Source organism: Stegostoma tigrinum, chromosome 15 (genome assembly GCF_030684315.1).
Source record: "Stegostoma tigrinum isolate sSteTig4 chromosome 15, sSteTig4.hap1, whole genome shotgun sequence".
NCBI classification, from domain to species: domain Eukaryota; kingdom Metazoa; phylum Chordata; class Chondrichthyes; order Orectolobiformes; family Stegostomatidae; genus Stegostoma; species Stegostoma tigrinum.
The window spans coordinates 7,201,574-7,273,662 of NC_081368.1; the positions used below are offsets into that span (position 1 = coordinate 7,201,574).

The following is a 72,089-nucleotide window of genomic DNA, read 5'->3' on the forward strand; positions in this document are numbered from 1 at the left end:
TTCGTTTTTGCATGTGTTCCTTCTGCTCAGGTTCTTCAGACATCCTCTTCGTCTCTACAGTTCTGGATGCATTCTTCACATTGCAGTCTTGTACAGGAACACTCATCCAATTCCTTTGCTCTAATCTCATCAGTGATGTTTCCAATCCATCTACAGCACTAAGATGACCTCTGTTGTATTCATCAATGATAATTTTTGTGAATGGGGAAAGCAGGCATGCGAAATTACCCATGTCAAATGTGTGAAGGCTTAAATTCATTAGAGGCATAATCTTGACAATTTGAACTGAAGGCTGTGCTAGAAACAAAAGCAAAGTGGAATGACTATTATTCTGAAGACAATTGTCAAGCAATGACTTCCTGAGGTCTTATTCTAAAATTACAGTTGTCTCCAGTAAATCACTGGGCAACGGCAAAGATATTAAACCATTTCATGAGACTGTGATCTTGATTACAGGAGATAATTGTGTTGACTGCTTCCTGTTAATTGTATGGACGGGAATCATGCTTCAGTGACTAGCACTGAAGATAATAGGACATTGAATGATGTTTATCATTGTCATAAGCCACAGCAAAATTACTCACTTTTAATGCTCAGCTGATTTAACATTTCTCGAGTAAATAAGTGCATGCTTCTGAATTTTTAAACAAGTAAAGATTGATTAAAATTGTCATGTATCTTTTTGGCACACAGATTGGTATTCTTACATGTGGGAATATTTGTATATTTTATACACCTGAAGCAGCTGGAATTTCCCAAGTTCTGTACCCCCAATAGTTTCTGTTTCTTCACCCCTCCAGGATTACAAGGGTTTTCTTAATTTTCTATTACTTGGTGGGACAAGCCCCCCACTTGTCTTGTCTTCCCATTCACTCCATCATCAAAATCATGTTTTCAGCTATTTGGTTTCATATCCTGAAATTGCTTCACTCAGCAATTTACACTGAAAATAAAACAACTCCACTTCACCTGGTCCCTGACTGAGATGACTTGATCAAGAAAAAAAAATTGGGAAAAAATCATCATGGCTTGGAGGACAGGCAAATAATTGGATATCTCTTTGGCATGAGGGGCTCAATAGCTTCTGTTGTGCTGTCAGAACCTGTAATTTCCTCCACACTGGTCAGAAAAGTCCGCTATCTTATTGTTGACAGGTCATGCCAGAGAATTAGGAAACTAGGAAATAATGGAGAAAGACAAGAAAATTATGAATAAGGAAGGAACAATTAAAGTATAAAAAACTACTAGCTCAGAACATAATGAAGGTAATAATTTTCTATAGATTGTTATGAAAGAACAGCATTTGTAAAGTCAATATTGGTCCTGTAGAAAGTGAGTCTTAGTATTAATAATGGAAAATAAGGAAATATCAGATGAATTGACAGGATATTTTGCACCAACCTTGACTACTAAGAATTAAATCAACATCCTATACATAGCTCAAATCAAGAAATGGAAAAAAGGGAGGAACTCAGGAAAATTGAAACCACAAGGGAAGTGGTGCTGAGTAAGGTGTTAGAATTATAGACTAAAAAAATGCTAGGATCTAGATAAACTTCATCCCAGGTTCTTAAAAGGAGTGGAGAGTGAGCAGATTTAGGCTAGTCGGCCCATCACTTATGCTCCAGCATTCAATCATGGCTGACACGTTTCTCAACCAAATTCTCTTGTCATGTCCTCGTAATCCTTGATCCCCTTGCCTATCATAACTGACTCGGCCTCTACAGTCCTCTGTGGCAATGAGTTCCACAGATTAACCACCATCTGGCTGAAGCAATTCCTCCTCATCCTAGTTCTAAAGAGTCATCCATTCACTCTGAGGCTGTGCCCTTCAGTCTTCGCCTTTCCTTCCAGTCGAGACATCTTCTTCATGCACTGTCTCTCCAAGCCTCTCAGTGTTATGAAAGTTTCAATCAGATCCCACCCCGCGCCCCACCCCATCCTTTTAAACTCCAGTGAGTACAAACCCAGAGTCCTCAATCCCTCCTCACATAGCAAGCTCTTCATACCTGGGAGCATCTTTGTAAACATTCTCTGGACCCCACTAATTTCAGCCCATCCTTCCTCAGAAACGGGGTCCAAAACTCTCAGTATTCTAAATGCAATCTGACCAGAGCCTTATACAGTCTCAGCAGGAGATCTCTGCTCTTGTATTCTCGTTCTCTTGAAATGAACACTAATATTACAATTACCCTCCTAACTGCCAACTGAACCCACATGTTAATCTTAAACGATCCTAGCTGGGAGCATCACAGCATGATTTTGGAACTGCTTTTCCCAAGAACACAAGAAACTACAGAGAAGCATGAATACAGCCCAGTCCATCACATAAACAAGCCTCTTATCCATCTATACTTCCTGCCCTTCATGAAAGCAACCAACATATTCAAAGACCCCTCCTACTCTTGTTATACTGTCTTCCATCCTCTTCTGTTGGGCAAAAGATAGTAAAGGTTGAATGCACAATACAAAGAGATTCACAAACAGTTTCTTCCCTGCTGTTCTTAGACATTTGAACTAACCTCTCAAATGTTAATATTGACTTTGCTCCCTGCACCTTCTCTGTGACTGTAACATTGCATTTTGCACTCTGTTCTGCTTACCCTGATGCACTTTGTATAGCACGATCTGTCTGTATAACAAGCAAAACAACACTTTTCACTATATCTCAGTATATGTGACAACAATAAATCAATCAATTAAAAGAACCCTGAACTAGGTCTCCTAAGTACCTTTGTGCCCCATTTAGAAAATAATCTGCACCTCTATTCTTCTCACTAAAATGAATAACCTCACGCTTCCTCACATTGTATTCCATCTGATGCTTCTTTGCCCACTGTCCTGGCCTGTCAAATTTCTTCTGCAGTCTTACCACTTCTCTCCAATATCTTGTGTCATCTGCAAACTCAACAGTGATACTCTCAGATCATTCATCCAGATCATTCATGTATAATGTGAATAGTTGTGGTCCCAACATAGACCACTACAGGAGCCCAATTGTCATTACCTGCCAAACTGAAAAATACCAGTTTCCTGCCTGTCTCCTCTCCACCTATCTTCCCCTCCATCCACCTTCTACCTGCCTCCCCTTCTCTCCCTATTTATTTCAGAAGGTCCTTCCCGTCCCCCATTTCTGAACAAGGGTCGAGGCCTGAAACGTCAGCCTTCCTGCTTCACTGAAGCTGCTAGGCCTGCGGTGTTCATCCAGCTCCACATCTTGTTATCTCAGATTATCCTCACTGCTTGCCTTCCGGCAGTCAGTCAGCACTTTGTCTGCCAGGACCTTGCCCCTAATGCCATGGGCTCTTATTTTATATTGCAGCCTTCTGTACAGAGCCTTGTCAAAGTCGTTGAACTGAAGAATCCCTACAGTGCAGAAAGAGACTGCTCAGCTCTTCGAGCCCTCACCGATTCTCCAAAGAGCATTCCACTCAAACACAACAGCACACCCTATCCCCGTTAACGTCCATCTACCACAGTTAATTCACTTAGCCTGGATGTCATAAGACACAATGCACAATCCACCTGACTTGCACATCCTTGGAATGTGTAAATAAAACAGGCACTCAGCAGGAAAAGGGAGAAAGCACAAACTCCATACAGATCGTCATCCAAGGCTGGAATTTAGCCCAGGTCCCCAACACTATGACGCAGCAGTGCTAACTCACGAGCCACCATACTAGCCCTGTAGATGCCTTCTGGAAATCCAAACAGATCATGCCCACCAGCTCTCCTTTGTCCAACTTGCCTCGTTGCCTCCTCAAAGAATTCAAATAGGTTTCTCAGGCATGAATTCCCCTTGATGATTCAGCCCAATTTTAATATGCACTGCCAAGCGCTTTATAATCTTATCCTTAATAATGGGCTCTAAACCCTATCAACGACTGAGTTCAGGCCAGTTAAACATTAGGCATATATAGGTCCTCTGGCACCATTCCTACCGCCAGTGTTTCCTGAAAGCTCACTACCGATGCCTCCATAATCTCCTCAGCTATCTCCTTCAGACCCAGGGTATAGTCCATCTGGTCTGGGTGGCTTATCCACCTTCAGACCTTTACGTTCTCCCAGCACCTTCTTCATAATGGCTATAACACTCACCTCTGTCCCTAACTCTCTTGAAGTTCTAGTATATTGCTGGTGTCTTCCACTGTGAAGACTGATGCAAAGTACCTAACCATCCCTGGAATCAGCCTGGTAAACCTTTACTGTACTCGCTCAAGAGCAAGACCATCCTTTCTCAGAAAAGGAGACCAAAACTGCACACAATATTGCAGGTTTTGTCTCACCTGGCCCTATAAAACTGCAACAACACATCCCTGCCCCCGTACTCAAAACCTCTTGCAATGAAGGCCAACATGCCATTTAACCTTCTTTACCACCCGCTGTACCTGCATGCTTACCTTCAGGGACTGGCACACAAGGATACCCAAGACCTGGTATGCACTCCCCTCTCCCAACTTACAACCATTCAGGTGATAACCTACCTTTGCTTCCAAAGTGAATAACTTCACATTTATCCACATCAAACTGCATCTGCCACCAATTTATCCACTCATCCGACCTACCAAGATCACGCCAAAGGATCATAGAATCGTAGAAACCCTCCAGCATGGAAGCAGGCCATTCAGCCCCTTCAGTTCACACTGATCTTCTGAACAGATTCCCACCCAGATCTACCCCTTACCCTATGTCCGCATTCTCATCCTGGACACGATGGGCAATTTAGCATGGCCATTCTGCCTAACCTGCTCATCTTTGGACTGTGGGGAAAAAACACTGGAGCACCCAGAGGAAACCCGCACCGACACAGGGAGAATGTGCAAACTCCAAGCAGACAGTCGCCTGAGGCTGGAATTGAACCCTCGTTGCTCGGACTGTGAAGCAGCAGTGTTAACCACTGAGCCACTATACCACACCAAGGATCTATGCATCCTCATCACAGTTCATTCTCCCACTCAACTTGGTATCATCTGCAAACTTGGAGCTGTTACATTTTGTTCCCTCATCCAAATCATTAATATACATTGTGAATCGCTGGTGTCCCAGCACCGATCCCCATGGCACTCCACTAGTTACTGCCTGTCAGTTTGAAAAGGACCCGTTATTTCCTAAACTTTCTTTCCTATCTGCCAACCAGTATTCTATCCATCTCAATACACTATTAGTGCAAAATAATCTCTGATGCAAGATTTGTCAAACACCTTCTGAAAGTCAAAATATGCCACACTGGCTGATTTCCCCTTGTCAACTCTCCTGGCTACACCTTCATAGAATTCCGACAGATTTGTCAAGCCTAATTACCCCTTCACAAAACTATGCTGACTCTGTCTGATCCTGCTGCTGTTTTCTAAATGCTCTGCTATAAAATCCTTGACAATTTTCCCCACGACCATTTTTTGAGATGTTGCCTAGTTTGAAGAGCATTAGCCAAGAGGAGAGATTGGAATTTTTTTTCACTTGAAAGTCGAAGAATGAAGGCCAGCCTGATAGAAGCTTACAAAACCATGAGGGGCATAGATAGAATTAGTAGTCATTTTTTTTCCCCAGGGTAGAAATGTAATTTACCGTGGAGCATAGGTTTACGGTAGAAGGGGGAGAATGTTTAAATGAGATTTGAGAAGCACAATTTTTACACAGAGGGTAGTAAATGCTTGGAAAATGCTACTAGAGGATGTTGATACAACTACAGCATTTAAGACGCAGCTTGACAGATTCATGATTAAGCAGGAAAAATGGATATGGACCACATAGAGGTCACAAAAATGTTCTTAGTTTGGAAACATAACATGTAACGGCACAGCCTTGTTGGGCTGAAGGATTTTTCCTGTGCTGTGCAGTTCTTCATTCTTTGACTTTATCATTGAGCTCGTGGTCTGGGCCGATAACCTGAGACGCCATATTCAAATCCCACAATGTAAATTCAAGTCATGTTGTCACTAAAATGGGAACTAAGGTAATTACAACCAGTAGCTGCAAAAACCCATCTTATTCACTAATGTCCTTTAGACAAGGTAATCTACTGGATTTCACATGATTGTATATCTACAGTAATGAAGTTGGCACTTATCCACCCTCTAAAATAGCCTTGGAAGCTACTCAGTTCAAGGATAATTCATGATGTCTATGAAATGCTGGCCTTGCACATTCTACAAAGGAATGAATTTTTAAAAAAATAACTTCATGAATTTGAACTGCTCTGTGCTGTGTAACGAATCAAATATAATGGCCCCACCCAATTGCCAAAGGGCAAACTCGACAACTTTATTTTTGAAGTGTGAATTTACATCGTTCAATGCCTTCATTTTTCTGATTCACAGAACAGCTTACACAGTTTATAGTGCATGCATTAGTCATTAAAATTTAGTTAATCCTTACCTATAGCTATTGCTGGCTTGACAGTTTGAATATACTTGTCATTTGCAAATCCCCAAAAACATCAGCAGCCTGGTCGAAATGGCCTTGTTTGCTTGACCATATAGCATTCAGCAACGTTCAGCTGATTTATTAATCACAACTATATCGAGACAATACATAATTCATCAAAATTCTATGACTTGGAAAAATTGTTTAACACAAAAGAAAAATAAATGGATAATTTCACAGTTGGCCACATCATTATCAGAATACAGTCCAACTATTTATTAATTTAAGGTTCTTCACAAAATTAAAAAAAAACCGAACAAGTATTCCCAGATGCCATGCATTATTTATTAACAGAAACATTTTATAGCTGCTACAATTTGTTTTGTGGACTGCATGTGGTTTTCATCTAAAAGGTACGAGGCAGTTCTGGTCTATGGCCTGGGATATTGTCAATTTATTTCTAGAAATCTCCTTCAGCCATATTGTCTACAAATTTGTAAAGCTCAAAGTGTTTTGTGTACATGCTGTTCCAATTCTGTCTAGCACAATCATAACTCAGAGCAATGAGCTCTTCCTCCAATATTATTAGATAAATGCTAGCTGAAGTAAATTTTTCAAGTCTAGCTGATTAACCTGGCATCCCCCTTCAAGTCAATTGTTCAGCTTCTCCCTGAGAAATTCAAATAAGATTCGTAAAAGACTATTTGGTGCTAATAGAAGAAGAGTCCCAAACTGAAACGTCAACTTGCCTGCTCCTCTGGTGCTGCCTGGCCTGCCAAGTTCTTCCAGCTCCATACTGTGTTATCTTGGTGTTATTGGAAGTTCCTTTTAGAGTTGTTGGCCTATCCTCAGTCAAAGCATCTCAAAGTCAAGCTCTTGATCCGAAATTCATTGTAACAAACAGTCAATCTTCAAGTGAGAGGACATCACAGCATTTATTTGACAATTTTTGATCTGGTTATGACCAGGCAAAGCAAACCAAATCAACTCAGCCTTACTTTCATTGGATTTGCAACATGGTGAAATTTCCCAGGTCAATTAAGCAGTTTCAAATGGATGCCAATGAATCATACAATCCTGGAGTAATGATTGTTCACAGGGACAATTGTATATCTAAGTTCAATGTGGCCAGTGAATGCGAGCAATTTCAGCAGACTTCCAGAAATGTTTACTTATTTCTTACAGACTAGAATTTCTTTTCTCAGTGATGTCCAGTACAGAGAACTGGAGAGAATTTAAAAAAAGCAGCGAGTCCCATAGTTTCTAAAATATCACCATGCACGTACCAAAACCAGTCAGAACAGATTTTTTGGTTTCTTTCACCAATATTCCACATCATTGTCAGGTTAACATCGGTCCTCCCTTGATTGATCAACTCCATGACCAAAAAACTGCCAAATCAAGGCATGGCAGCAAATGGTGTTAAATTATCCGCTATAATCGTAATTAATTTACACCATCCTCCAGACCAGGCACCAACTGCAAATATCAGTATCCGTTCTCTTCCCATTTTAAAACACAGCTGCTCAAAGTTCAACTCACTCTAATCTCTATTCACAATTCCATAAGAAAATGAGAAAACTAGAAAAATAGTGGGTGTCTCTACAATAATACAATAATGGTTTCTGAAATGATATTGTGGTGAACTAATACCTTTATTGCAAATAAAAAGAAATGAATGAATTGTGGAAGCTTTAAATCAGGAACAAAAACAGATGTTGTTGGAAAAGCTCGGCAGGTCTGGCAGCATCTGTCAAGAAAAATCAGAGTGAACATTTTCTCAGAACTTTTATTGCAAAGTTGTTTTGTGACTTGTGACTGTTTAGTATGTGGAACAATTATTGAAGAACAGGGTTTGATAGCCCCGGATTAGCACCAAAGAACAACCATTCCCTAATGCAAATACAACAATCAAAACCTTCCCTTCTGTAAATCCTGGTAGTAAATATATGACTTCTGTCTACAGAATTCGAGATCTCACCACCACTCACAGGAGCCCTGCGATGCAATGCTGCCTTGCATATTCCAAATATGGCCGGGGATTTCCTGGCCTGTTTAATTGAAAGAATGAACATGAGTTGGTATCCAAGTCATGTTGGATTTAATCTTACCACATGCTATTTTGTCATTAAATAATCCACTTCTTCTTGGCTTAAAATTGATCAGCAATAGAACTATTTCAAAATAATTACATTAGGAGGAAAGTAAGAGTACAGGATTAACCTTTTTTAATGAGCTGCTCAATTAGCAGCTCTGAAGCAGAGCCAACTTTTTGAACACAGAAAGGGTTGAAAACTGAATTTATTCTTGTGTCAACCAGATTTAGTTCTTCACACTAACTACAGAGTTGACTCGGTCCTGATCGCCTCTTCCACCTGCAAAGAAGTAAGCTATTGGACAGGCATTCTGTTGGGTAAAATACAAAGCTCAGGCCACAAGCAGACCCCAGGTAACCTCAACAATGGATACATTTCTTCGAGCCCTGATTTCTCCCTTATAAAACACAGGGTCTGTGAGGTGAGAAAAGACCAAAATGTATCTACTTTACCCCTTTCAAACCTCTAACTATAGCAGAAATGTCATTGGTTTTCCATTGCTTGATGTTAAAATTCTGATTATCATTTTAAATTCTCTCTGTGACCTTATCCCTCTCTACAGATATGATCTCCTCTGTTAAATGGATCCAAACCAGATGTTGAAGTATGAACACAAGCACAAATCCTTTTCTTGGCAAATAAAAACAGAAGTTTCTGGTGAAACTCGGCAGGCTTGGCATCATCGAGCTACCTCCAGCAATATCTGTTTTTGTTTGTTTTTTAGATGTCCAGCATTCATAGCTTTTCATTTTATTTTACTTTTCTTGATAGTTCACTACTGAAAGAATGCAGCATTACATATTGCTGCATTTTACCTATGAACAAAACCAATATCCTAGCAATGATAATGGGAACTGTAGATGCTGGAGAATCCGAGATAACAAAGTGTGGAGCTGGATGAACACAGCAGGCCAAGCAGCATCTTAGGAGCACAAAAGCTGACGTTTAGGTCCTAGACCCTTCATCAGAAAAAAGTTTTTTTCTGATGAAGGGTCTAGGCCCGAAACATCAGCTTTTGTGCTCCTAAGATGCTGCCTGGCCTTGTGTTGATCCGGCTCCACACGTTGTTACCCCCAATATCCTAGCAATCCCCTTTTTATATATGCTGAAGATAAATAATAAATCAATAACCACCACTTGTTCCTCCTTAACCTAAATAACATAAAGAACATGATCTGCACAGTTACTTTCAGCTCCTTAAATTCACACTATATAAAGCATAAACAATTTTTCAAAACTAATTGCAGTATTGTTTCCCATTCTAAACACCACATTTTTGATTTGAATCATTTTGTTTGGATTTGATTTATTGCTGTCACATGTATAAAGGTACTGTGAAAAAAGTGTTGCCTGGCATGTTTTACAGGCAGATTGTACAATACATGTGCATCAGGATGACAGAACAGAGTGCAGGATACAATGTTACAGCTGCTGAGAAGGTGCACAGAAAGAGAGAGGCATCAACATTAACATTAAAGAGGTCCTTTCGAAAGCCTGATTACTGTGCAGAAGAAAATGCTTTTGAATTTGTTCGTAAATGTGTGTATGTAACCTTTTATGTCTTCTGCCCAATTGAACAGATTGGAGGAGAGTATAACCAGGGTGGGAGGGGTCTTTGATTATCCCTGTTACTTTCCGGAGGCAGCAGGAAGTATAGATGACATATCATGATATGAGAAGCCATTCTTCCAGGCCACTTAGTGCAAGCATTCCTCTTTGTGAAACAATCTAATAATTAATAATGTGCATTAACTCATTTTATCTTTGAGACCTATCTTCTCTTTAGCATCTCTTTAAACAGTCTAGATCAATACAATACATTACCTTTTTTTCTTATTGCACTTTTCATCCAATATACATGATGCAAGAAACAATTGTTGACATTGTAGTCAATAGGCATGCTTTGATCTGAAAGCCCTCCATACAGAATTTCCTTCAAAATATTTAAGAAAGAAAGTCCTATTTTATTTGCTTCAACAGCCAACTTCCTGTATTTCAATCAGGTCATCTCTGCAGGTGCTCCTAGTGCACTGTCCTACTCAACCATCTTCAGCTGTTTCATCAATGACCTTCCCTCCATCAGAAGTGGGAGCTGCTCACTAATGAGTGCACACTGTTCAGCATCATCTGTGGTTCCTCAGATAGTGGAGCAATCCATGCCGAAATGCAGAAAGATCCAAACATTGGCTTGGGTTGACGAGTGGCATGCAACATTCATACCAATACTAACAGTAGGGAATGACCATCTTCAACACAAGAGAATGTAACCTTTGCCAGTTTATCATCCTTAACATTATCATCACTGAATCCCCCACCATCTACATGTAGAGGGTTATCATTGATCAAAAACACAACTGGATTAGCCATATTAACACTTTAGCTACAAGAGCAGGCCTGAGACAAGGAATCCCGCTGTGAGTCCCAAAGCACCATCTACAAGGCACAAGTCAGGAGTGAGATGGAATACTCGCCACTTGCCTGGATGAGAGTAACTACAGCTACAAGCTCATCACCATCCAGCCAAAGCAACCTGTTTAATTGGCTCAACATTCAATTACTCACTGATTCCATCACTGATGCTCAGTAGCTCCAGTCTGCACACCCACAAAATGCACTGCAGAAATTCACAATGGCACCATAGACTGATTCTTCCAAACCTACAACCACTACCATCTCGTAGCCATGGGCAATGGATATAAGGGAACATCACAATCTGCAAGCTCCCCTCCAAGCCACTCACCATACTGACTTAGAAATATATCATCATTCCATCTCTGCTGCTGGGTCAAAATCCTGGAATTCTCTCCCAAAGGACTTTTTCAGTCTGCTTGCAGCACATGGGCTGTAGCAGGTTAACAAAGCAACTCACCAACAGCTTCTTAAGGGCAGCTAAGAGTTGTCAATGAATCCTGACTCAGTCCCTTTCTTAGGCTAAAGGACACTTTTTTTTTCATTTTTAGCCACCAAGAATATTATAACTTTCCAAATTAGGGTCACTGGACTCAAAATGGGAACTCTGCTTTCTCTCCACAGATTTTGTCAAACTTTCTGAGTTTCTTCAGTGGTTATAATTTTTATTTAAGAATGCAACTAGCTGTGCTCAAATTCTCATCTGCAAGATTGGAAACATTACTTTAAAAGGACAGATTTTATATCTTTAGACCACTTAAGGGTGGAAATAGGAGTGAGTCGAAATTCAAAGTCCTTTTCTCTTTCGTTTGACCTCAAAGCTCCTCAATTGTAAAATGCTTCATTTAAAATGTGAAGCTCCATTACAGCATTATTGGTATTGGGATCTCTCAAAACACATAGCCAATTACTTTTTAATTCATGGTTTGTGGTTGGCATTGGCAACATTTTGTTTTTGTTCATTCTTTAACCTGAAAGGCATGTCAGGACGATTCCAGAGGGCAGTTAAATGTTAACCACATTGGCACATATTTGAAGTCACATGCCTGCCAGACCACGTAAGGATGGCTACAAAATCATGAGAGGTATAGACAGGGTGGATAGCAAGAAGTTTTCTCCCAGAGTGGGGGATTCAATTACTAGGGGTCACGAGTTCAAAGTGAGAGGCGGAAAGTTTAAGGGAGATATGCGTGGAAAGTTCTTTACGCAAAGGGTGGTGAGTGTCTGGAACGTGCTGCCAGCGAAGGTGGTAGACGCAGACACGATAGCGTCTTTTAAGATGTATCTGAACAGGTACATGGTTGGGCAGGGAGCAAAGGGATACAGACCCTTAGAAAATAGATGACAGGTTTAGACAGAGGACCAAGATCAGTGCAGATTTGGGGGGCCGAAGGGCCTGTTCCTGTGCTGTAATTTTCTTTGTTCTTTGATGGTGGATTTCTTACCCTAAAGGGCATTAGTGACTCAGCTGTTTTTTTTTACAACAATTCATGAAAGTTTTGCAGTACTATTTCTGAGACTAACTTTATATTCCAGGTGTGTTGGTTTAATACGCATTCCTTCAGCTGCAGCAGGTAGGACTTGAATCCATGTGTTCAGAACATGAATGTGGATTGTTTTATTGTGCTGTGGGGAGGCGGTGGTATTGTGGTATTGACAGTGCCTAAACTCCGGCCCTAAATGCTTTGCTGACAGAGGTTTGAATCCCATGATGGCAAATGTTAAACTTTGAACATAAAACTAAAACAAGGAATGCAAAGCTAACCTGATGATGGCCATGTTTCTTTGTGTAAAAACCCATCGAGCCCACTCATGCCCTTTAGGAAAAGAAAACTGCCTGCTTTTCCTGGTCTTGCCTACTGGCTCTAGACCTACGACAATGTGGCTCATTTAACACGGCCCTCTGGGCAATTAGAGATGAGCAACAAATGCTGACCCAGCCACTGATACCCACATCCTGGCAATCAATAAGACTGATCCAAATGTGACCAACATCTCAGGATCAGAAGTTTCAATTTTATTTGACATCTTAAGATACAAAATAAAAACAGAATTAGAATTAGGAATATTCTCGAGCGTATTCAAGTACAGCAAGACAGTGAAACATTTTCAATGAAGCTCGAAATGGCTCCACCTTAGGTACAAAATAGAGACATAAAGAAAGAAAAGTTACATTCCCGTACAGTTATTCACAGCATCAGCAAGATAAAGTTAAAAAGATAAACATTACATTCTTTCTATAAACGGCCTGCAGCGGATCAATGCAAAGGACCTCTGCATGTGGTCTGACTTGGCTTGCAAGGCACTGATTTCCCACACTGTTCCCCAGCCCAATAATTGGCCCCACTTAGGGCCCCAAGCCCACTGCCTTTCCTTTACCTTGTTCAGGGTCCACTGACTGTCCCCACCCTGTTCAGGGCCCATTGCCTGTCTCCCAACCTGCTCAGGGCCCACTGCTTGTCCCTCACCCTGCTCAGGGCCCGCTGCCTGTCCCACACCCTGCTCATGGCCCGCTGTCCGTCCCCCACCATGCTCAGGGCCCGCTGCCTGTCCCTCACCCTGCTCAGGGCCCACTGCCTGTCTCCCACCCTGCTCAGGGCCAATTGCCTGCTTCCCACCCTGCTCAGGATCCATTGCCTGCTCCCAGCCTGCTTGGGGCCCGTTGCCTGCCCCCCAACCTACTCAGGATCTGCTGCTTGTCCCCCAACCTACTCAGGGCCCACTGCCTGTCTGTCACCCTGCTCAGGGCACACTGCCTGTCCCTCTCCCTGCTCGGGGCCCACTGCCTGTCCCTGTCCTGCTCAGGGTGCACTGCCTGCCCGTCTCCCTGCTTGGGGCCTACTGCCTATTCCCACTTTGCTCAGGCCTCCAACCTGCCGTCTGATCCCACTCCGCTTCCGGCCCGCTGGCCATTCCCACTCTGGGCCTCCAGCCCACTGCCAATCCTTGCTCCACTCCAGGTCCACTGTCCATCTCCATTCACTCAATCCTACAGCTTGCTCTGTTCTGGCCCTCAGCGTTTGCGATGATGTCATCGCTGATCCAAGGTAAGATTTTTTTTCCGAAGAAAACCCTAAAAACAGTTTTAAAATGAGAGAGAAGAAGAACAAGAACAGAGGGAAAAAATAGAGGATGACGCCTGGATGAGGAGCCTGGTTGTTGCCTACTCTGCACCGCGATCTCGCAAATCTTGCACTTTGTGCAATTAAGGAATAAAAAAAAGTAATTTATAAATGCGCAGCATCATTTACAACCTCAGGATCTCTGCAAAATGATTACAATCATTTAAACACCCCAATAATAAGCATTTTTACTGTCCTATTTGTCGTTAGATGAAAATTCATCTTCCTGCAAGGATGCCACTGAATTATTTGGAGACGATTAACACTTTCCTGATGTGATGCAAGTTTACTCACAGCCGATTATACTCACTGTGTAATCATAGAAATTTAAAAAAACTCCAGGTGACTTCCACTTGCAAATTCCCCTTTTATCAAACCTGTGAAAAATTCCTCAAAATCCACAGAACAGTCCTTTAGAATATTTTCAATGTGGACCATAAAATACATTCAACTTTCTCATTGTGTTATCAGCAGAATATCAGCTGAATACAGCCAACCTTGAGCAAGAACGACCTAAACAAGGAATACCATACTTTCATTTCATAAAGGCATTTATTTAATTTTTGCAGCTTCCCATTTCGAACACTTGGTTCTTTTGCAGGTGACAAAAACATTTCTCTTTGAAAAGTTTCACCCTGCACAAATGAGATTTCTTTTTATATCGATTACCTACATTCCCAAGAATATGTGGCTAAGAAAGCGAAGAAAATCTTCAAGATCTATATCCTACTGCAAAATGGAGTCCACACAAGCATCTTGCTCACCAATTTCTCCTTCAAAATTCCTGAGCCACTGGTATCACTTTAGCCTTATATGCCTGATGTGAGAGTACTTTCTTTGTTCATGCTCATGTGTGACAAAGCTTGGTGACTCCTGACTGGAACTTCAGACAGACAAGTTAATCATTAAACCTCTTCATACATATAGAACAAAACCTACATGGCACTAGTTCAAAATCCAAACTCTGGCATAAATGATATTTATCTGGATATACATGTTACACATATCTACACAAACACATGCAAGATAACAAAGTGTGGAGCTGGATGAACACAGCAGGCCAAGCAGCATCTTAGGAGCCCATGTGCATACGCACATGTATATATCCACACACACACACACACACACACACACACACACACACACACACACACACACACACGTATACACACACACACACACACATGGAGCAATTAACTCTGCCTCAACCACTTCTCCATTAATTTATCCCATACTCAATCTTCTGAGTAACAACATTTTAATTCAATTCTCACTCATTTTAAGATATTTTAATTTTCTTAAATTGAAATGTTTGTTTTTCATTTGATTTAAGCAGTTTTTTTTGTGTTTTGGTGCAGTTAATGTGCCATCACCAACCTCTGAGAGACTGGATTATAAAAATGCTACCATGGTTGCACACAAGCTCTCTCCCAAAATCATTTGCTCCTTTAATGGATTTTTAATTGGCTTTATGTTTCTAAGGCAACTGTTTCTGCTTGATCCAATTTCTTCTTATTTAACTTTTTGACTTTAGATTTTATTGATTTGAAATTTTAAAACGTGAGAGCCACAAAGTTCAAATCAATATCCTGCTATAATGCTTGATACCACTGTTTAACACCATGTCAGGAATGAGTGCTTGCATTTTTCTTTACCATTTCTGGCTTGCAATTCTTTCTTCAGCATTTTACCTGGTACTAAAACAAAAAAAACATAAAAGGAAGTGCAGGCAGCTGGAGAGATGGAACAACACTACCAGAGCTCCAATAATAGCAATTCTATTAACTGTATAGGCAACATCAATTACTGCTCCAACACCAAAATGCTGATTTTGCCAATAACAAAAGAATACTGGTAAAGTTGCCATAATATTAGTACCCCATAGGACTGCTCTTTCAACACTCTGCATCACAAACTGACCATCCAGGTAACGGAGCTCTTAGCGCAATGCAACCAATTCCAGAAACATCACAGCTGTATTGGTATCAATGTCCACATCTTCAACAAAAACATCAACACAGCTAACAACAGCAAAGACAATACTGTAAATAATGAAACATCTCTCAGACAACTTTCCAAATACTTATCCATGATGTATCATGATTCAAGTTTGACCAATCCCTCAGGCTCCAAAGTTTGTGTTTTATTTTACATCAAAACATTGCAGAAAATAATTTAAGTAATACTTAAAGCAATTCAGGTATACAATTTTTGCATTACATATAGATATTGTGGTTAAAAAAGCATTTAGTGTACAGTTTTTATTTGCATACCTGCCATCATTGCTGAATTCTTTTAGTATGGAAGTTGGGAAGTCATGTTGAGGTTGTAAAAGATGTTGGTGAGGTCTCTTCTGGGGTTTTGTGCCCAGTTCTAGTCATCCTGTTATAGGATATTATTAAGCAGGAGTGAGTTCAGAAGAGATTCACCAGAATGTTGCTGGGAATAGAGGGTTTAAGATATAAAAATAGGCAAGATAGTCTGGGACTTTTTTCACTGAAGCTGAGGAGGATGAGAAAAGACCTTATGAAGGTTTATGAAATAATGATGGGAATAGATAAAGTGAATGGCAGGTATCTTTTCAGTAGTGTGGGACACTTCAATACTAGGGACATATTTTTAGAAGTGAGAGAGTTAAAAAAAAGACATGGTAGGCATTTTTTTTATAAAGAGAGTGGTTTGTGTGTGGAATGAGCTCCCAGAGAAAGTGGTGGATGTGGGTGTAGTTACAACTTGTAAAAGACATATAGATAAGACCATGAATAGGAAATGTTTAGAGGGGTATGGGCCAAGTGTTTAGTTTGGGATAATGATTGGCGTGACTGGTTGGACAGAAGGGTCTGCTTCTGTGCTGTAGGGCTGTATGACTGTGGCCCTACAACAAGTTAAGGAAAGCAAGGAAAGAAAATAATTTGTGTTTGTACAGCACCATCACAATTGTCCGAAGCTCTTCCCAGCCAATTCGTTACTTCACAAGTTTACTGGATGCTGTAATTTAGGCAATATGGTAGTGACATTGTGTAGAACAAACTCTCAAATCATCAATAGAATAAGAACTTGATTGGTACCACATCCACAAGCATCTACTACCTCTTCCACCAAAGCTCAGTAGCAGCCATGCATACTGTATACAAGATGCACTGCATAAATTCACCAAAGATTCTTTGACAGCACCTTCCAAACCCATGACCTCTTCTATCTAGAAGGACAAGGGAAACATATACATGGGAATACTACCACCAACAAGTTCCCCTCCAAGGCACTCACTGCCCTGACTTGAAAAATATTGCCACACCTTCACCGTTGCTGGGTCAAATTCCTGGAAATGCCTCCATAGCCACTCTGCGGGTTAACCTGCAGCAGGTGGATTGCAAAGTCTCATGGCAGCAGCTCACCCCCGCTTCCTCAAGGGCGACTAGGGATTGGTAAATGCTGGCTAGCCAGCGACACCCACATCCCACAGAAATAAATCCCACAGAAATAGTGATATTTTTGAGGGATAATAATTTGGCAGGACCCTGAGAAAAATATGCCAGTTCTTCTTCAAACCAGCACCATAGGATCATTTCAGAGGTAGAATGGGACCTCAGTTTAATATTGCAATGAGACAACAGCACAATGAGTGTTAGATTTCATTTCGCTCTCTAGTTTCTGGAGGGTGCTTGGCTGTTTGGTTCAGAGATGGGAGTGTCACCTATTGAACCCTGGGTGGCAATAATTGGTGCATTCAACTCAAATGATAGCTCCCTTCCATTTTTCTCCTCAGCCATCTCAGCCCTACGCTCCGGATTTCTCTCCCCAAGCCTCCCCAATCTCTTCCTCCTCCTTAAAACCCATGGCTATAACAATTAAACATTTCAACACCTGTACTAATTTTTACTTTGCAGTTTGATACAAAAATTTGAAATCACTGTGGGATGTTTTAAAACATCAAAGCTGACCTTCAGATGCAATTAATTATCACTGTATGGCCTACTTACATATTTTTTCCATAAAATATCTTCAAGCCTCCAACCTGTTCAAGATAAGTTAGGGAAGATAAAAAAAAGGGTTCGTCTGATTATGTGTTTGGTAACTCCAACAGAAAGTGGCCACTGACTCGTGAGGAATATTTGTTCATTTCTATGGCAATCCTGACCTCTAGGTGCTATGGGTGAGGTGTGGGCCACCTGAAGAAGTTGAAGAAAAGATGATTGCTTCATGTGGGGGGCAAGTTCACAGTTCCCTGAAAGTGGAGTCGCAGGTAGACAGGGTATTGAAGAAAGCGTTTGGTAAGCTGGCCTTCATTGATCAGTGCATCGACTGTAGGGGTTGGGAGCTCATGTTGTGGCTATATGGAACATTGTTTAGGTCTCTTTTTGGAATACTGCATCCAATTCTGGTCTCCCTGCTCTAGGAAAGATGTTGTTAAACTTGAAAAGATTAAGAAAAGATTTACAAGGATGTTGCCAGGGTTGGAGGGTTTGTGCTATAGGGAAAGGCTGAATAGGCTGGGGCTATTTTTCCTGGAGCATTCGAGGCTGAGGGGTGACTTTATAGGGGTTTATAAAATCATGAGGGGAATGGGTAGGGTGAAAAACCAAGGCCTTTTTCCCAGGTTTGGGGGGGGGGGTCCAAAACTAGAGGGCATAGGCTTAAAGACAAGGGGGAAAGATTAAAAAGGGACCTAAGGGGCAACATTTTCTCACAGAAGGTGGTGCGTGCATGGAATGACCTGCTAGTGGAAGTGGTGGAGAACTGTACAGTTACAACATTTAAACGACACCTGGGTGGGTTTATGAATCGGAAGGGTTTAGAGGGCTACAGGCCAAATATTGCCAAATGGGACAATGAATTCAGAATATCTGGCCAGCATGGATGAGTTGGACCGAAGGGGCTGTTTTCAAACTGTACATCTCTAAGATTCTATGACTCTATTAGTGATGCACTTCTGTAGGTGTTTGTAGAATTTACATATGATCATCAGGCTTCCCAAAAACAAACACATTGAGCAGAGTCAATTCCCACATTGACATGATAGAAATTAAATAAACACCACCATGGAAATTCAAAATAAACAAGATGCTCCAGTCCAAGTACATTTTTAACAGTGGATAAGTCTTAAATACTGCCTTCATGATTGCTGGTACTGAAACTTATTTTATACAAGTTCTGATCTTTTCAGATTTTATTTTGAGCTTGAAATTTTAAAACATGACTTTTTTTGTTTCCATCCCGCTTCACGCCATTAATCAATCTTCCTGTTCAGTTTTTAATGCCTCTTTTGGTACCTGATTTAACGCTAAATTCAATATTCAGGCTGACAGGTCCTGGTTCTGAGTCTGCACTGCTGGCTATTAATTCTTCACAGATTCACAGAATTCTTTTGGGACTGAAAGAGGCCATTCAGCCCACAAAGTTTGCTCTGGTTCTGTTACCAAGTGTGGATTTCTTACCTTTTCACTCATATTCCTGCACACCACCACTATTGAAATCAGCTTCCTCAGGAGCCTGAGAAAATTTGGCATGTCCTCAAGGACTCTTAACAATTTTTATAGACATGCCACAGAAAGCATCCTACTTGGATGCATCATAGTACAGTGTGGCAACTGCTCTTCCCAAGACCTCAGCACACTACAGACACCAGTGAACATAGCCCAATCCTTCACAAAAACCACCCATCCATCCATTGACTCTGTGCATACTCCCTGCTGCCTTGGGAAAGCAACCAACATTATCAAAGGCACTTCCAACTCCTTCCACCCACTTCTGTTGGGCAAAGGATAGGAATGTTTGTACATGTTTATGAATAGATTCAACAACAACTTCTTTCCTGTTGCTATCGGACTTTGGAATGCGCAAATTTTAATTCTGTTCTCTCTCTCTCTGAACCTTCTCTGCGGCTGTAACACTGTGTTCTGCATTCTGTTCTGCTACCCCTTTTGTACTGTATGATCTGCCTGTACAGCACACAAAACAACACTCTTCAACATATCTCAGTACATGTGACAGCTATAAATCAATAAATTATCAAACATCCTTTTGAAAGACTCAGTTGAACTTGTCTCCACCATATCTCCAGGCATTGCATTCCAGACCCCAACTGTTTGGTCTGTAAGAAGCTTTTTTTTGGCATTCCCCTTGTTTTGTTTACACATTCCCTTAAATCTATGCCCCTCGTGTTTTTGTTTCTTTTACTACTCTAGCCAGGCCACTCATAATTTGAAGAGCCTCAATCAGATCTACTCTCAGCTGCCTTCTCTTCAGGAAAAGCAATCTCATCCTCTACGATTGAGATCAATTATTTAATCTGATTGGTTAACAAGATATGTAGTTGTTTGTTCAGTCACACAGTTTGGACACAGTATAGGTGGGCTGTAGTTTATCGCTAGTCAAGAAAAGCCAGGAGAAAGTCCATGATAAAAACATCAATCATGTCCCCCTTTTGGCCTTCCCTGCTTCAGTGAATACAAACCCAAACTATCCAGCCTCCCCTCAAAACTGAGATGTTCTGTCCCAAGCAACATCCCTGCCAATCTCTGCACTCTCTCCAGTGCAATCATGTCCGTCTTGTGTCCAGAACCGGACTCTGTATTCCATCTGTGACTTAACCGATGTTTCATAAAGTTGAAAAGGTCTTTCTTGCTGCTATATTGCACACACCAGCTAATGGAGAAAAGTATCCTATGTACCTTCTTCATTACCTTGTCAACCTGTGCTGACACTTTCAGAGATTTGTGTGCTTGTGCACCAAGGTCCTATGCTCCTCATTATTTCCCTTGGGATCTATCAGTCATTGTTCATATCCTTCCCTTATTAGATCTTACAAAATGAATTATCTCACACTCATAAATCATAGTGTATTTTCCTGTTTGTTGGTCAGAATAGGCATGGTGGGCCAAAGGGCCTGTTTCTCTGCTGGATGACTCTGTGATCCACATAATTAAGAGCCACTAACTGGAAACAGAAGGATGTTCAAACCATTCTATGGAAACCACTCCTTTTGAAATGCTTGGGGTGCAGGTTTTCCAATGACCATTTGTTCTTCCAGTGTAGATGAGAAAGGTGCATGGTGACGCTGATGAATCTCTGTTGGCAGCAGATTCCAAATGAATTATTTGGGAGGTGGAATTTCATTCTTTGCAATTCCTTGACACCTGCTCCCCTTGGGATTCAGGACACCATGCCCACAGAACCCTAAAGCCAGCTACCCCTCACCCCTGACAAGATTAATCTGCCATTGGCATCGGGCAGGACCAACTGAAACAGCCCCACCCCCAACCTGACCCAACATACTCACCCCTGAACCCACACTCCTCAGGCTCAACAACCACCCTTCCCAATGCCCTGCTGGCAACTACTTTTCCTGCCTACTCCTAACACTCTGAACACTTAGCTGTCCCTGATGTCACATTGCCCTCTGGCACCCCTCCCAGCTGGCATGGCACCCCCACCCCTAGCTGACAATCTACACAACAGTTACCCTCTTATATTCCAGCTAACTCATTACTTACCTGGCACCAATTTAACTGTCACCCCTATTTGCCCGTTCCTTGCCAGCTGTCATCTTATTTATGCTTCACCTCGACACCCCATCCACCTGGCAGCCTTTACCCATCTGACACCCTACTCTCCTAGCACCTTCATATCAGCTTACCTTACGCCCTGACAGTTTGAAAATGGCTGTCAAGTTCTTTAAGCTTCAGATTACCACAGCTGACTGTTGTGCAAAGGCGGCATGGTCTGGCTTCCACAGGCAGCTCTTTCCTCCAAAAGAACTGTCAGAATGGAAGTACATCCCTGGGTCTCTGAGGGATCTCTGAGAGGAATCTGCTTCCAGAAATCTGGAGATCCTTCCTTTGTTAGTAAAGAACGGGAGTGATAATCTGCTTGAGATTGGAATACCTGAGAAAAAGTGGTCTACTCATGTCTGGAGTGGAGAAACAGCAAAATTTGCTATAACCAGCACTCTTGATCAACCAGCAAAATTTATACACCCCAAATACCACAAAGTTTACTGCATTATTCTGTTTAATTATTATAGATTTTAATGTTTTTATCTCAATGTAAATATATATGTTCAATCAAATGGCCACTTGAAATATCAACAGTTGATTCAGTTTCGAGTCAACTTCAACTTAAATATCGTAATCTACCACAATGTATGAGTTTTCAGTTGAGGGTGTGAGTAAGAAAGCTCACTGCTGTTAAATTTTATTTCAGGCACAACTGCATTATTATTTACATAATTTATGGTGCAAAATAAAGTATAACATTGATGTGTATAACCCCTGCATTATGATTCTGCTATTTAGTGTGTGTTTTTACATTGATTATGTGAACCTCTTCTTCAACTGAAATATTTGATCAGTTGGCGTACTCCAGTTCCCATAGGTGCCACATCATAAGAAGTTACCATTCTATCAGCATAGTCAGTCTGTTTCTGAGGTCACAAGCACCTCACTAGTACTGAGGTAAAATTCACCAAAGTTTCAGATAAATCATCGTTGTAAATTTGGTGGCAGGTCTCAATAGTTTGACTAACGCATCTCTCTCTACTGAAAGCAGGTTAATCAGTCATAAAATTGTTGAGTCTTTCAAAACAGAAAGAGGTCTCCTGCCTTCATATACTGCATTAGCTCCTTAAAGGGGTAACCTATTTCACCCCACTGTTGTGATATGACCTGCATTTACCTTTAAGGGGTCATATATGAAATTACTGTTGACCGCTACACATCTAATAGAGCATATTAATCATTCACTTATTAGTCTATTGGTAAACAGCAATGGACAAGGTCAGATACTTGCTTGATAGTGAACATTATTTACAGTCTCCAAACATAGAAGCCAAATTATTGTACCTGCCCTCCCGTATAACGGAGACATCTCAGAGATGACCACAAGACTATTCAGACCCCGAGATATCAGGGTAGTCCACAAATCAACAACCACCCTGTGACAGCTACTGATGACCATAAAGGATGCCATACCCACCATCAATAAAACTATCGTAATCTTAAAAATACCACACAAGGACTGTGAGAAACATTACATCAGCCAAACTACAAGAAAGCTGACAATGAGGATACCCAAACACCAACTAGTCACCAAGACACACGACCAATTCTCACTGGTCTCAATACATGCTGACAAAGAAGGGCGCAAATTTGACTGGGACAGCATATCCATAATAGCGTAAGCGAAAATGGGGCATGCCAGGGAATTCCAAAGGCCTGGTCTTCCAACCAGAACTCTATCAACAAACACATTGAACTGGACCCAATGTACAACTCACTGAAAAGCAGAACTAAAAGTGATGGTAACTACCCCAGAAAACTGAGGCATAGAAATAACAAGCGGGACAGAAAACCAACGCTTCACCGCACTGACGAAGTTACCTCGTAGGGTGATGAAACGTCTGCAATTGAACACTCAGCTCGGCGAGCAAGAAAATGTAGTGGTCTGATGAGTAAGATGGCAGATGACACAAAGATTGGTGGAGTTGTAGATAGTGCCAAGATTGTAAAAGGGTACAACAGGAAACAGATAGATTGGCGAATTGGGTACAGAAATGGCAGATGGAGTTTAATCCAGCCAAATGTGAGGTAATGTATTTTGGAGGATCAAATTTAGGTGTCAATTATACTGTAAATGACAGAACCCTTAGGAACATTAACATCCAGACAGGGATAACAAGGTGTAGAGCTGGATGAACACAGCAAGTCAAGCAGCATCAGAGGAGCTGGAAGGCTGACGCTTCGGGCATAGGCCCTTCTTCAGAAAATGGATCTGGGCATGCAGGTCCACTGTTCTCTAAAAGTGGCAACACAGGTGGCCAAAGTGATTAAGAAGGTATGTGGCATATTTGCCTTCATTGGCCGGGGCAAGAGTTGGCAAACCATGTTGCAGCTATATAAAACCTTGCTAGGCCTTATTTGGTGTATTGTGTGCAGTTTTGATCAGTACACTACCAGACAGAGGTGGAAGCTTTGGAGAGAATGCAGGAAAGGTTCACCAGGATGTTGCCTGGTCTCAAGGGCACTGGCCTTGAGGAAAGATTAAAAATAGTAGGGTGGTTTTCGCTGGAAAGACAGCAGCTAAGAGGAGACCTGACAGAGATCTACAAAATTATGAGAGGCATAGATAGGATGGATAGCCAGAGGCTTTTATCTCAGGTTTAAAGTTTCAATTACAAGGGGACAGAGGTTCAAGGTGAGACGGGGTAAGTGTGAGGGAGATGTGCGAGGGAAGGTTTTTTGTTTCACACAGAGAGTGGTAAGAGCCTGGAGTGCACTCCCAGAAGAGGTGATGGAAGTGGGGATTTTGGCAATATTCAGATGCTCCTGGGTGTTACATGAATAAGGAGGGAATAGAGGGATACAGGCTGAATAAGGGCAAGTTTGCTTTTTAGATTAGTTAGGGCATGTTGATCAGCACAGGCTTGGAGTGCCGAAGGGCCTGATCCTGTGATGTACTTCTCTTTTGTTCTTTCATACCATGGTCCCGGCTTATGGTTTCTGAAGATTCCGAGGTATAAAATCCATAATATGTTGCTGAATGGCAACACGGTTTTTGAAGGTTTGACCAAACAGAACACAAGCTTCAACTACTTCGCATTTAACAAGGAGGAGGTGATGGCCTAGCAGTATTATCCATGGACTGTTAGCCTCAGAAATCCAGCTAATGTTCTGGGGACCTGGTTTCAATTTCCCACCATGCCAGGTGGTAGAGTTTGGATCAATAAAAATCTGGAATTAAGCGTTGAATGATGGCCATGAATTGAAAGTTGGAAAAACCCATCCTGTTCACTAATGCCCTTTAGGGAAGGAAACTGCCATCCTTACCTGGTCTGACCTACATATGACTCCAGACCCACAGCAACTTGGTTGACTGTAACTGTCCTCTGGGCAATTAAAGATGGACAATAAATGCTGCCTGGCCAGCAAAGCCATCATCCTGTGAATGAATGAACGAAAAATCAATTTGGCTGGTGTTAAACTGAAACAAGTATTGAACCTGAGCATGTGTAAGGATTTTGAAGCTTTGCAAGGATTCTACATGCCCTGCTTTTATTCTTTACACCTCATTCCAACCAGCAGGCATTAGGACCAGTTCAACTTCAGTCAATGTTTATTACAGGTCCTGATGTCTACATCTATTGCAATGACAGGAAAAGTCGTGCCTGGGATAGTGCAGGGTAATTTCGCCCCAAGCAGCATTAAACTTTCCTCAATAGGAGTGGACGCAGTAAGCTAGAGACTGAGACCTTGTCACCATCAGGTCACGTGCTGTGAAAGGATGCTGATGACATGAACATTTCTCTTAAATATACGTTGTTGAACATTTGAGATATAACACAACAACACCCTTTTTTTCCCAAAAAAATGGACAAGAAACCCAAAGAAATAGTGCACCGTGTTGTAGATCCTTACCAATTGTCAAATTTACAATTATACAGCTGGTAAAGCAGAGATAACAATATCGGCATGCCAACTCTCAGTATAATGGCTTGGAAGGTTGACAATTCATCCTAATCTGGTGAACACAGTCCTATCTGGAGAGTCAAGTGTTGTTCTTGGATGCTTTTGGCAGACAGTGTGGTTGTCTCGCTGTTAGTGGCAATCCATCAGCATTTTGTACAATCATCATCATCAACATTAGAGTTTTATTCCTCTCTCCTTGCTCACTAGTAAGGTGTATTTCCAGCATTCTGATGGCACTGAGTGTAAAACCAGGAAGTATTGTCTCTTGGGCTTTGGCATGGTTTCCAGCTGTCAACCATGTTTTCCAGCTGTACATTAACTTGCGTGCTGACAGGTGAAATACAACAAGTGCAATAACATTGAAAATTTCCATCGCTGTTCACCGTGTCATGTGGATGATCAACTGTTCATTAAAAATTGATTAACTCATGGGTTAATTTAAAACAGTGAAACACTTTACAAATGATGAAGCAGGCTGTGAGCCTGGTGGAAAATAGATTTAAAATAGTTAAATGATTGATTTTGATCAGTGTGGTTGGGATGCAGAAAAGGGTATTTATCGATACTGTAGATCTCTGTGATACTACAGCTCCATTACATCAATCTAGTTGATTTCTGTAGTGTGCAGTTCACCAACTTACAGCAGACCAATTGCCAGGCAGAGTCACAGCATTGTTCTACATGTAGCCGATGGAGCCTTGAAGGTAAACTCTCCTTATAAGTGCAGAAACAACAATTGGTACGTTTAAAGAAAGAGTAAAATGCATCACCACCCTCCATTTATTTCCCACAATCCTGAAAATTTGTTCTCCTCAAGTACACCTCAGTTGTCTTGCTGTCTTTCTAATGAGACCTGACTCCATGGCCCTTTGAGGACACGCATTCCACGCATTCTAAACAAAATTCTATTTATAAGAAACATCCTCTTAATTTTCCTTTGAGTTCACTTGTGAATTATTTTAGCTCCAGGACCTCAGAATACCCATCCCCTGCTACACAAACCATCATGATTTTGAAAACTTGACATGGTCTCCTTTTCTTGCCATTCATCCTTCTGCTTTCTGTGAGATCAAAGTGGCTGCAAACTTAATTTGTGCATTCACAGTTAACAAACTTATATAAATCAATTGCCATTGAATGTGAACTGCATGAATTTGACACTGCTTTTAAAGTACAATAGAAATTTAAGCAGCGGGGGTCATATTGTACAGTTGAAATGTCCCTACTCTGGCCTAGAAGGCCCAGATTCAAGTCCCACCCGCTCCAAAGGTGTGTCATAACATGCCAAGGTAGTTTGATTTAAAAAGGTCTAAATTTCAAGTGGAAAAGATATGACCTTTCCAAGTTTCTTCAGTTATGAAGAAAATTAAATTGAATTTAATAGTAATTCTATCTCTCTTGGCCAAAGATGCTGCCAGGGCCTGCTGCGTTTCTGCAATAATTTCTATTTTTTTTCCCAGCATCCATGGTATTTTGATTTCATGATACAAATATAAGGTTGATATCCTCCTAGAGAATTTTGATGCAGGTGGTTATGTTGAAATGGAAAGGTTAATTAGCTGTTTCATGTGCCTTGATGGACATAGCTCATTGATGGATTACAAGAACATTGCGTTATCGTGTTCGGCTGCTTATATTTGCTTTGGGGGCCCTGACCATCGTCTTAATGAGTTGTGAAGTGCACTGGTAAGTTTTGAAGGCATGAAAGGTGCTACACTAGCGCAAATGCTTTTCTGCTCCCTCTTTGATCTATATTGATGTGGAATCATGAGAAGTTTTCCTTCTATGGCATTTTTTTTATCAATCAAGAGTTATTTTGTTCCTTCAAGCCCTGCAACTAAAATAATTTAAGCCTGTAGGATAAAAACAAATGGCCTACAAAGCTGTGCAAAGACATCCACCAAATTATTCCTGTGTCACCTTAACAAAGTTCAGAGAAACCCCATAGTGAGGAAAGAGGCCATGCAGCCCATCAGGCCCACACCAACACCAACACATCCCACCCAGACCTAGCCCCAAACCATATCCCTGTATTTTCAATGACTAATCACCTGGCCTGCCATGGGGCAATTTAGTATGGCCAATCTACCCACTCTACACATCTTTGGATTATGGGAGGAAACCTATGCAGGCACAGGGAGAACATGCAAGCTCCATACAGACAGTTGCCTGAGGCTGGATTCAAACCCTGCACCCTGGTGCTATGAAGCAGCTGCTCTAACCATTGAGCCACCGTGTTCCCCCCCACCTCGCCCCCGAAAGTTACTGAACCTCTAATCGCAGAGGCATCATCGTTGACAGTCTTAGGAACAATCAGCAAGACTAGCAGAACGTTCTACTTATTCTTAAAGGACTGAAAGACAAAAGTGGGGTAAGTGATGCTTTACTTGTACAGAGCCCTGGTTACACACTATGCGGAGCATTGCATCCAATTCTGGGCACCAAACTACGGGAAGGATATATGTTACCCTTGAATAGAGTTCACAGTAGATGCACCGAGTTATGTTATGGGTTCTGAATGTTGTTATAGACCAGACTAAACACCCTCAAAACATATCAAGGAGATAGACTAAACCCAAACATTTATCTTGTTTAGAAGAAAGTGTAAGGTGCTATGCTCCAGATGTAATTTACCTGGTGAAACTACTAGGCTTTAAGCAAAACACACTTTATTCTGACAAAATATTTAAAATACAAACAAATAAATAATTGGTAGAACTTTAAGACTATTGAAGTACTGAACAAAATATATTATTTAACAGCGACTCAATCACTGTTCCAATATAACAGCGTCCCATAAACACACCCTTGGCAAAGGCAAATTGAGCAAAACAGAGTTTCTTCACTTGCTACCTCTGCCAGCCCAGGAGAAGGAACATCAACAGAAGGAATTCAGCTGCATAGAGAGAACTCAAACATTTGCAGCAGCAAAGGAAGATCTGCATTCAGCAACTTCAACTTCAAACACCCCCAACTTCAACAACTGAAAACAAAACTGAAAGCCTGGTTCAGTGTGAGCCTGACTACACCTACTAATGCTTTTTTCGTCAAACTTTAAAGAAGAACCCAAAACTATTTACTCTGCTTTCCGTGGAACAGACACATCACCACCAGATTTACAAATCCCTGTTCAAGAGAAATAGGGCAGAACAACTCCTACTTCAAGGCACATACCTCCACAATGTATAATCTTGCTTTGTATGCCATTCATTATGCAAGTCTGAAGGATGGTTTCATGAAGCTAATTAAAACAACGCACAAAAAATCATCAGGTAGCGTAGTGTTCATTCTTTCACAGGAACCTCACAACACATCCCCAACTCAACCATTACCATCAAGCCAGAGGATCAACCCTGGTTCAATGAAATCTGCAGGAGGCCATGCCGGATATATTGAAAAATAACCTGGTGAATTTAGCACACAAAGCTTATTCACACTCCAGACAGTGGAAGCAGCAGGGATAAGAGATCCCACAAACAGCAGACCAAATCTAAGTTCCATAGTCCTTCTAAGTTCACTAATGAATGTTGGTGGACAATTAAACCAAAAACAGGAGGTACAGATTTAGAACATAGAACAGTATAGCACAGTACGGGCCCTTCGCCCCACAATGTTGTGCCAAACTTTTACTCGAAGCCTAAGGTCCATCTAACCTCCACTCCTACCTTATACTATCATCCATATGCCTATCTAATAGCAGCTTAAATGCCCCTAATGAGGCTGACTCCACTACCCTCTCTGGTAATCCATTCCACGCACCGGCCCCTCTCTGAGTAAAGAACCTGTCTCTGAAATCTCCCCTATATCTACCAACACTCATTTTAAAACTATGACCCCTCATAATAGCTACGTTCACCCTAGGAAAGAGTCTCTGTTGTCCACTCTACCTATACCTCTGATCAATTTGTACATCTCTATCAAGTCACCTCTCATCCTTCATCATCCTAAAGAGAAAAGCCCTAGCTCTCTCAACTTTGCCTTGTAAGACTTTCCCTCCATTCCAGGCAATATCCTTGTAAATCTCTTCTGCACCTTTTCCAATGCTTCCACATCTTTCCTGTGTCTGTTTGTAAAATTTACTTAATGAGGGGTGCACCATTCCTGGAAGCACTGCAATACCAAGTCGATGCGCAGAGTGGATGGAGCAAGCCCCTACTCCAACTCCCTGCTCCAAAAATCAGTTAAATACAGGATCCTTACAGAAAGGGCATATCAGATATTAAAACTGATCAGAACACAAACTACACTTGATTTTAGCCAGTAGGCCGAGATGCAGAAGTACAAAGGGATCTGGGAATGTTGGTCCAGGATTCTCTAAAAGTTAACTTGCAGATAGAGTCCGTGATTAAGAAAGCGAATGTAATGTTGTTGTTTATCTCAAGCGGGTTGGAATATAAAAGCAGTGATGTGCTTCTGAGACTTTATAAAGCTCTAGTTAGGCCCCATTTAGAATACTGGGTCCAATTTTGGGCCCCACACCTCAGGAAGGACATACTAGCCCTGGAGCGTATCCAGCGGAGATTCACACGGATGATCCCTGGAATGGTAGGTTTAACATATGATAAACAGCTAAGGATCCTGGGATTGTATTCATTTGAGTTTAGAAGGTTGAGGGGAGATCTAATAGAAACTTACAAGATAATGTATGGCTCAGAAAGGGTGGACGCTGGGAAGTTGTTTCCGTTAGCTGGGGGGATGAGGACTCATGGACACAGCCTTAGATTCGAGGGGGTAACTTTAAAATGGAAATGAGGAGAATTTCTTCAGCCAGACAGTGGTGGGCTTGTGGAATTCATTGCCGCGGAATGCAGTGGAGGCCGGGACGTTAGATGCCTTCAAGGCAGAGATTGATAAATTCTTGATCTCAGAAGGAATCAAGGGCTAAGGGGAGAGTGTAGCGAAGTGGAGTTGAAATGCCCATCAGCCATGATTTAAATGGCGGAGTGGACTCGATGGGCCGAATGGCCTTACTTCCACTCCCATGTCTTATGGTCTTATGGTCTTAAGCGATCTTCCCATCTGAGAAGGGTGAAGTCAGCCCATTAGTCCAAAAAAACACAATTCTGAATCAGTTGAAACCAACTTCAGCCAGAAGTGGTGAGTGGATGATAAATTTCAGCCCTTCCTGAGGTGCATAGCATCAGTGATCATTCAGCAAATTTGATCCACTCCAAATGGCTTAGTATGGACCTAAATATTGATGACTAGATCCCAGCAATGAATGATGAATGAAAAAATGATACTGGCAGTATTAGCCACCTTTTATATGCATATTCCATTACCATGGAATCATTCCATTCCATTAATAGCCATAAGCCACCATCAGAAACCACTACAGCCCATGTGCTGCAGATACACTCATGGTGCTCTTAAGGGGTGAGTTGCAATTCTTTCGTCCAGTGACCGTGGAGGAGCAGTGATACAGCCCAAATCAGGCAGGTGAGTGACTTGAAGGGGAGCCTGCAGCTAGTACTATTACTACGCATCGGCTGTCTTACCCTTCCAGATGCGAAAGGCTGGAAATTTGGAAGGTCTTGTTGATGGAGCTCCAACAAGGTGGCAGTTGATAGATGCACTGTTTTCTCTCACCAGTCAAATCTCTATCCACATCAGTAGTCAGCTTTGTCAGTGATTCCTGTCACATTCTTGAGGGTACAAAAGAAAATGTCATTATATCTGGCAACTTATTGTCAGAAATCTTTACAGGCACATGCAATCAGATTTCGAAGAAGTAGTGTCTACCACATTTCATTGATACGTTACTTGTACGCAAAACAGATTTCATTCATGGAATTGCTACAATGCAGAAAGAGGCCTTTCAGTCCATCGAGTCAGTACTGACCCTCTGATGAGTATCACACCCAGATGCAACCCCTCTACCCTTTCCCCATTTGCCTATAATCCACCCAGCCTGCATATCTCTGGACACTATAGGCAGTTTAGCATGGCCAATCCACCTAACCTGAAAGAGGAAACCAGGGCATCTGGAGGAAAACCCACACTGACGTGGGGAGAACATACAAACTCCAGTTACCCGAGGTTGGAATCAATCCCAGGTTCCTGACACTGTGATGCAGCATTGCTAACCACTGAACTAACTGGTTGTATCAGGAAAGATTCTACTGATCACTATTTGGCAATGAAAGGTAGAACTGAGGGCTAAATCAAGGTTCCTGCAGAAGTCTCCTTGTGAGACTATGCTTTTTCCTCAATGTCAAGAGAAGAGAAACAAACGAGATGAAACATTTTCCCCAGTTGCTAGAAACCAATTGTCCAGGAAGTACATGTATACAATATGCTGAGTGAAGGCATGTAAAACTCCCCTTTATATAGACCAAATCACAATTACAGAAACATTACAGTACTTTTTGAAAAGTGGGAATTGATGTTAAGACCACTGTTTATTAGCCATCCATCAATGCTCTTGGTGGTGAGCCAATTGTTCAACCACTTCAGTCCATACGGAATCCCTACAGTGTGGAAGCAGGCCATTCAGCCCAAATCAGCCATCTGAAAAGCACCTCACCCAGACCCATACCCTTACCCTAGCACTGTAACCCGACATAACCAATCCACTTAATCTGCACATCTTTGGCCTGCGGGAGGAAGCCCACACAGACACTGGGAGAATGTGCAAACTCCGCATAGTTATCTGGGGCTGGAATCACACCTGGGTCTCTGGTGCTATGAGGCAGCGGTGCTAACCACATAACCATTGTGTCACTTCTCATGGTGAAGGAGTCTCCAAGTGGCTATTCAGGAGGGAAGTTCCAGTATTTTAGCATAGCAATAATGAAAGAATATCTTATGTTAGCTCAGCTGGCAGCAGTCAGCTGTTTGTATTTTTACAATTACGGATGGAAGCCAGAATATGGAAAGTTTCAATCATAAAATTGGACTTTGAAGGCAATCAGTCCATTGTACCGGTGCCAGCCTTTTGCAAATGGCTATCCAATTTGTCCCACTCCCCTGATCATCCCTGATTCAACAGAATACTTCAACTTTCCAAATATTTACCTAACTGCCATTTAGAAGTTACCATCCAATTTGTTTCCATTGCTTTTTAAGGTTGCACATTCCTGATTACAACATCACGCCATTGTAAATGTGAAAAAAAACTTTTTTTAATCCACTTCTTTTGACAACAAACTTTAAGTCTATCCTTTGTTTCCCTGCCCTCTTGCCAACGAAATTGATTTATTCTAACTGGGGAGCTTCCTGTTTGCTGTCTGCCTCTCACAATGATTAACCATGAGATCTACTGTCCAATGGCTCAAATCTGCTTAAAATCAGCAGAGATTTTAAATCAACCGAGGATAGAATGATGAGAAAGTGAAGGGATGACGAAGGGTGTTTAACACAGTTTAAGTACCACTGGCTCCTATAGTTCTGACAAATTAGCAGTGGGTTGTTGTACACTGATGGGCCAAATGGCCTGCTTCTACACTGTAGGGATCCTAAGAAATGGTTATCACTAATATTTGGATGGATATTCAGTAGAAGTGAGAATGGTTTAAAGACTGAAACTGAGCCAGATGATGCAAATCAACAATTATAGGATTGTGGATGTCTCCTCTACATTGGGGAAATGAAGTGCAGACTGGGCAACCCTTTCACAGAACACCTATGTTCTGTCTGCAAAAAAAAACACCCTGAGCTTCTAGTTGCAATCTGCTTCAATGTATCATCCTGCTCCCTGGCTAATATCTCTGTCTTGGGCTTTCTGCAGAGTTCTAATGCAAGCTGGAAGAACAACACTTCATAATGGTTTGGAAACTCTGCAGCTTCTGGACTCAATATTGAGTTCAACAATTTTAAGATGTGAGGCACTTTCATGTATACTTACCCCAAACCCAACATACCAGGCCTTGTAATCACATGGGATGCTGCCACAACAGCCCCACTGTCAGTTACTAATGGTCCCCATGAAAATCTATTCTTTCCCCCAAGACCTTTAAACACTCCTCTGTCTGTTCAAATGATTTAGTCTCTCTTTGGGCTCTATCTTCACCTATCGTTTACTCCTCCTCTCCCCATCCCAACTCCCAAAACACCTCACCCCACCTTCTTCGTAAATACCAACCTTTTCCTGGCTATTGTCAGTTCTGAAGAAGTGTCAGAGTTCAGAAGAATGAGGGCGGGATCTCATTGAAACATAAAATCCTGATAGCCTTGGGTAGGCTAGACGCGGGAAGAATGTTCCTGACGTTGGGGAAGTCCAGAACTAGGGGTCACGGTCTAAGGATGAGAGGTAAGCCACTGAGCTGATGAAGAATTTATTACTCAGAGAGATGTAAACCTCTCGAATTCTCTCCGAAAGCAAGCTGTTGGGGAAAGTTCATTAGATACATTCAACAGGGAGCTGGACATGGCCCTAGTGGCTAAAGGGATCAAGGATATAGAGAGAAAGGGGAAAGAAAGCAAATTGCATGATCAGCCATGATCATATTGAATGGCGGTGCAGGCTGAAAGCACCAAATGGCCCACTCCTACACAGATTTTCCATGTCACTGGACCTGAAATGTTAACTATGATTTCTCTCTAAAGATGCTGCTGTACCTGTTGAAGTTTTCCAACAATTAAAAACTGAAAGAACTGCAGATGCTGTAAATCAGGAACAAAAACAGAAGTTGCTGGAAACGCTCAGCAGGCCTCGCAGCATCTGTGGAGAAATAAAATCAGAGTTAACGTTTCGGGTTCAGTGACCTTTCTTCAATTCTGGTCACCGTTAACTCTGATATTTCTTTACAGATGCTTCCAGGCCTGCTGAGTTTTTCCAGCAACTTCTGTTTTTGTTTCTATCTCTGATTTCCAGCATCTGTAGTTCTTTCTCTTTCTTTTAAACACAGGGTTGTAGTCCAATGTGACACATCACTTTTTTGAAGAGCTGGGTGACAAACAAGAATAAAACCTTTGTGCAAAATATTATTCACTGCATTTACAGTCAAACACAACACCAAAGAAACTCACACTGATATAGAACCTTTAAAAGTAAGAAATAATGCAAGGAATTCAAAAAAGGGCATTATGAGCACTGTCATTAGCATAGAGAGTGAGGCAAAGAGGTGGAGAGCTCTCGGGAGGGAAGTCCAAATCTTTGGGCTCTGGTAGTTGAATGTGTGCTTTACAAACACAAATATTTTTTTTTCATTTCTTCAAGGTTACATGTTCAGGGAATTCACTAGAACTTCTCATTTCCGACTTGACATTTGTTAAGCTGATTTATTTCCGTGAACTCACTCTGCTTCCTCAACAAGATGGAAAAAAATAAATTCCCAGTGGATTTTTTTTTTCTGCAGATTCAAAGAATATTCCAATGCAAGTCAATCCAAGAGGAATATTTTGTTTAAGGCAAGAAACTGCTGGAGATACTAAATTTAGAAGGAAATATTTCTCACACGATGACATCCTGCCTTATGAAACCTGCAAAATACAATGAATGGAGATGAGGATAACATGCGGCAACTTGTGAGCAATTTGTAGATTTTTGACAAAATATGATCCATAGAATATGTGCATGGTGGAAACAGGCCCTTCGGCCCAACAAGTCCACACAGCATTCCACCCAGACATTTCCCCCAATAACCCACCTAATGTACACATCCCTGGACATTATGGGCAATTTCACATGGCCAATTCTTCTAACATGCACATCTTTTGGACTGTACGAGGAACCACACACAGACACAGGGAGAATGTGCAAACTCCACACAGACAGTCACCTGAGGGTGGAATCGTACCCAGGTTCCTGGCACTGTGAGGCAGCAGTGCTAACCACTGAGGCGCCATCAGTTCAAATAGGATTAGCGGCATGAATCGCGGACAATCAGTGGTAAGATTTCTCTTAACTCAACTCTGAATCAGAATGATTCAACTGCTTTTTCAAGCAATGTCTGACCCTTTTCTCACACTTGATCCCTCATAGCCTCTCTTCCCTCCCACAGCAGCAATAGGGTCCTCCTGTTCCTCCCTTACCACACTACCAGCATCCACATCCAAACGATGGTAATCCACTGTCTCCAGTGGGATTTCACCACCAGACACATATTCCCCTTTGCCTCCTTGTCAGCCTTTGACAGGGACTGTTCCCTCCGTGATGCATTGGTCCACTCGTCTTCCACACCAACGCCTTCCCTCACTCCCACAGCACCTTCCTATGTCACAGAAGATGCAATACCTTCTACCTCCCTCTTCACTATCCAATGCCCAGAAACACCTTCCAGGTAAGGCAGTGATCCACCTGCGCCTCAGTCCATCTAGCTGACTGTAGTTGCTGGTCACTATGTGGTCTTCTCTACGCTGGGGAGACGAAGCACAGGCTGGACATTCGTTTTGCAGGACACTATCCATAAAAATGTCCCTGAGCTTCCTGTTGCCCACTACTTCAACACACTATTCTGTTCCTTGGCCAACAATTCTGTCTCAGGCCTGCTGCAATGCTCCAGTGAGCACCCCCAACAGCATCAAAGGGTAGCATCTCAGGATCCTGTCGCCTCTCAGACTTTACATCGAGTTCAGTAACTTTGCAATTTGATTTTTCCCGCCTTACTTTACCAACCTCACACCCTATTCCTGTTATGACACGGGTTGTTTTCAGCACAGCCTTCCCATTCCCTTCTACTCTCAGCTTTCACTATCACTTATCCAGTTTCACTTCTATCCTGCCTTACTCTCAATAATTCCTTGGTTTACTACTACAATATCTCTCTTTCTGAGCTCTGTTTGCACATATCCACTCACCAAAACGCCAATCTGTATTCAGCACACATACCACATTTGTTCCTGGTTGTCATCAGCTCTGATTAAGAGTCATTGGGTTTGAAACATTAACTCTGCTTTCTCTGAATGCACACTACCAAGCCTACTGAGTTTCGCCAACAATTTCAGCTCCCGTTTTACATCTCCAGCATCTGCAGTTCTTTATTTTATTGTACCTCTTCAGAGGCTTTGCACTCAATCTAGACACTGACTATTGGACTAAGGGATTGCTGCACTGTCAGAGTGACATTTCTTGAGATGAGACAAGCCAATAGCTTGTGGTAGAGCCACCCAGTCCTCTCATGCTAAGGGAAAGCAACAGAAAGCAAAGGAAAAGTAATTTAAATAAAAGCAAAATGCTGTGAATGTTGAAAATCTGAAACAAAAACAGAAAGAGCATAAGAACAAGGAGCAGGAGGAGATCAATCCGTCCCCTCGAGCCTGCTCCACCATTCAATGGGATCGTGGCTGATCTCATCTCAGCTTCAACTTCAATTTCCTGCCCATTACTAATTAAAACTCTGTCTGTCTCATTCTTAAATTTATTTGATGTTGCAGTGCTCACCATACTCCCAGGTAGCAAACTCTACAGATTCATGACCTTTTGAGAGAAATTGTTCCTCGTGACCTCAGTTTTAAACCTTAATACCCCTCGGTCTAAAATGATGACCTCTTGTTCTAGATTACCCCACATGAGGAAACATGCTTTCTATGTCTCCTTTGTCTATATCTCGACTAGATCTCCTCTCATTCTTCTAAACTCTAGCAAGCACAGGTCAAATTTGCTCAATCTGTTCTAATGAATTGAACCCATCATCTCTGACCTTATTTTAGTGAACCTCAAAAGGACTGGCGAAACTCAGGACGTCTAGCAATACCTGTGGATGTTCTTCTAAAGCAGAGTCATATGGGCTGAAAACACTGACAAAAGCAATTTGAACATCGTAGAGATAGGAAGTAAAGGGGGGAGTCATTGAAATTGCACATCATGGGATCAGGGAATTGATAAGTTCAACAGCTGTCAAATCAGCCTCCTTTAAGAAAAAGATGGGATGATTCTCACAGAAGTGAGAAAAAGATGGGATGATTCTCACAGAAGTGAGCAGTAGCTGGAAAGGAAGTGGAGGACTATTGCAAACTACACATGATGGATACTGTTGCTACTGGAGAAGATCACAGCACCATGTCTGACTTCCCTGTCATAGAGGAGCTGGACAGAAAACCCAACAAAGAAGAGCTCAGCAAGGCCACTGACCTTCTCCCAGTCAGAAAACACTGGGAAATGATAGCATTGCATCTGACACCAGTGAGTGTGAGTCCTGCTGCTGCATTTCCACAGAGCGCTGTGTCTCCAAGGGAGGAGAGATTTGTTCCTCAAGTCACATGCTACACAAGTACACTTTCTGCTTAGAACTCTACAGCTTTGAGGTCTCAGTGTTGAATTCAGCAACTTCAGAAACTGGTTGCTTTACGGCCATTCTTGATTTTTATTCATATTCTTTCAATTATCCCCTCATTTCCCCAACAGCCCTGGTAGATTTAGAATTAGAACTAGGTTTTATTGTCATGTATCTGGATGTGAGTTTGCTCGCTGAGCTGGAAGGTTCATTTTCAGACGTTTCATCACCATACTAGGTAACATCATCAGTGAGCCTCCGACGAAGCGCTGCTGTTATATCCCGCTTTCTATTTATCTGGTTAGGTTTCCTTGGGTTGGTGATATCATTTCCTGTGTTGGTGATGTCATTTCCTGTTCTTTTTCTCAGGGGATGGTAGATTGGCTCCAAATCAATGTGTTTGTTGATGGAGTTCCGGTTGGAATGCCATGCTTCTAGGAATTCACGTGAGTGTCTCTGTTTGGCTTGTCCGAGGATGGATGTGTTGTCCCAATCAAAGTGGTGTCCTTCCTTATCTGTATGTAAGGTTACTAGTGATAGTGGGTCATGTCGTTTTGTGGCTAGTTGATGTTCATGTATCCTGGTGGCTAGCTTTCTGCCAGTTTGTCCAATGTAATGTTTGTCGCAGTTCTTGCAATGTATTTTGTAGATGATGTTTGTTTTGTTTGTTGTCTGTATAGGGTCTTTTAAGTTCATTAGCTGCTGTTTTAGTGTGTTGGTGGGTTTGTGGGCTACCCTGATGCCAAGAGGTCCGAGTAGTCTGGCAGTCATTTCGGAAATGTCTTTGATGTAGGGGAGAGTGGTTATGGTTTCTGAGCCTGTTTTGTCTGTTTGTTTGGGTTTGTTGCTGAGAAATCGGCGGACTGTGTTCAGAGGGTACCCATTCTTTTTGAATACGCTGTATAGGTGATTTTCCTCTGCTCTGCGTAGTTCCTCTGTGCTGCAGTGTGTGGTGGCTCGTTGGAATAATGTTCTAATGCAGCTTCGTTTGTGGGTGTTGGGATGGTTGCTCCTGTAGTTCAGTATTTGGTCCGTATGTGTTGTTTTCCTGTAGACGCTGGTTTGAAGTTCCCCATTGGCTGTTCGCTCTACTGTGACATCTAGGAATGGCAGTTTGCTGTTGTTTTCCTCCTCTTTTGTGAATGTTATGCCAGTAAAGGGTATTATTGATGGTCTTGAAGGTTTCCTCTAATTTGTTTTGTTTAGTGATGACAAAGGTGTCATCCACATAGCGGACCCAAAGTTTGGGTTGGATGATTGGCAGAGCTGTTTGTTCCAGTCTCTGCATTACTGCCTCTGCTAAGAACCCTGATATTGGTTGGCCAGTTGGCCCTGGGAAGGTGGTGATAGGTTGCCAGATGCTGTAGGTTGACTAACAATGCCATTAGGGAAGGAATCTCAGGATTTTGATCCAACAACAGTGAAGGAACAGCAATATATTTCCAAGTCAGAATGGTGAGTGGCTTGGAGGGGAACTTGAAAGTGATGGTGGCCCCATGCATCTGCTGCCCTTGTCCTTCCAGCAGGAAATGGTTTAGAAGGTGCTGTCTGAGGACCTATGATGAATTTCTGTGGTGCATCGTGCAGATACACACTGCTGCTACTGAGTGTCAGTGGTGGACGGAGTGGATGCTTATGGATGCATTGCTAATTAAGCAGGATACTTTGTCCTGGATGGTGTCAAACTTCTCTGGTGACAGCTCTTCCTCGTGCCATCTTCAGTACAAAGGTACCAAGGTACAAAATCTTAGGCAAAAGATAGGAAAATAAAAAAAGTATAGTTAAAAGTTCAACAGTCTTTCTTAAGAGTGTAGCCATGGTGGTCTCACACTCCCTATAAGGGCTCAATCTCCTCCACTCCTTGGGACACCTTGGGCTGTCTGCTCTCCTTGCTGCCATGGAAGCAGGGAGACCTCCCGCAATGCTGTGTTGAGCTCATTCTTCCTACACTGGGCTCAATCTCTGGCCATCGAAGCCCTGGTCCAGGCTCCCAGCCACTGTCAGGCTCCCAGCCCTTTTGAAGCTGCACTCTTATGGATGCCTTTTCCTTCAAAACTGAAAGAAAGAAAGGAAAAACAAGTGAAGAAGAAAATAAGAAAGTAAAGAAAAAGAAAAGCAGGTGGAGTGGACAAGCCTACTCTGCTGCTGCCATCTGGTATTATTGTAGTTATATAATGTTTGTGTCTTTGCACTCATAGTAGGAATCAATTCTTCTACTTTCAGATTTTAATTTACATCCTTTTCACATCTGTCTTTTTCTCTTTTCTACCACTAATAATTCCTTTGTTATTTGTACTAGGCCTCTACACCATTAGCCCCCTTGCTCCTCCTCCGCTGCCTTTCTCAAAAACATAAGAAAGGATGGTTTTCCAACACCTTTCGCCTCTGTAGTGGGGTCATTCCGGACACAAAACATTCACTCTATTTCTTTCTCCACAGATGCTGGCAGACCTGTTGGGTCTCTCCAGTCTTCTCTGTGCTTCTCAGATGCTTGTCCTTTACAGCCGGTGGCAAATCAATTGGCTGGGCCTCATGAGCTGCATGGATTGTGGATGCAACCAAAATGCAGCTACACCCTCAGTGACGAGCTTGCAATTGATACGAGACTAGTTTTGTTCAGGTCTGTGATACAAAGACATTGGTAAGCAAGATCTCAAAGCTGGCCAATGCATGGGAAGTCTTCTCTTCAGAATGCAGTGCCTTGAGGCAAGTCATCAGCAGCGGGGTGAAAAAAAATCTGAAGTCAATAAGAAATGACTAACTGGCAGAAAAGAGAGACTACTGCATGGAAAGAAACTTATCATTTAACCTCAGGCCATTGCTGTTCGTCTGTGACAGCAGTGAAAGGCACTAATGTTTACAAATCAGACTCTACAGGCACAGCAGATGACACTCAGACCAGCAGTGAGAGCTACATTAGGCGCAGTCCATTATCTCCTGATATGGAAGAGTGCTAGCCACAGGTGACAGCTTTTAAAGAGCCCTCTTGTTTCTGAGCATTCAAATAAACTGACTATCTGTTGTCTGGAAAAGTCAGGCACAAACTCATTGCACAAAAGGCCTTGGAAATATGAGTTAAGTCTCTATTTGCATACCTAATGACTTGAAAACCTGTATCAGGCATCCTGGATGGCAAAAGGGCGTTATGACCAATATGGCATGTGGCACACTTTCAGTATAATCTGAGTGTGCACACACACACACACTCACATCACATACACGCCTACAAATACACACACACACACACACACACACACACGCGCGCGCGCATGCCTACAAATACACACACACACACCTACAAATACACACACACACACACACACGTACGCCTACAAACACACACACACACACACACACCTACAAATACACACACACACACACACAGAAAAATGCACACACCTACGAACACATGCACACACACCACAATATTCTGCAGAATGCGATTTTTGCCTGAATGAATGACCTTCGGCAATTAAATAATAACCTCATTAAAAGCTAGTTGCTAAACTTAACAAATAAAATGGACGCCCCTGTCTTGTTTATTTCAAGTAACTGAAACTGGAATTTAAGGCATTTGATAACAGTGTGGAGCTGGAGGAACACAGCTGGCCAGGTAGCATCAGAGGAGCAGGAAAGCTGACGTTTCGGATCGGGACCTTTCTTCAGAAATGCTGATGCTGCCTGGTCTGCTGTGTTCCTCGGGCTCCACACTGTGTTATCACTGACTCCAGCATTAGCAGTTCTTAAGGCATTTGAGGTGATTTGCAAAAGCTGTTTTGCTTCAGAGGTCAGAACCTCTGCTACTGTCCAGATTTAAGGTATTTGAAAGCTTTTCCAGGTTTTAAACACAGAGCAGTCGGTTAATATTTCAGTGCTGAATTCATTGAGGTGTGGTTAACCACACGAGATTTTCAACTATTACTCCATCAGATGGGTGAGGAAGACTCAGAAATGGCAGAATGTTGCCAATGGAGCAAAACAGTTTCACCTGTATTCTGCATCTCGTGGCTCATTGAGGGAATGCCACAGTTTACAAAGTAACTTCTTAGTTTGCCTAAATAACACTTCACAACATTGCATGTGAACTGATGGGAATGCACAAAACTGAATTTTATTTTGTAATTTTTGACAAAGGTATATTTCCCTGAGGTATTCCGTTGATTTCATCTTGCATGGTTCTGTTCCACAGGATCTCATGATCACATAGATGTAGATACCATGATTGACAGTCATGCCTACATTCACGTTCGCACTATTTAATCTGAATCTATTCGAGGAGAGACATATGGCCCTCTACAACCTGCCTGAAGACCCCATGAGAATGTCTACAGTTGTACACCCTCAGGGTGAAATTGGTATTTTAGAAGGAAATAAGAAATGATTTCAAGCAGAATTCATATTTTTTGGCGAAACGTTTATTGGCAGCAAAAAACAAGGTCGATTCTCTTTTACTTAAAGTAGCTGGGTGCGATATAGATGCCATCTGCCAGAGTGCTTGCTACTCATGTTAAAGCTCAGGGTAAATCATCTATAGGTACTTTTGCTTTAAACTTTATTCTTGAGATACAGGTCTCATTGACAAGGCTGGTATTTATTGCCTGTACTAGTGGCCCTTCAACTGAGCAGATTGCAAGGCCATTTCAGAGGGCAGTGATGGATTAATCACCTTGAGGTGAAATAGGCATCACATGTAGGCCAGACCAGGTAAGGAAGCCAGATTTTCTCACATGAAGGGCATTTGCTAACCAGATTGCTGTGTACAATGATCACCATTGGTCTTGTGATCCAGATATATCGAATGGATTAAAGTTTCACTTGCTGTTGTGATGGAATTTGAACTTGTGACCACAAAGTACTAGCCCGGGCCTCCGAATTACCAGGTTTAAACCATCTACCCTTCTCCCAGTTGTCTGTCTCCTGATGGGACAATAGTCTCACGTTTGCTAAGATACTGGTGACTTTACCTTCAAACAGACAACCCCTGACATTTAAACAGTAACACTTGCTCTAAATTCTCTGAGGTATAAGTCCTTTACAGATTCACATCATGAGGCCCTTCAGAATTTTATATGTTTCAAGCAGTTTTATAGTATGCTATATAGCCCTCCGCTTCTTCCTGTCCCGCAGGCCCGACCAGTCCCCCTCCACCGACACTCTCATCCGCCCATATGGTATCAATGTGGACTTCACCAGTTTCAAAATCTCCCCTTCCCCTACTGCATCCCTAAACCAGCCCAGTTCGTCCCCTCCCCCCACTGCACCACACAACCAGCCCAGCTCTTCCCCCCCACCCACTGCATCCCAAAACCAGTCCAACCTGTCTCTGCCTCCCTAACCGGTTCTTCCTCTCACCCATCCCTTCCTCCCACCCCAAGCCGCACCCCCAGCTACCTACTAACCTCATCCCACCTCCTTGACCTGTCCGTCTTCCCTGGACTGACCTATTCCCTCCCTACCTCCCCACCTACACTCTCTCCACCTATCTTCTTTACTCTCCATCTTCGGTCCGCCTCCCCCTCTCTCCCTATTTATTCCAGTTCCCTCTCCCCATCCCCCTCTCTGATGAAGGGTCTAGGCCCAAAACGTCAGCTTGTGTGCTCCTGAGATGCTGCTTGGCCTGCTGTGTTCATCCAGCCTCACATTTTATTATCTTGGAATTCTCCAGCATCTGCAGTTCCCATTATCTCTTATAGTATGTTCTGTTGTATAGTGCTGCATTGCATAGTTTAAGGGGACGCAATAGTCCAGTGGTTTTACTATGAAACTATTAACCCAGGAACCCAATTGATGTCCTTGGGACATGGGTTCAAATCCTAACCTGGCAAATGGCAGAATTTGAATTCAATAAGAATCTGGAATTAAGAGTGAATTAATGATGATTATGCTGCTTGGCCTGCTGTGTTCATCCAGCTCTACACTTTGTTATCTCTGAGGAAAAACCCTTATGGTTCACGAATGCCCTTTGCCTGGTCTGGCCTACATGTGACTCCAGGCCCACAGCAAATAGCAATTCTAGCAGCTCTGTGTGAAATTAGGGGCAGAGCTAATCAGTGACAATCACATCTTGCGAATAATTTTTAAAAAGAACCCTCTAAACTTTCATTTAAGTCTGTCCTAAAAAACCCAAGTTTTAATCTAAAGTATGGTTGATCTTTTATGGCTCATGGTGTGTGAATGCAAGTGGTTAGTGAAATTATTCTTAAATGTGCGTTACTAATTAAGTTCTTAGAGTTTGCAAAATCTTAAAGCTTCACCCATGGATGTCTTTTGCAACCACCTGTGACGTGGTGATCTGAACTGCACTGCCTCAAGGGCAGATCAGTGTACATTGCATGGTAACTTCGAAAAGACAGTTAGGTCTCAGCCTGTAAGGGAGGCAATTATATGGCCATAAGGGAAAGAGCAGGAGATTGGGACAAATTAGGCAAACCTTGGCAGAAGTCATGATGGCCATTCGGGCTGTTGATTCTAACTTTGGTAATTAATGAAAAGGTGAACCACTTGGTCTCTTTTTATCATAACTCAAGGCCATATCCACTCAGCATTAATTACAATCAGTTTTAAATATTAATTCTTGTTGTGCCTCTGTTATACATTAAGAAACCCGATGACTATCCTTTTGAAATCTGGTTACATTAAACATTGACAGCGACATCCTAGCTGTTTAGTGCTTAATTAATTACCCTGGGTGAATATCTATTTTTAATAAGTGTGTGCAGTAAATTTCACACAGTCATGTCTATAGCTTTTGTACCATGTCAACAATCAAGCTTGCACCATCTGACAAACCTAATAAATAATGCTTAGGGTATCAGATTTTCAGAAAGTTAATTCTATGACTACCTGCAAAATACTCCAGGTCTTTATTAAATTAAAGCATTTATTATTAATATTGGAACCATTGAGAATCAAATGTGTAACATTTAAAGTCATCCCACACGTAGTTGGTGAAAAGTACAAAATAACTGATGTACTAGAATTTTTTAATTCACTTATGCGATGTGGCATCACTGACTGGCCATCTCGAGTTGCCCTTGAGAAGATGATGGTGAACTGCCATCTAGAACAGTTTCAGTCCATGTGCTGTAAGTAGACCCCACAATTCCCTTGGGGAGGGAATTCCATGATTTGACACAGTAAGCTTACTATTGCTTACAAACACATCTTTTCTGCATCTAACCATAAACCTAAAGTTCAATCGGAACAAAATTCTAAATAAATTTGGGTGGGGGATGGGGGGGTTGGTATTCTGGTGGCATTTTCACAAAGCTATTGATCCGAGGAAATATTTGAGGGCCATGAATTTTAATCCTGCCATAATAAACGTGGAATTGGAATTCAGTAAACATCATGAGAGCTGATGAAAAATTGTCCATTGTAGAGAAAAGCTAGTTCACTAATGTCCTTTTTAAGGAAGTAAATTACTGCCCTTCCCTGGACTGGCCTACATGTGACTCCAGACCCGCAGCACTTATGGTTGACTTATGAACTTATGACAAATATGAGCAAGAAGTGGGAACAAGCTATTGAGTTGGATCGTGAGACATATTATTCACAGTGTTGGCAAAGATGTGTAGCTTGGGTTGTGGATAAGGTTGTTGACTTGCTCATCGAGCTGGCTTGTTTGAGATCAGATGTGTTGTCACCATGCTAGGTGACATCATTGATGGAGCTTCCAATGAAGCAATGTTATTCTACCCCACTTGGGATTTATACTGTCTGCTCCGTTATCGCGAGTGCTGGTTTTGATCTGTATGGGTTTAAATGTGGCGTCCATTCTATATGTTTGTTGATTGAAGTATGGGTGGAGAACCATGCCTCTAGGAATTCCCATGCATGTTTATGTTTGGTTTGGGCTACTATGGTTACTTTGTCCTGTTAGAATGATGGTTTTTATTGTCTGAATGTACTAATATTAAAGAGAGTTCATCATGCCATTTTGCTGCTAGCTGATGTTTGTATATTCTGATGGCTAGTTTTCTTCCTGTCTGTCCAATGTAATGTTTGTGGCAGTCAATGCACAGTGTTTTGTAAACCACCTTCGTTCTGCATGTTGTGGGAATGGGACCATTAATCCTCGTAAGTGATTGTCGTAGAGTGGCTGTGGGCTTGTGGCTCGCCATGATTCCTCGTGGTCTTAGGAGTCTTACTGTCAGTTCCGATATATTCCTGATGTAGGGAGGTGTGGTAAGTGAGTTAGGGCATACTGTAGCCTCCTGTTGTCTATTTTGTAGGCGTCTGTGGATGAAGTTGCAGGGATATCTGTTTGAGACGAGGATCTTGTATAAGCGTTCCTCCTCTTCCTGGAGTAATTCTGGAGTGTTGCAGTGAATCTTGGCCTGTTTAAATCGCATCTCCATGCACATGATTATAATGAATGCCTGAACTAGTTCAAATGGTCTGATCCTGCTTATAGTTTTTTTTATGTTCCTATGCTCTCAGCAGAGGGAGATTTCAATATTCACCACCAAAACTGACTTAACAATGTCACTACTCATTGAACTGGTCAGGTCCGAAAGGACATTGTTGTTAAACTGGCTGTGCAGCAGGTAATGGAGGAACCAATCAGAGGGAAAAACATGCTTGACCCTATTCTTACTAATCTGCCTGCTGCAGTTGCAGATGCCATTGACAGTATCGGTAAGATCAGCCAATACATGGTCCGTGTGGAAATGAAGACTGGCCTTCACATTGAGAATACCCTCTGTTGTGTGGCACTATTACCAAGCTAAATGGGACAGACTTCAAACAGATCTAGCAACTCACGATAAGGGATCCATGAGGCGCTGTAGGCCATCAACAGCAGCAGAATTGTTCTCCAGTACAATTTTTAATCTCATGGCCCAGCATTTCCACCCAATCAACCATTAGTTTCAAGCCAGGGGATCAACCCTGGTTCAATAGAGAATGCAGGAGGGCATGCCAGGAGTAGTGCCAAGCATAATTAAAAATAAAGTGTCAATCTGGTGAAACTACCAAACAGGACTACTTGCATTAAACTTGCCAAACAGCATAAACAATAAGTGATAGACAGAGCTAAACTATTCAACAACCAACGGATCAGAACTAAGTTCTGTAGTGTGGCCATGTCCAGTTGTGGATGGTGGTGGACAATTAAACAACTCATTGGAGAAAGAGGATCCACAAGTACCCCACACTCAATGATGGAAGAACCCAGCAATTCAGTGCAAAAGGTAAGGCTGAAGATTTTGCAACAAGCTTCAGACAGAAATACCGAGTGAATGATCCATCTCAGCCTCCTCCAGTTGTCCCTAGCATCACAGATGCCAGTCTTCAGCTGATTTGATTCACTCCATGTGGTATCAAGAAACTGCTGAAGGCAGTGGGTACTACAAAGCCTTTGGCCCTGAAGTTTTCCAGAAATTGTACTGAAGACTTGTGTTCCAGAGCCTGCTACTCCCCTAGCCAAGCTCTTCTGGCAAACCAACAATGTGAAAAATTTCCCTAGTCTGTCCTGTACTCAAAAAGCAGTACAAATCCAACCCAGCCAATTACCACCTCAAACCACTTCATCAGTCTACTCTGGATCAACAGTATAGTGATGGAGGGTGTCACCAACAGTGGCTATCAAACAGCACTTGCTCAGCAATAACCTGCTCAGTGATGCCCAGTTTGGGTTCCACCAGGGTCACTCAGCCACTGTCCTCATCACAGCTTTCTTTCAAACATGGATAAGAGAGCTGGATTTTGGTGGTGGGTTGAGAGTGTCAGCCCTTGAATCAAGGCTGCATTTGACCAAGTGTGGCATCAAGGAGCCCTAGCAAAACTGGAGCCAATAAGAATCAAGGAGACAACTCTCTGGAAGTTATCACGATACTTGGCACAAGGAGAGATGGTTACAGTTGTTGCAAGTCAATCATCTGAGCTTCAGGACATCTCTGCAGAAGGGAAATGACACAGAACCCAATCAACTTCAGCTGCTTCATCAATGACCTTCCCATCATCATAAGATCAGAAGTGGGATGTTTGCTGTTCAGTGCCATTCACTACTCCTCAGATACTGAAGTGGTCTATGTTCAAATGAAGCAGGATTATTAAAGCAGCTCACGGCAGACGTGACACAAGATGGTTATCTGTGGATTTTTGGTTGACATAAATTTGGTAGAAAAAGACTTCTAGCTGCAGTGACTGAATTAATTTGTTGAGTTCAGAATTAAAGTGAGATCATAAGTTAGGACAATGGAAGCTTTGAGAATAAGAAAAACCCAAGGTAATAGGTAAAACAAAGAATCTTACAAATTAAAATACAGGAAGTTTTAGTAGTCTGATAAGAGATGTTTGGAAACAAACAGCCTGAAGTTTGTAGTTTAGTAAGAATTAAAAGTAAAAGCATGATCCCACAAAAATAGGTAATTGAGTATTGAGAAATTAAGAAGTGCAATCTGCAACTAATGTTAAGAGATTTGGTTGCATTCCTTTAAAACAAAAGGCGATAGGTAGTGGAGAGAAGGCCCACATCCCATTGGCAAGGGGGACTGATGACCTCCAAATGACACCTTTATTCGAGAAAAATAAACAATGGCAGCTTCCCAAACTAAATAATTGTTCTTACATCCATGGATCAAGTGGGGAAAAATAGAGTTATTATGCAAAACCTTAAGAATTTCAACAATATTCTTGAGCTGGAAAAGTGATCAAGTTTCTGTCTTATCAATGGAATTTGAATAGGTGTTGTCTTATAAAATAGTAAGTGTAGAAATATTTAGAATAGGAACAGTAAATTTCATTTCAGAAGAAATCTCCTGTTTAAAATACACAGACAGCACGTGAATAGAAAGAGTTATAATTGTAGCTACGACATAGAAAAGCAGAATTTACTAACCTTCCAAGGTCAGTGGGACAGAAATTGCTCACAACTTGTTGGCTAGAGGTTTCTAACATTGGGTATAACTTTATATCTAACTAACTCTAAATTAGAACTGACATTATGAATTTTACAGCAATCAATAGGAATTAGCATCTTTTTGTGTCTCCTGTGATTTGGTTAGTAGAAAATATCAGATGAGAAAATACCAGAATTTGATAAGGATAGCAATGACAGAATAACAGAATTCAAACAGTCCTTAGAGATAAGCAAGTCTGGCAAACTTCTGAGAAAGAGCATAACTGGTAACATCAGAATGTAAATTAATGGCGGGCTTTATAAGGTTCCAAGGCCTATTGAGAACAATGTCTGATAAACATCATGAAATCATGGGAAACGGAAGGTTGATCATAAATTTGTCCGTCATTGATTGTGTATTTGCAGGATTCGATGTTTAAAGTTTTCGAGAGGATTTGTAGCCTTGGGTTGTGGATGAAGTTGCAGGCTTGCTTGCCGAGCTAGTCTGTTTGGTTGCAGACATTTCATCATCCTACTAGGTAACATTGTCAGTGCGCCTCCAGTGAAGTGTTGGTGTTATGTTCCATTCTTCATTCCTATGCCTAGGTTTGCTGGGGTGGCTGGTATCACTTCCAGTTCTGCTTTTCAGTGGTTTGCATATTGGTTCCAGTTCAATGTATTTGTTGATGGAGTTCCAGTTGGAATGCCAGACTACCAGGAATTTCCTGTTATATTTCTGTTTGGATTGTACTCTTTTGGATGTGTTTTCCCAGTCAAATTTGTTTCCTTCTTTGTCTTTATGTATTGAGACAAGTGATAATCGGTCACGTCTCTTGGTGGCTAATTGGTGTTCATAACTATCAACACATACACAATGTCACCACCAGAGTAAAGCTCACAAAAGAATGAGAGAACCAAGACACGGCCGATTCTCACTGCTCTCAATATACACAGACAAATTAGGATACAAATTTGAGATAACAAAGTATGGAGCTGGATGAACACAGCAGGCCAGGCAGCATCTTAGCAGCACAAAAGCTGACATTTCGGGCTTAGACCCTTCATCAGAAAAGGGGGAGGGGGAGAGGGTTCTAAATAAATAGGTTTGACTGGGAAAACGCATCCATAATAACACAAGCCAAACAGAGACATGCCAGGGAATTCCTGGAATTCCTCGAAGCCTGGCATTTCAACTGGAACGTCATCAACAAACGCATTGAACTGGAACCAATGTACAAACCACTGAAAAACGGAACCAGAAGTGATGCCAACCAGCCCAGCAAACCAAGGCATATAAATAACAAGTGGGACAGAACACCAACGCTTCACTGGAGGTGCACTGAAATTGTTACCTATCAGGGTGACGAAACGTCTGCAATGAAACACTGGCTCAGCAAGCGAGCCTGCAACCTCAGGATTGGATGTGTAGGTCAGAGGGCATGTGGCATGCACTGATGTCAATGTTGTATGTAACCATTTCAGCACGGTGTGTATAAGTATTCTGTACTTTACTGAGAACGGTAGAGAGTCACTGATCTCCAATCTGAAGCTGTTTTTAAGAGGATAAATGGGCCCCACATGAAAGCCAGATTCAGAGAAGTCTGTGGCCTCTGCCACAATTATGGTAAAAGAGCTCACAATAAGGCTCATGTGTACTGAACACAGAACACGGGGCTTCTCTTTGACATCTCTCCCCAACAAAGGTCTATACAATATCAAGTTTTCGGCTGAAAATTGTCAAGCAGCATTCACGTGTACAAATGCCTGGCAATAACCATCTTCAATATGAAACAATCTAAATATCGTTCCTTGACATTCAATGGCACTAGCATCACTGAATCTCCCACAATCAACATCACGGGGGGTACTATTAGACCGGAAACCCAATTGGACTCACCACAAAATCACAGTGGCAAAAGAGCAAGTCAGAGACTCGGAACACTGTGGTGAGTAACTCACCTTCTGACTCCCCAAAGCCTGTCCATCATCAATAAGGCACAAGTCAGAAGTGCTATGGACTATCCCCCACTTTGCCTGGATGCCTGCAACTCCAATAACACTCAAGGAGCTTAACACCATCCAAGACAAGGCAGCCCGCTTGATTGGTATCACATTCACTAACACCCATGCCCTCCACGCCATTGCAACAGTTTCTAAATGTAATGAGTAGTGTGGAAACAGTCCTTTCAGCCCACCAAGTCTCCACCAATCCTTCGAAGAGCATCTCACCCAGACCCATCTCCCTACCCTGTAATCTTATATTGCCCATGGCTAATGCCCCTGAACTTCCACATCCCTGAGTGCAATGGACAATTTTATGTGGCTAATCCACCAAACCTGCACATCTCTGGAGTGCAGGATGAAACTGGAGCAGCCAGTGGAAACCTACACAGACAGAGAGAGAACATGCAAACTCCACACAGGCAGTTGCTCAAGGGTGGAATTGAACCCAGGTCCCTGCTGCTGAGAAGCAGCATTGCTAACCACTGATCCACTCCCCTGTCCTAATGAGTTCATAGTTTACCCATACCATAGGGCTACTCCCTCATTAGAGAGAGATGACTGGTGCTGGCTTAACCTGGGGGTCACCACACCTTCAATGAGGGGACAAGTTAAGACAGAGAGTCTTTCATTATCACCTCGGCTGCTGCATTAATTGAAGCCTTGCTGCTGGCATCACACTGCATCACAAACTAACCACCCAGTCAACACCCTAATAGCGTGTACCATCACGAAGATGCACTGCAGAAATTCACTAAAGATCTTTAAACAGCACCTCACAAACTCATGACCATTTCCATTGTGAAAGACTAAAGACAGCAGGTGCGTGGGAAGGCAACAAAGTTGCAACATCACCTCCAAGACACTCACCGTGCACACTTGGAAATATATTGTTATTCCTTCAGCGTCATTGGGTTAGAAGCCAAGAACTTGCTCCCAAACGGCATTGTGGGTCTATCTACAGCACATGGACTGCAGCAGTTCAAGAAGGCAACTGACCAGCACTTAAAAGTTTTGGCAAAGATCTGTATCTTGGGTTGTGGGGAGATTGTTGACTTGCTCACCGAGAGGAAGTTTCTGTTCACACGTTTCGTGACCATGCTAGTGACATCATCAGTGAAGCCGTCAATGAAGCGATGTTATTCTTCCCCACTTGGAATTTATATTGTTCTGAGAAACGGTAACCAGACCTGAAATGTTAGTTGTAATTTTTCTTCACTGGTGTTGCGGACCTGCTGAACTTTTCCAGAAATTTCTGTTTCTGTTCCTGATTTTCAGCATCTGCAATTCTTTTGGTTTTTAGATAATCAGATAACCTATTCTGACGCTTTTGGTTACCAGATCATCTTTGGCCTGAAGATATCGGGAGCTCCTCGGATTTTGTTCAAATCATCCAATTGAGAGGCAGCTATGCTCTTGATTAACACCTCAGACATATCAATGACTGGAATGGAGTCAATGGACCCACAAGATTTCTGAAATAAACTAATTTGCATAAATTTAAAGCCATTCAAAGAATTGGTAAGTCAGTCTGACAGCTCAAGTATGTCTCAATCTAACTGTTGATCACTGAAACTGTCTGTTATTAACAATGGATACATGTGATAACATCTCCTTATGTCTCTGTGTTTTTGGTCAGCTTGGCAGAAACATGCCAACTGGAATTTTAACCCTCAAAAGAGGGAGGTGCTGTGTTTCGGAAAATTGAGCGGAACAAAAGAATATGCAATAAATTGAAGGGTGCTGAGAGGTGTTGAGGAATGGAGGGGCCTTGGAGTGACTGTCCACAGATCCCTGAATGTAGCGGGACAGGGTAAGAAGAAGATTAAGAATGCAAATGGAATCCTTTCTTTTATAAGTTGAGGCATTGAAACAAATGCAGAAATTCCTGGAAAAGTGCAAAAGTGACAGTACCTGTGGAGAAAAATCAGAGTTAACATTTTGGATCAAGTGACCCTTCCTCAGAACTATACCGGGGAATTATACCGGGATTGAATAAATCATTATTGAGGCCACAGCTTGAATGTTATTTGCAGTTTTGATCAACTCATGATGGAAAGGTTAATATTTTTCAATCAACCTTTTCAAAAGTGCAAATGATATAGGCATGGGGCAGGCAGGGCTTAAACCTAGAATAGCTGGCATAGAGATAGCAAGGTGTACAGCTGGATGAACACAGCAGGCCAAGCAGCATCAGCGGAGCAGGAAGGCTGACGTTTCGGCCCTACGCCCTTCTTCAGAAATTTCTCAGATTCTCCAGCATCTGCAGATCCTACTATAGCTGGCATAGAGGTTAGGACACTACCTCTGCTCTACGAGAGCCCCACATGTGAAAGGGTACAGAACAGATTTACAAGGACATTGCCAGGATTGAAAAAAAAGACAGCAGTAAAGAAAGCCTAGGCAGGCTGGGGATGATGTTCTTGGAGGGGAGAATTAGTTTATTTGATTTGACTCACATTTGTTTTACTAAGTAGAGAGAAAAGTTTTGTTTTGCATGCAGTGCAGGCAGCTAATAACATAAAAAAATTCAGAGGGTGATAGAATTGTGGTGCTGGTTCGAAGGGCCGAATGGCCTACTCCAGCACCTATTGTCTATAATAGTGCAAGGAATACAAAGTTATGGCTGCAAAGAAGGTTCACAAAAGCAAAATCAACATTAGATTTGAAATTAGAGAGCTCTATTCAGAAGTCTAATAACACTGAGGAAGAAGTTGTTCTTGTTCTTCAGAGGCAGTCGGGGCAGTGAAAAAGGGATTTGGCACATGGGCTTTCACAAGTCAGGGCACTGAGTGTAGAAGTTGGGAAGTTACATTGCAGTTGCACAGGAGATTGGTGAGGCTGCATTTGCGGAGTATTATGTTCAGTTTTGACCACCTTGCTATGGGAGGGATGCTGTTAAACTGGAAAGAGCGCAGAAGAAATTTACAAGAATATTGCCAGGACTCAAGGGACTGGGTCATAGGGACAGGTTGGTCAGGGTGATCCACATAGCTTCACATCCCTGGCCAATCTACCATAACCTCCCCATCTTCGGACTGTGGGAGGAAGTTGGAATACCCAGAGAAAACAACACAGGCAAGGGGACAATATACAAACTCCACACAGACTGAGGCTGAAATCAAAGTGAGATCACAGGTGTTGTGGTGTAGCACTGCTAACCACCATGCCACCTGATTCAATCACATTTTACTGGATTTCAGACCAAGTAAGGATAGCAGATCTCCTTTCTTAAGGATCTTGAACAGATGTTCTCCTTGGGGTATCTCAGGAGCACAAAAGCTGACGTTTCGGGCCTAGGCCCTTCATCAGAGAGGGGGATGGGGAGAGGGTTCTGGAATAAATAGGGAGAGAGGGGGAGGTGAACCGAAGATGGATAGAGGAGAAGATAGGTGGAGGGGGTAGTATGGTGGGAATATAGGGAGGGGATAGGTCAGTCTGGGGAGGACGGACAGGTCAAGGAAGTGGGATGAGGTTAGTAGGTAACCTCATCCCACCTCCTTGACCTGTCCGTCTTCCCTGGACTGACCTATCCCCTCCCTACCTCCCCACCTATACTCTCCTCTCCACCTATCTTCTTTTCTCTCCATCTTCGGTCCACCTCCCCCTCTCTCCCTATTTATTCCAGAACCCTCACCCCATCCCCCTCTCTGATGAAGGGCCTAGGCCCGAAACGTCAGCTTTTGTGCTCCTGAGATGCTGCTTGGCCTGTTGTGTTCATCCAGCCTCACATTTTATTATCTTGGATTCTCCAGCATTTGCAGTTCCCATTATCACTGTTCTCCCTGGGGGACAGTCTCAAATAAGAGGTTACAGATATAGTGTGAAGTCAAAAAAATCACATGATACGAGATTATAATCCAACAGGGTTATTTGAAAATACAAGTTTTTGAACTCTAGCTCCTTCTTAAGGTGTCAGTGAGAAGTGGCATCAGACGCAGGAATTTATAAGCCAAAGATCAAAGGGTCATATTACAGATGCAAATGTGTTGAACAAACTCAAGATGGCAGTTAAATATCTACTCAGTTAGAAAGATTAATATGCAAATTCAAGAATTTCATTCAAGTCACTGCCCTGAGATAACTCAAGGTTTTATTAGTTCCCTCAGTAAACCGCAGTAGACAATGCATCTTAGATGTGAGGGTGTGTATGTGTGTGAGAGACTGAAAGAGAGACTGTGTATGAGAGGATTTGTGTCAGTGGGTGTGTTTGAGTGAGACACAGAATGTGTGTGTGTGTGTGTGTATGTGTGCGCGCGCGCGTGTGTGTGTGTGTGTGTGTGTGTGTGTGTGTGTGTGTGTGTGTGTGTGTGTGTGGGTGCATGTATGTGGGTGTGTGTGTGGGTGTGTGTATGTGGGTTTTGGATGTGGGTGTGTGTGGGTGTGTGTACGTGGGCTTTGTATGTGGGTGTGTGTGTGGGTGTGTGTGGGTGTGTATGTGGGTGTGGGTGTGTATGTGGGTGTGTGTACATGGGTTTTGTATGTGGGTGTGTGTGTGGGTGTGTGTGGGTGTATGTGTATGGGTGTGTGTGTGGGTGGGTGTATGTGGGTGAGTGTGTGGGTGTGTGTATGTGGGTTTTGGATCTGGGTGTGTGTGGGTGTATGTGGGTGTGTGTACGTGGGCTTTGTATGTGGGTATGTGTGTGTGGGTGTGCGTGGGTGTGTATGTGGGTGTGTGTGTACGTGGGTGTGTGTGTGGGTGTGTGTACGTGGGCTTTGTATGTGGGTGTGTGTGTGTGGGTGTGTATGTGGGTGTGTGGGTGTGGGTGTGTATGTGTGTGTGTGTACGTGGGTTTTGTATGTGGGTGTGTGTGTGTGGGTGAGTGTGTGGGTGTGTATGTGGGTGTGTGTACATGGGTTTTATATGTGTGTGTGTGTGGGTGTATATGTGGGTGTATGTGTGGGTGTGTGTGTGGGTGTATGCGTGTGTGTGTGTGTGTGTGTGGGTGGGTGTATGTGGGTGAGTGTGTGGGTGTGTATGTGGGTGGGTGTCTGTGGATGTGTGTGTGGGGGTGTATGTGAATGTGTATATGTGGGTGTGGGTGTGGGTGTGTGTATGTGCGTGTTTAGTGTGGTGGGATCACCTGTAACGCGACATGAACCCCAGGTCCAGGGTGAAGCTGACCTTGTGTGCCATCGATAATGTGTTGAAGGCTGTGAAGAACATGACGTAGTTTCTCCGCTCTCGTGAGGTACTTGACAACAAAGGGCCCCCATCAGTCCTGTCATGTGTCTATTTTCCGAGGGGAGCATTACGGTTTTTCGCTGTGACACATTGGAACTGGCTACTGAGGAGTTGAACATCATATCCCATTTTTATGAGGGTGTCCTTCAGCATCTTCAGTTGCATTCCTCCTCATCCAAACAGATCCTGTGTAAGCATAGGGCTTGTCCATAGGGGATGGCTGTTTTAATATATTTTGGGTGGAAGCTGCAGAAGTGCAGCATCGTGAGGTTATCTGTGTGCTTGCTGAGGTACTGAGGTGTCTGTCCTTGACGGACATGCTTGTGTCCAAGAATGAGCCTGATTTTAAACAGTAGTCCATGGTAAGTCTGATAGTAGGGTGAAATGTGTTGAGGAGTTAGGGTCAAAACTGAGATGAGGAAAGTTTACTTCTCTCAGAGGGTCGTGAATCTGTGCAACTGATTGCCCCAGGATCAATTAACAGATTCAAGATTCTGATTCAGATTCAAGAAATAAATAGATATGTTTCTGATTAAAGGTGGGATAAATGAGGAGCGGGCAAGAGAGTGAAGTTGAGATCAGGGTAAGATCAGCCATGGTCATGTAAAATAGCTGAGCGGGCTCAAAGTACCGAATTGCCTGCTCGCGCTCCTAATTCTGATGTTCCTACAAAGACAGTAGCTTTCCTTTGCTAAAGGGCAGATGGGTTTTTAAACAATAAAATTATGGTGTTAATGTAGCCTCTTTGAGACTGACATTGTCTTCTCCCTCAGTATCTTTTTTATTGAGCTCAAATTGTAACCAGCTTCCATGGTGAGATTTGAATTCATATTCTTAAAGCAGTAATTTAGCTTTATTGGATTAACACTACCATAATGCCACAGACATCAGGCTTTATTATTTGTAGAATCCCCACAGTGTAGAAGCAGGCCATTCAGCCCATCAAGTCCAAAACAACCCACTTAACAGCATCCCATCCAGACATCCGCCCCATCTCTGTGACCCCACATTTCCCATGGCCAATCTGCCTAACCTACACATCTTTGGGCTGTGGTAGGAAACCCAGAGGCAGAGAGACCTGCATTGAGCTGCAATGCTGATATACATGGTTTTATCAAACAGAAATAGTGTAACTACAGTTGAATTGTGTAATACATTACAATATTGGCATCCAAAAAGTAAAACTGTATCAATGAGAATGCTCATTCTTTTAACTCAGAAAGCAAAATTTTTTTAGAAAGACTTAACTTTTGTGGGAACTGTTAGATCTCTGTGCTATTAGTGAATTTTCAACCTGCCAAACAATCTTTTAGAAGCCTCCTAAAAGATTGTTTGGCAGGTTGCAAATTCACTAATAGCAATTCATTCCTTTAGCTATAAGCAAAAAATGTTTTCTTATTCTATGCTGTAACAGTAAGAATTCAGAATTCAAACATCCTTGGATCAGAACGCAAGATGCAGGCCATTGCTGAGGGATTGCACATTTGCTCTCTAGTCTTTCTGACATGTGATATGTCTGAGGAATACAATACATCAAAAGGGTTAGATTTTAAACAGGTGAGTCATATAAATTACTCAGATCAAATTTCAGAAAATTGCTCACAGCTAATCAGCTTGTTAAAGATTTGAACCAAGCCACAAATTTGTGAAAAATGAAATAAAAATAGCTGGCTTATAAATAATATTCCAGATAATTTAACAAGATTGAAAATTAACCTTTGCTGAACTCTCAGATTTTACATTTACCATTTTGAAACATTTTCAAATTTGCTCATCTAAAATAGAGATTACTTTACAAAGCATTTTTTGGAAGCCTGTGGCCATCGAACAAACCAGCCCCACATTCATACGTGACCTTGTTAAAGGAATCGAATCAACGTTTGAGATGATAAGATTTGTTCCATGATTAACGGATTTCAGAAATCATAGACATGAATACAGAAATATGTGGTAGGTTTGGCAACAGATGTAGAGTGGGAATCAAAGTTAATTGTTAGCCAAGGAACTTTCATCCAGACTGTCAGAAACAGAAGAACGATGGCGAAGATGATCAAAAGGGAAGGTTTGGGACAGTGTGGAAGACAGGAGTTAAGAAGGGGAATGATGAAAGGAATGATGGTATGAGAAAGATACTTCAATTTTCTTACCTATATCCGATTAATTCCAATTTCCCAGTATGCAGCATTTAGGGAAAGGGTGGGCAGTGTTGGGGAGGGTGATGGTTGGTGTGTCGCAAATATGAAGAGTGTGTGTGTGTGTGTGTGTGTGTGTGTGTGTGTGTGTGTGTGTGTGTGTGTGTGTGTGTGTGTGTGTGTGTGTGTGTATAAATTTGTATTGGTATTTGTATGTATGTGTCTCTCTGACGGTTCTTGGAATGAGTGTGTATCTATACGAGTGTGCACCCATACCAGCGTGAGCAAGAATGCCCCTCTTGTTGATATATGTGTGCTTGTGAGTCTCTAAACAGTTCACTGCAGCTTGTTGTGATTGTTCCATTATTGAAATTGCTGTAAGATGTCCATTTCCTTATTTTCCTCTTTTGTGTTTTATTTTCTCCTTCTTTCTTCTCAGCAATATCCTGAACTCCCAGCCTCATACGGACTCAATCACTTGGCCTAAACCCATTCCAATCTGGAGTCAAGACCTGGCGTGGACTAAGGACTAGTTGCCAGTGTGGACTAGATTGGAAGGACTGTTATTTCAAAATTTTATTTCTTTATTTTTCTAATTTTTTTTTCCTAAGCATTTATACTTAAGAATCTGTACCTAGGCAGCTTTGTACACAAGATGATTTCATAAGTAGCAACTTGTAAACTTTTTATCATACTCAAATGATGACATGTGACAATAAATCTAATTCAATTTAATTCAAGAAAATGGATGTCTCCAGTGAATGCCTCACATAGAGATTAGGTGACTACGGCAAGCCAGGACACACATTTGTACAGTAATGAGAATCTATCCCAAAATAGGTCAAAACTTTACCCTTCACATCAAATTGATCCATCTGCTCTGAAACTATCCTAACATGAAGGCACATGGCTGGTTAGAGTTCTGAATTATTGGGATTATCCTGCCCTCTTGTTTCAATAAATTGAGCTGCTCAAGGACACTTAGTCAGAACTTTACTGGATGGTCCAGGACATGAAAATAGCAATTTTCAATCAGGTCAGAAATCCACTGGATTATGAGAACAAACATTACAATATCTAAAGAGTAAATGTTGAGGCAGAGCTAGGGGACAACCATCAACAGAAAATGCCTGGGTCTTGGTTTTCTATCATCTAAAAGATTAATTTTGTAATGTCATCAACTATAAATAGTCTTAGTTTTAAAATTCAAAGTTTTGTTTGCAAATGCCTCCAGGGCCTAGCTCTTCACCACCTCCGTCAGTTCTACAACTTTCCAACATTTCTGTATTCCTCTAAACCTGTTCTCCTACACATTCCTGACAATTACCAGATAACCAACATTTTGTTTTTAAATGGCAAAGCTTGGGAGATAGGATTTCCTAACTACCCCAGGCATAACCTCTTGTTTTCTACAAAACAGAACTCTGGGAACTTTTTCTCCCCAGATGAGATGGTGGACTCTGTTTAAAGATAATATATTTGACTAGCAAGAGATGGCAACTGGGTGGTATGCAATATTTTGCAGTTGATTCATGACAGCCTGTTGTGTTATATCTCACAATGAGATAGCTTTGATAAACGTGCTCATATATTCATCACCATCACCAGATCAGAGCACTGAGGGCATAAAGGTCTCAGTCTCCATTTTAAGCATGAGACATTAGTAAAGCCATGTTTAGAGTACTGCATACAATACTGGCTGGCCAGCTCTCGGAAGGACATTATTAAACCAGAAAGGGCACAACAAATTTAAAAGTATTACCAAGTTATGTATCGTAACTGTGAATTGGAAGGCAGGAAGCTAGAACTTGTTTGTATAAAAGGATAAACGAAAATAATGTTTGCATAATAATAGTATTAATAGAACAATTAGAGATAGAATACTTTTCTAAGCTTATAAGTTTATATAGAAAATTGGCCTGTGAACAGCTGCAGATTACAGACAGTTCTAAAAATTGAAACATGTATCAGTTGACTGATAACAAAGTGTGGAGCTGGATGAACACAGCAGGCCAAGCAGCATCTCAGGAGCACAAAAGCTGACGTTTCGGGCCTAGACCCTTCATCAGAGAATATCAGTTGACTGTTTGATTGAAAACCTTAGGCTTGGTTTTGACGTTTTGGCAACTAGCTTGAATCAGCCAATTAATTTAAACCAAGCACTTAGAAACTGGAAGTTAATTGACTTTAAATATGGTGGTGTTGACAAACAGGGACCAATTCTAGTGGGGACCATTCTAGGAATGGATGGGTCATCAACGGTATAAATAGAAGGGGCATTTGGAAAATTGAGAAAAGTCAACTGCCATCAGAAGGGATGGGAGCAAACCTGCCAGCTGAGGAATAAAATGTGAGGCTGGATGAACACAACAGGCCCAGCAGCATCTCAGGAGCACAAAAGCTGAGGAATAAAATCCTAGCTTGCGCATGAAATTAAAAAGCTCTCTTAAAGAAAAAAACTATAAAAAGATACCATCTAGCTGAGAGTCCTCACAGACAAAATTTGAGAGAAAACATCCCTGACAGTCGGAGCAGCAGACGAATGGCTGGAGAGACAGTGGGCAAGGCAGAGTATTCCAGAAGAGAACTGTTTTCTGTGTACGCTTTGAAAGATTAAGTTTTAAAGCATTGTCTTATTATCACTTAGATTTATATAAGTGGGACCTGTGTTTATTGGAACAGCAGAGCAGTAGAATTTATTTCAGCTTGGGAGCAGTTAGTTGTTAGAGGGGAATTATTTGGTTTGTAAGTAATTCTATTAATTTGTTCACTGTTGGGGTTAAATAAATAAATTGTCACTTTTTACTGATAAAGTGAGTATCAGGAAATCCTTTCATTTAGCTCTTTACAGATTACAAGGGACAAGGCAAGACTCTCTGGGTGTTTCAGCGTTAATTGTTAGAAGGGAACCTCTACTCCTGCATTAAAACAGCTTGGGGCTGGTGTTTTTGTTTAATTATCAGAGGGGTTTGACCTTTAACCTCCCCTTTGTAAGGCAAGGATGTTATCGAAACCGGAACATTTGAGTTTTGAGGAGATATTGGATAGGCTGGGAATTTTTTTATCTGGATTGTAGGAGGCTGCAGGAAAAGGTTTACAAAATCATGATGAACATAAATAAAGTGAATAGACAAGGTCTTTTCCCAGGATAGGGGAGTCCAAAACTAGAGAGTGTAGGTTTAAGGTGAGAAGGGTAAGTTGTAAGAGACCTGAGGGGAAATCATTTCACACAGAGGGAGGGTCGCGTATGTAATGAACTGCCAGAGGAAGGGGTGGAGGCTGGTACAATTACAACACTAAAAAGGCATCTGGATGGGTATGTGGAGAGGAAAGGTTTAGAGTGGTATGGACCAAACATCGGCCGGTGATATTCCTTCAGGTTGGGAAACCTGGTCAGCTTTGACTAGGTAGTCTGAAAGACCTGTTTCTGTGCCATGTGTCTCTATGACTCTAAGCAGGGGGCTTTTGAAGCATGACTCAAGAATACAAATAATAGGAGCAGGAGTAGGCAATTCAGCACCTCAAGTCTGCTCTACGGTTTAATGCCATCGTGGCTGATCACATCTTGACCTCAACTTCATTTTCTTATCTGCTTTCCATAACCATTCAAGTCATTGCTACCTACAACAAACAAACTATTTCCTGCTTAAATTTACTCAATGTTCCAAATCCACCACCCTCAGGGATAGTGAACTTCACAGATTCATGACATTTTGAGAGAATCATTTCTTCTCATCTCTGTTTTAAATCTGTTACCGTTTGTCCTAAAACTGTGACCTCTCATTCTGGATTGCCCAACAAGATGAAAACATCCTGTCAGTGTACACTTTGTCAATTACCTTTAGCATCTTACATATCTTAATTAGATCTTCTCAAACCCTTCTAAACTCTAGTCACATGCTGATTGAAGTCTGCTACTCTTCATCATGGAATGGGTCAGTCTTAGCTGCGGCAGTGAATTACCTATGACTGTAATGTTTGTAAATACCAGGATCTGTAACAAGCATTGAGTTAATCTTTTAGTTCTACATCTGATTTTTATGTTCTATGAGCTAGCATGTGTCTTGCCTCATCAGGAACACCAAATGGCCAAGACAAAAGCTCATATACAGGGACCGATCACTGCCCGTTACTTCCAGCAAAAATAAATTATCATATCTTTGTACTATTCAAGTGTTAGTTACAGTCTTGGCTCATTCAGAATATTGCACAGACATAGGTCAACTGGAAGTTTCCTCCATTTGCATCATTCTTGATCTGCAGATCTCAATGATCTCGTCCACAAAGGTACTGAACAAACTGCGCAGTACAGCACGACATTGAATATGCTTTCATAACTGCATGCTGTGGGAGATGAAATCAAAGCAGTAAATGGTGGTGGTGAGGAGAAGCAGTCCGCAGGTAAGGAAAGCCATGTTCAAATTAATTATACTGAGGAGTTTTTGAAAATGGGGGAAGCCATTTTAATCAGAAGGAGGGAATGCCATCAGAAAGCACAGATAATTCATGCAAAGGTTGATTTTGGTTTGATTTTTATTTTATTATCACTTGTACTCGGTACAAAAGCACAGTAGTACGGTGAAAGATGTAAATGTTGCCAGAAAAGGCACCACATTAGGTATAATTCCCTAGGTACAGAATCTTAAGAACAAGGTGAAAAGAAAGAACAAAGTTAAAAGTTAAGCATTGCGGTAATTATAGCACAGGATAAAACATATAAAATAAGGTTAAAAAGTTACACATCACAGGCCTTTCTATTTTTTAGTAGAAATAAACTAAAAGGGTAGAGGGAAAAGTCAGGTCTGGCACTGATGATTGAGAGTGTTAGTTTGGGGAGGAGTGTTGATATCTGGAACTGGGGAATGAAGGGGTCAGTTGTAGTGGGAGGGAGATGGCAGTTCACACCCCAGGAAATCGGGGGCAGATGGAACATTAGAGTCCGATCTGGTGCAGAAGTGTGGAGGCAGAAGAAAGATGAGGAGAAAGTGTGGGCATCTCCTCAGTAAAAACGTAATTAACTGAATGGCCCCCTTCTGTGCTGAGGCATTCTAGATTACAACTGGATGTAGCGCAAAGAGCAATTATGTAGTCAACTGCAACAAACCTGAAGCTACCCGTTGATGGAGAACCTTATGCAAAACACTGACCCACGGAATCAAAATCTAACTCATTACTCACACCAGCCAGAGTTGTAAATTACAACATTCATAAAGGCCTACAATGATGTTCCGTTTTGTCACGTAGAAAATGGTTTCTGAGCCTGTACAATTTTGCCTGGAGGAAGTGGAGACCACCATCAAATATTGAAGTCACTGGAGTTGGAAGATTCCTTGGAGGAGTCTGGGCAAGTCTTTATAAATGACTCAGTGAGATACAGTTGCATCTTGAAAATGTTGATACCGCGTATATTTAATGAACAAAACATTGGCAATTTGCTTCCTTCCAGTTCTTCACATAAATTTATATTCAGGTGGTTGAGTCAGGTGCAAATATATTCGTGCATTGGCTATTCACTTCCACAACATTTCGAACAGCGTATGAGGGATTGCAGAATTCTCCCTCACATCAATCAAATTTTCACATCCATTACTGTGTGCTTTCAAGCTCTGGAGAATTTAAAAAGCAATGTGAAATATTCCAACACAAACCAGTCTGTTGAAAGAAACAAGATCATAATTAAAGGTGTTTTGTAGAACGTTCTTGGTTTTGTTTTGTCACCTCAATTCATTTACCTTCTTGCACAGTGATTAATTAAATGGACCCTATGAAGATTGATTGTCAACATACATCATGTGTTTTCTTTTTAACTCATTCGCAGGTTCGGCCAGCATTTATTGCCCATCACAGAGATCTACTAAGATTCAATCACATTGCCGTTGGTCTGGAGTCACATATAAGCCAGACCAAGCAAAGTTGGCAGATTTCCCTCCCGAGAGCCTTAACTGGATTTTTCTGACAGTTAACATGTTTCATGGCCATTGTTAAACTCTTAATACCAGATTGTTTTTATTGATTTCAAATTCCACCGTCTGCCGAGGTGGGGTTTGAGCCCAGGTCTACAGAACATTAAAAACAAATACACAAATTCATGCATAATTTGCTCTCAGGATATATTTGATCCTGAAAGGACCGTATTTATTGACCATCTCTAGTTGCACTGAGATAAATACATTTGTTGTTGAACACCACAATAGAGCCACTACCCATGGTGTATATCAATTAATCCCCACCCAGGAGAGACAGTTATAGAGTGATACAATATAAAAACAGACCATTCGGTCCAACCAGTCCATGCAAACCATAATCCCAAACTAAACAAGTCCCACCTGCCTGCACTTGACGCATACGCCTCCAAAAAGTTCTCATTCATGTACTTATCCTGATGCCTTTTAAATGTTGTAATGGTATCCACATCTATCACTTCCTCAGAAGTTCATTCCATACACGAACCACTTTCTGTGTAAAAACAATTGCCCCTTTAAAATCCTTCTTCTCTCGCCTTAAAAATGTACCCTCAGTCTTGAAATCCCCCACCCTACAGAAAGACCTTTGCCATTCATCTTATCTACACCACTCATTATTTTATAATACTTTATATGGTCACCTCTCACCCTCCTATGCTCCAGTGAAAATAGTCCCAGCCTATATAACATCTTATAACTCAGACCATCCATTCCTGGAACATCCTGGTAAATCTTTCTGAACCCTCTCCAGCTTAATAATGTCCTTCCTACAATAGGGAGACCAAAGCTGACACGGTCCTTCACAAGAGGCATCGCTATAGTCTTAACATAACATTCCAACTCCTATATTCAAAGGTCTGGGTTTGCAATATCTTTCTAATCAACCTGTTCAGAGATGTTACTGCACACCACTGGTGGGGCTTGAACCTGGTCCTCCCAATCCAGGGACAGGGACACTACCACTGTGTAACAAGAGGGCCAAAACCCCTTCCCATAAAGGGCTTAGGTGAGGAGTTCCAGCTGGCCAGGTCATTGTCTATTACCAATAAAACTCATATTCATTACAGGGAGGTCAATTAGAGATTCCACATGGGCATTGGATGGGATCTCACAGTTGTTGATAATGTACATGATGGAGCTGCTCTGATATCAACTAGGCAATAGCTTATGGAAACTAAACCAGAGAAAACAACTGGTTTTCTTTAGCTTTTGATATTTTACTGGAGACAGAGACTTACCATCATCCCTTCCAGGGACCGCAGGGGTCACTCTATGGCTCACACCCACAGGCTGTTCAGCTCCTCAGGAACAAATCAGAGTCTTTGTCAAGCTGGTGATCTTTGCATCCACAACAGAACACAATTCCACAAGCCAATCAGCAACCTCTTGCCAGGCAAATCTCATGACATACACATGCGCTCGTTCCATGTTGTCTATTTACACCTGCCCCCATTGTTTGCAAAGCAACCCTGTGAACGTGACTTATAATGAGCTTCAAGAAACTGTTTTTTTTTTAAAAAGTACATCGATTCCTTACAGAGTTTTCTTTATGAGATAGTCCATTTCCCAATTCAGTCTTTAATCAAAAATAAATTAAATTTAAACTAATATTCTTTACAGAACGCCCACAAAGCTTCATATAAAGCAAGGTCCCACAAACTTTAAAACATTAAACCACAAAACAATATCAAATATCATACAATTCATAACAGTGCGCATATACATTCCTTACTTTTCGCTTAACAACATTTGTGTTGTTGTGAAGTTTTCATATTTAGTATTTTTTGAGGATTTGAGATTTCAAGCATGTGAAAATTGAATTTATTTCAAGCTCTGTGAAGATATCAGAGTTATTTCTTTCAAAATAAAAGGGTCAATAAAAAAAGCACTGAAACATTTTCACTTTTTTAACAAAATGCACTTTTGGGAAATAACATGACTTCAGTTAGTTGCATGTGCTCATTTGGGTTAGCTCATTTCCCTCTGGTTTTTGACATTTCAACTCTGGGAAAAAGATTCTGCATCTCATAATTTTATAGACTTCCATCAAGCCTCCACTCACCGTCTGCTGCTCCAGAGAACACAACCAGAGTTTTTCTAGCCTTCTCTTATAGCTTCTACCCTCTAATCCACACAACATCCTAGTAGGCCTCTTCTGCACCTTCTTCAGAGCCTCCAAATCCTTCCTGTAATGTGGCAACCAAAATTGAACTCAATACTCTCAGAGTGGCCCAACCAAAGTCTTATAAAGCTGCGACATGACATCCTGATACTTGTACTCAATTCCTCGACAAATAAAGAAAAGTGTGCCATATGTCTTCTTTACCATTCTATCCACTTGTGTGGCCATTTTCAGGAAGCTGTGGACTTGAACTCCAAGATTCCTCTGTACATCAATGCTGTTCAAGATCTTGCCATTAACTGTATACTTATCCTTAACATTTGATCTCACAAAGTGCAATACCTCACACTTATATGGATTAAACTCCATCTGCCATTTTCTCCACTGATATCTGCAAACGATCTATATCCCACTCTATCCTTTGGCAACCTTCTACATTATCTGCAACAACACAGATTTTTGTATTGTTTACAAACTTACTAACCCACCCACCTACATTTTCATCCAAGGGTCCCTTGGACCACTAGTCACGGACTTCCAGCATTAAAAATGCCCTTCCACCACTACCCTCTGTCTTCTATGGGCAAACCAAATCTAAATCTATGTAGCTAAGTGTGGGTTCTGAAAGGATTAAAAGGAGTAACTAAATTTCCTTCGTATATTGAATATAAATAGCATTGCCAGTTGCTATGGCCTTTTGCAGGATGGATGATTTGTTTTCTCTGAGTGAGTAACAAAAGTTAGGTTATTGGAATTGGTGAGCCAGCTGAAGTGAGAATTAAAAGCAGGAGATAAGAAAGTAGAGAGATTGAGGCAATAGCAGAGAATTTGTAAAGGCAGAGAGATAATGCAATCTGATTGGCGATTTAATTGTAGATTTTTAAAAAATTCATTCACAGGATGAGGACACCACTGCCTAGTCCAGCTTTTATTATCCCTTAAGACTCACCCACATTGTTGTGTGTCTGGAGTCATATGTAGGTCAGACCAGGTAAGGATAGCGGGCTCCTTCGATGTAGAGCACTAATGAACCAGATAGATTTTCCAGATAATGAAGAATGGATTCATGATCATTATTAGACTCTTAATTCAAAATTTTCATTGAATTTGAATTCCACCTTTTGTCTTGGCAGTGTTCAAATCAGGTCCCCAGAACATTACCTGGGTTTCCGGATTAACACTCCAGTGATAATATCATTACCTCCCTAAAGCAGCTTGAATTGGAGAAGGAAAAATAATTGAGAACTGATGACATGTTACAGATAAATTGGAAGAAAAGTGACCATATTTTTTGCTTGCATGTGAAGTATCTAAACAGAATTTATTGTTGAAGATCAAAATTGCAACACACAGCCACATATTTGGTTCACTGAAACTTTCTTCATGTTTTTGGATAATCCAAAAGAAGTGTTCAATATATACTTATAATTTTTTAAAAAATGAAAGAATTGCAGATGGTAGAAATCAGAAAAAAAAGACAAAATTGCTAGAAAAATTCAGCAGGTTAGGCAGCATCTGTAGAAAGAAATCACAGTTAACATTTTGTGTCCAGTGATCTTTCTTCAGACTGATGACAGCGAGGAAAAGTTTTTTATGCAGAAGATGGGATTGGGGTGAGTTCAAGGGGATAGAGTCCAAAGAGAGAACAGAAAGGGTGGCTCAGTGGTTAGCACTGCTACCTCACAGCTTGAGGGACCCAAGTTCAATTCCACCCTTGGGTGACTGTCTGTGTGGAGTTTGTAGAGTTGTCCTGGATGCTCCAGTTTCCTCCCATGCCCAAAGATGTGCAGGTGGAGTGGGGGTGACTGGCCTTGGTATATTGCTCCATTGTGTACAGGAATGTGTGGATTAACCATGAGAAATGCAGGGTTACAAAGATAAGATACAGTAGAGGGAGATGGGTCTGGGCAGGCTGCTCTTCAAGAGGGACTTGACTGGCCAAATGGTCTGCTTCCACACTGTAGGGATTCTATGATTCTAAGAACAGTGGGACTGACAAAGGAATAGATAACTATTGGTTTAGGAAGATGGCAGCTGCTAACAGCAACTATTGGTGGCTGACAAAGGAGCGAAAGCTTGTGATTTCAAATAAACCTGCTGAACTATAACCTGGTGTTATGTGACTTCTGACCGTGTCCATCCCAGTCTATCACTGGTACGTCCACATAATGAGTTGTGAATAATAGCAGATCATGTTATAACAAGGCCTGGTGTATTGGGACTGGGGTAAGTACATGCATGTGAAGGTGCCTCAAGTCTTAAAATTATTGAACTCAATATTAAGCCCAGAAGGCTGCAGAGTTCTCAAGCGCAAGATGACATGCTAATCTTCCAGCTGGTGCTGGGCTATGCTGGAGCAGTGCAGCAAGCTTGAGACAGAATTGTTGACCAGAGAACAAGGTGATGTGTTGAAGTAGCAAGCAACGGGAAGCTCTTTTTTGCAGACAGAATGTAGGTGTTCGGTGAAGGGGTCACCCAGTCAGCGCTTTGTTTCTCCAATGTGAAGGAAACCATACTGTGAGCAATACATTGTGTGTTCAAAATATCTTCCTGATTGGGGCCCAACAAGATGACCCAGGTTTAAGTCAAGTAGCATAACCAGATCAAATTCCCACTGAAGAAAAGTGAGATGACAACAGCTATGACATTAAAAATGGGATTCTGCTGATAAGCTGGAGGTCTCACAGACCTAATAATGAAGAATGGAACAAAAACAAAGTTGCTGGAAAAATTCAGCAGGTCTGGCAGCATCTGTGAAGAAGCGTCTGTTAATGTTTCAGGTCCAGTGACCCTTCCTCAGAACTGATTTGATTTACAGCATCTGCAGTTCTTTCAGGTTTTAATGAAGAGTGGAAAGTGGCTTATCACATAGTGATACAGGCCAAATATCTCAGGAAACATGAAAGATAGCCAATAAAATTCCTATAATAAGAGCTAACAAAGTGTGGAGCTGGATGAACACAGCAGGCCAAGCAGCATCTTAGGAGCACAAAAGCTGACGTTTCAGGCCTAGACCCTTCATCAGAAAATTCCTATGTCAGGATACACAATGATTCAGTAGAATCAAACGCACATAAGTCAACATCTTCTTTTCTTAAAACAAAACTTTGGGAGTTAGAGGTGCAAGTTAGATTGCAAGTTACAGTTTTCCTACAATCTACCCAGCGCCTCTAACTCCCAAACCAATGTTTTAGGGAATCATTTCATTTGGTGTTAGTGAACTGTCCCACATGCTACTATTGGGGATATGGGCAACTAATATCCAAAGGCCTTTCCTTTGAAATAAATTGCTGCTGAAGTAGTGGTAAAAATGTTCAACCACATCTTCACACTCAATACAGATCAGCAATAGCTCCAAATTTATCTCAAAATTTTCATGAACTTACAAGTAATTGGGCAAAACTCAGTGCCCTCAACAGATTAAGTGTAGACACAGCAGACCTTAGAAAGATACTGTCCGAATCTCAAAATAAGGATAAAGGATAAAAGTATGGTGTCAATAATGGGGCTTTGGTCCTGAAATTCTTTTGTTAATGGCCAACAGATACTACCCTTTATCAGTGTTTCTTTCAAATATCAAGGAATGCCATCTGGACTAGATTGCTCTGGCTATTTTGCACTGACTGTTGGAAGTGGTAGCCAGTGTTTCTAACTGCATCGTTTACTTTACTGAAACACAGAACAAGAATAGTACACAACAGGCACAGGCTCTTCGGCCCTCGATGCCTACACTGACACATTTTGTCCTTCCATACTAAAACTGTCTTCACTGACAGGATCCATACCCCTTTACTCTCTACCTATTCAGGTATTTGTCCAACTTCTTCATGAATGCTGCTATTGTGTCTGCATCCACCAACTCCTCTCTTAGCACTTGCCAGACTCTTACCACCATTTGTGTGAAAAAGCTGCCTCACACATCTCTTTTAAACTTCTCCCTCACAACTCAAACCTTTTCCCTCTCATAATTGATCCTTCCACCTTGGGCAAAGGCCTCACACTGTCCACTCTATCCATGCCATTCTCTGTCTTATAAACTTTTACCATGCCGCCCCTCAGTCTTCTGCGTTCCAGTGAAAACGAACCCAGTTTAGCCAACCTTTCTTCATAGTTAAAATTCCCATACCAGGCAACATCCTGGTAAACCTTTTCTGTACCGCCTTCAAATCACTCACACCCTTCTGGTAGTATGGTGACCAGAACTGTACATGATACTCGAAGTGTGGCCTAATTAAAGCTCTACCAAGCTTCAGCATAACTTCTCTATCCTCATACTCAATGTCCCTTCCAATAAAGGCAAGCATGCCAGAAGCCTTTTTACTATCTTATCTACGTGCACTACCATCTTCAGTGAACTGTATATCAATACTCCGAAGGGTTCTGCCATTCAGTGTATAATTTCCACCTGTGTTTGACCTTCCAAGATGCATTGCCTCACAGTTGCCCGGATTAAACTCCATCTGCCATTTTTCTGCCCATGCCTCCAACTGATCTATATCCTGCTGTGTCCTCTGACAATCCTCCTCACTACCCGCAAATCCGCTAATCTTTGTATCATCCACAAGCTTAGTAAGTAGACCAGCCATGATTTCCTCCAAATCATTTGTGTAGATCACAAAAGCAGAGGTCCCAGCACTGACCCCTGTGGAACACCAGTGGTCACAACTCTCCACTCCAAAAAGTGTCCTTCCACCGCTACCCTGAGTCTCCTATGACTAAGCCAGTTCTGCATCTATCTTGCCAGCTCACTCCTGATACCACGTGACTTTACCTTTTGGACATGTCTGCCATGAGGGGCCTTGTCAGATGCCTTACTAAAGTCCATGTGGACAAAAATCAACAACTTTTTTTCTCAATCATCTTCATCACCTTCTCAAAAAACTCAACCAAGTTAGTAAGGCGCGACCTCCACCACACAAAACCATACTGTCTATCGCTAATAAGTTCACTGACTCCTAAATGCGTATAGATCTTGTCTCTGAGAATCCTTTCCAATAATTTCCCTACCACCAACATGAGACACACAGGCCTGTAATTTCCAGGATAATCCCTGATATCCTTCTTAAACAATGTGACAAGATTGGCCACAGGTGATGTCCGAAAGGACTTGGAGAATAGCCAAAGTAGATGCAAAAATGTGCTTAGATATAACGATGCTTGGAAAGACAACTTGGAAGAATTAAAAACCTTCTTTAGAAAATAACAATCAGCTGATTTTGTCATAAATCTGAGTTTATAAAAGCACAGGTAACTTTGGGTATGCAGTAGGACAAGGTTAAATCCTTCCAAGGCCAGCAGAAGTGGAAATTTCATTGGAATGCTGTTACCTCGAAAACTAAATGAGAAATCATGAGGCACTTGCACCAAACACTAACACTTATAACCACTCCACTGACAGAATTATTGCATGAGAGCTCAGCTCATATGGCCAGGCGAGGGTCCAAATACCTTTTCGGAGGCTGAAGCAATTTTAATCAATGACCTTGTGGTGTCTGTCCCTAATTTCACTTCAATGTAGCAATGGTAATTTGGTTGTAGGTACAGTTCTAAAAGGGCTATTGCTACATTGGGACATCAGTGGGATATTTCAGAAATAAAGTTAACTTGCCACTGCAATGGCAGGAAAAGGAACTCGCAGATTGTTATTTGCTCCTAAAACATTTAAAAATATATGTCAACAGATGAGTACAAATGCATGTACTTATCATTACCCCTCAGCAATTAAAAACAAATGTCAGGCTGTTTCAGTGGCATTTACTGTTACAGTCATGTGTCTCAGGCTTTTGAGCAGATTTGTAGCGCAGGTTGTAGATGTTATAGTTGGTTGGCTTGCTGAGCTGGCTTGTTGTTCCTCAGATGATTCATTATCCTGCTGGGTAACATCATCAGTGCAGCCTCCGATGAAGCGCTGTTATGTTTTCCCACCATTATTTAAGCTCTCGTGTCCATTCAGCTGGGTTATCTCACTTCCAGTTTTCCTTCGCAGTGCAGTATACATAGGGTCTAACTCTATGTGTTGGTTGATGGCCTCCTTAGTGGAGAACCAGGCCTCTCGGAATTCCCATGTTTGTCTCTACTTGGTTTGTCCCAGGATCCTGGTGTTGTCCCAATTAAACTGGTGGTTCTCCTTATCCATGTGGATGAAAATGCATGAGTATTCATCATGACTTTTCGTTACTAGTTGATGTTCGAGTACTCATGTGGCTAATTTTCTTACTGTCTGCCCAATGTAATGT

The 72,089-nt window shown here is 41.8% G+C and overlaps 1 non-coding gene across 1 annotated transcript; it reads right to left on the reverse strand.

Annotated features, from left to right (window-relative positions):
• Positions 1–29,537: 29,537 nt before the first annotated feature.
• On the reverse strand, positions 29,538–29,729 carry LOC125459095 (U2 spliceosomal RNA). Its single transcript, XR_007248962.1, has one exon. It is a non-coding gene; the product is annotated as a U2 spliceosomal RNA (small nuclear RNA).
• Between the last annotated feature and the right edge of the window lie 42,360 nt (positions 29,730–72,089).